The 72,089-nt window shown below is 45.3% G+C and overlaps 2 protein-coding genes across 3 annotated transcripts; one reads left to right on the forward strand and one right to left on the reverse strand.

Annotated features, from left to right (window-relative positions):
• Positions 1-12,154: 12,154 nt before the first annotated feature.
• TWNK (twinkle mtDNA helicase) lies at positions 12,155-37,249 on the reverse strand. Of its 2 annotated transcripts, none has more exons than XM_063961908.1 (5): positions 37,143-37,249; positions 24,595-24,835; positions 17,321-17,428; positions 15,492-15,633; positions 12,155-15,371 (listed from the first exon to the last, which is right to left on the reverse strand). In XM_063961908.1, the coding sequence occupies exons 2-5, from the start codon at positions 24,777-24,779 to the stop codon at positions 15,129-15,131; spliced, it is 678 nt and encodes a 225-aa protein (XP_063817978.1). In that variant the 5' UTR covers positions 24,780-24,835; positions 37,143-37,249; the 3' UTR covers positions 12,155-15,128. The 2 variants fall into 2 exon arrangements, with proteins under 2 accessions (XP_063817978.1, XP_063817977.1); XM_063961907.1 differs by lacking the exon at positions 37,143-37,249 and adding an exon at positions 35,651-37,123.
• A 23-nt stretch (positions 37,250-37,272) lies between these two features.
• Positions 37,273-56,595, forward strand: MRPL43 (mitochondrial ribosomal protein L43). Its single transcript, XM_063961910.1, has 3 exons — positions 37,273-37,494; positions 40,562-40,668; positions 56,076-56,595. The coding sequence occupies exons 1-3, from the start codon at positions 37,364-37,366 to the stop codon at positions 56,306-56,308; spliced, it is 471 nt and encodes a 156-aa protein (XP_063817980.1). The 5' UTR covers positions 37,273-37,363; the 3' UTR covers positions 56,309-56,595.
• Positions 56,596-72,089: the final 15,494 nt, after the last annotated feature.

Raw genomic sequence — 72,089 nt, forward strand, 5'->3', positions numbered from 1 at the left:
GGTGAGAACTCTGAAGCCACCACAAGACTGAAATACTGGCTTTTGTTGACTGGATTATCCTCCGGTGCATGTGTAGGTGCGATCCGGACCACTTGTCCAGTAGGTCCCATTGGAACACCCTGGCGTGGAATCGGACAAATTGTAGAGCCTCGTAGGCCGCTACCATCTTCCCCAGCAGGCGGATGCACTGATGAATCGATACGCGTGCTGGATTTTAAACTTGTTTGACCATCCTCTGGATCTCCAGAGCCTTTTCCACATGTAGGAATACTTTCTGTGCTTCCGTGTCCAATATCATTCCCAGAAATGATAACCTCATTGTGGGTTCCAATTGTGATTTTGGAAGGTTTATGATCCAACCGTGCTGTTGAAGCACTGTCAGGGAAAGTGCAATGTTCTGCACTAGTTTCTCCCTGGATCTCGCTTTTATGAGATCATCGTCCAAGTATGGGATGACTTTGACTCCTTTCTTGAGAAGAAGAACCATCTTCTCCACCATCACCTTGGTGAATATTCTCGGAGCCGTGGAGAGCCCGAAAGGCAATGTTTGGAACTGGTAGTGGCAGTCCTGCACCGCAAACCTCAGGTATGCCTGAAGCGGCGGGTAGATGGGAACATGTAAATAAGCATCTTTGATGTCCATCGATACCAGAAATTCCTTTTCCTCCAAGCTGGAGATCACCGCTCTCAGGGATACCATCTTGAATTTGAACCTTTTCAAATAAAGGTTCAGAGGCTTTAGGTTTAAAATTGATCTGACCAAGCCATCCGGTTTCGGCACTACAAACAGGCTTGAATAAAACCCTTTTTCCTGTTGTGACACAGGAACTAAGGAAATTACATGGTCTTGACATAATTTCTGTATTGCGTTCAGCACTTTTGCTCTGTCCTGAACAGAAGTTGGTAAGGCTGATTTGAAAAATCGGCATGGGGGAAGGTCCTGAAATTCCAATTTGTACCCTTGGGATACTATCTGCAATACCCAAGGATCCAGATCTGAGTGAACCGAGAGCTGGCTGAAAGACAGTAGACGTGCCCCCACCCGATCGTACTCCCGCAGGGGAGCCCCAGCGTCATGCTGAGGTTTTAGCAGAAGTAGCTATTGACTTCTGCTCCTGCGAGCCTGATGGTGTTGTAGATTTTTTACCTCTTCCTCGCCCTCTTCCTGCGAAGAAGGGGATACTCTTTGCCTTTTTGGACTTGTTGGGCCGAAAGGATTGCATCGTATGAGAATGAAATCCTTTCCTAGGTGGAACAGCTGCGGAAGGCAGAAATGCTGACTTGCCTGATGTAGTTGTTGAAATCATGGCATCCAGCTTGTCTCCAAAGAGGGCTTCTCCATTGTAAGGAAACGCCTCAATGTTCTTTTTTGATTCCGCATCAGCATTCCATTGGCAGATCCACAGTGCCCTGCGGGCTGAAATCGCCATAGTGGAGGATCTTGAACTTAGCAACCCTTCATAGCTTCAACTAAGTAACCAGCAGCATCTTTGATATGGCCGAGAGTTAGGACTATTTCATCCCTGTCAACTGTGTCTATGTTAATGAGCAAGTTGTCAGAGCATTTTTCCACAGCGTTACCCACCCACGCACAAGCAGTAGTGGGCCTGAGCACCGTTCCGTTAGCCGTATATATGGATTTCAGGGTTGTTTCTACTTTACGGTCAGCTAGATCTTTTACAGAGGCTGAACCAGGGGTAGGCAAAACTATTTTCTTAGACAGCCGAGAAACTGAGGTGTCTATCATTGGGTGAGTCTCCCATTTGTGCCTGTCTTCCTCAGGGAAAGGGTACGCTACACGTATCCTTCTGGGAAGGGTACATTTCTTTGCCCAGGAATCTTCAAAGAACGCATTCAAATCCTTTGAAGGATGAAAAGTCACAACCTGCTTTTTATTTAATTTAAAATAATCCTTTTCCTCAGGGACCAGTGTTGTTTCAGGAAACTCCAACACTTCCTTTATAGCAACTATCATACATTGTATGCTTTTGGCTAATTTGGGGTCTACCCCTCTCAAATCCCCAGTGTCGACGTCAGAGTCGGAATCTGTGTGTGTCCCCTTGCATTATCTGGGCCAGAGACCTTTTCTGGGAACTGGATGGGTCCCGAGTGGATAATATGGAGGGGTCAGTAAACAGTGCATCCTCCACAGACTGCCTCCAATATTTAGTCTGTTGTTCAGACTCAGAGAATTTCTTTGCAAGCATTGACATATTCTTTTGCAACATTCTCACCCACTCCGGCTCCTTCTGAGAGGGAATGGCCACCATATTACCCTCTTGTGTATCTAAAATGGGTTCTTCCTGGGAAGAACCCTCCCAAATGTCTGACATGTTACACACACACACACACACACACACACACACACACACACACACACACACACACACGTCTATATTTGGGGACAGACCCACACTAAAGTCGGTCAGAGAGACACAGAGGGATCTGCCAGTCCACGCACTGCGCCTTATTGTGAATTGTGGAAATATTACCCACTTACAGCGCATATACCAATAATAGGCCCACAGACCTAATTATAATGAACACTCTCTGCCCCTTCTATAACACCCTGTACTTGTATCAGCGTTGTCATGAGGAGAAACAGCGTTCAGGAGCTTCACACTGGAGTTTCTGCAGGAGAAAATGGCGCCCAGTGAGTGTTCTGGCAAGTCTGAGGAGAAGCCCCGCCCTTCAGCCTCAGCAATGTAATATTTATACTGGCTGGGGATGGCACATCAGCGGCTGTACATGTATGTACTCTTTTTGCCAGTGAGAGTAAGGTTTTAAAACATGCCCTTAGAGCGCACCCCCCCCCCCTTCCTCCGCACTCTTGTGCTGAGAGACATGGCGCGCAGCGTCCCGCCGCTGTGCGTGTACCTGTATGCCACCAACGATTACCGGAGGATCCTGACGCTGTGCGTGTACCTGTATGCCACCAACGATTACCGGAGGATTCCCTCTCTGCAGGACTCCTGTAATATACTCACCAGCTTTCTGACGTCTGGCTCTGTTAGGGGGTGACGGCAGTGCTGTGGGAGTGAACGCTGGCCAGGCTTGGGCTGTGTTCAGTACCCTTCAGGAGCTAATGGTGTCCTGTCAGCTGAAGCAGAACCCTTAACTAAATGAGAAGTTGGTTCCTACTCCCCCCCCCCCCCCCTCCTCAGTCCCACGAAGCAGGGAAGCTGTTGCCAGCAGCTTCCCTGTAAAATAAAAAACCTAAGAAAGTCATGATACTAAAATGGACCCCAGCATCCTCTAGGACAGCGGTGGCCAACCTGTGGCTCTTGAGCCGCATGTGGCTCTCTTTATTCAAATGTGGCTCCCAACACTCTAAATCATGTGACTACAACGGATACAGAAACCGCTGCACTCAAGCCAGACACGCAGCAGCACTACAGGGACTGAAAACTGAAGGAGTCGGATACTAGAGGTGAGACACCCACAAGCAAACAGAGGACACATTAGGGACTACTGCTATGGCATGAGTTGATGGGGGGGCTGTAGTGATACATTAGGGTGTGCTAGAGTGACACATGGCAGAGCTGGCTGGAGAGACAAAGGAGGGTCCTGGCAGGAGTGACGTGGGAGGGTGCTGGAAGTAGTGATACATGGAAGAGCTGGCTGGAGTGACAGGAGGGTGGTAGCAGTAGTGACACATGGAAGAGCTGGCTGGAGTGACAGGAGGGTGGTAACTGGAGTGACACATGGGGGAGCTGGCTGGAGTGACACATGGGGGAGCTGAAATTTATTATGTGAATCTGGCTTTTTCAGTTATTTTATGTGAAAGTGGCTTTTTTAATGGATCTGGCTTAAAATTTTTTATTTTATGTTGTTCTGGCTTTTTCAATGTATTTTATACCAGGGGTGTGGTCTAGCAGGCACAAGGCCACATTCCATTTTTTGCATGTGCGCCATCGGCTCGATGTCGGCTCTTTGACGTACATAACAAGGTTTTTTGGGTCTTTGTCACTGACTGGTTGGCCACCCCTGCTCTAGAACGTAAGAGAAAAAAGCTACAGTTATATATTACAAGCTGTAGTGTATGCATTGGTAAATAACTACACGGAACTATAAGATTCTAACATATACTGATAACGGGACGTAGTCAGGATCCCAAAGGTCACAATGCTGACGGATGCCCAAGGTGAGTTAGGGTTAGGCTGCGGGAAGGGTGGGTTAGGTTAAAATGTCACCAAGATCCATCAGCATTCTGAAAATTGGGATTCCACAGTCGGGATCCCATATCTAACCCCTGATAACATATGTAATATAAAATGCACACAGCATGAGGCGTGGCCACGGCGGCAAGAGACTAGGCAGCAGGATCGAGGAGTTCCCTGGATATTAATCCTGACAATATCCTGGGGCTCTTATTGAGGCTTCCCCTCGGCTCCTCTCCCGGCATCGCTGGAGGACCCTTGTGAGAGCTCCCGGCTCGCGCCAGCAGCCGCCCGAATCTCGGGTCTAGGCCGCCAGCAAGTCCCCGGACTCAATTTCCGGAGCTCCACCGGGCCCGCACCCGCGGCGATAACGGCTTCCGCGGCATCTGAGGTGAGCGGCACCCCACTCCTGCACCCCCAGGGTACCATACTGGCCCAATCCATCTCCCCTGGTGCCAGATATTGAGAGGGCTGGATAAAGGAAGGGAGAGTGTGTGTGCTGGGCGGCCATCTTGGCTGCAGTTTCGAGTGTCCCTCCTCACTGCATGGAGCTGTGTGTGTGAAGATCATATTGGGCTGGATGATTTGAGCTGGTTCCCGCTGGCCTGCTTTCTGCTTCTGGACTATCCTACACTATATATATATATATATATATATATATATACCACTGGATCCCACTGGTCCCCCCATCCCCCTTCTGTATTATTGCTGGATGTCCTGGACCCTGGTGTGCTGCTGATATTACATTCACCATCCACTGCTGTATTCCCTGACACTGAATATTAGGACTTTGAGCACTGCTGGGCCTTGATATGATGGTGAGGTGCGGCCAGAGCGCGGCCGCGGCTAAATTGGAAAGGTTTGCTCGACAGCCTGCTACCCAGCCGACGCAGTCATCTCCTAAGCCCTCCCCTTCTACCAGAATGGATCCCCCGGCCGGGGCCGACTCAGGAGCGAACGTACAGCCATCTGCTCCTTCCATTCAACAGGTCCTGGAGGCCATAGCGGCCAGCGAACAATGCCTGTCGGACAAAATGGAGAAGGTGCAGTGCGATTTATCATTGCTGTGCCAGGACGTCCAGCGGGTCCGGGAGAGGGTGGGCGAAACTGAGACGCGGGTCTCTAATCTGGAGGACCTCAGCGGCCCACTGCAGCGTTCTGTGTCTGCAGTGACACAACAAGTCTCGACTCTGCAAACCAAACTCCTGGATATAGAGCGCCGACTTCGCAGAAATAATGTGAGGTTCGTGGGCCTACCTGAAAAGGAGGAGGGGGCACATCCCGAAGATTTCCTAGAGTCCTGACTGAAAGAAGCATATGGCGATGAATCCTTTACTTCCCAGTTTGCAGTGGAGCGGGCTCACCGAGTACCTTTCCGGCCCTTGCCCCCAGGCGCCCCTCCACGAACATTTATTGCAAAATTCTTGCACTATAAAGACCGGGACTCTGTCTTGCGCCTGGGGCGCACGAAGGGCCCCCTGCTTCGGAACGGAGTCCGGGTGTCTGCATTTCCGGACTTTGCAGCGGACGTTCAAAAAGACCGGGCCCAGTTTCTTCCCATTAAGCGACGTCTTCGTGACCTGAATCTCCCCTACTCGATGCTGTTCCCCTCCAGGTTGCGTGTGGTGGCGGATGGGGAAACCAAGTTCTTCAGTTCTCTGAGGTAGGCGGCTGCCTGGTTGGACAGATATGCTCCAGGTGTCCGCCAACTGGCTCCAGAATGACAGCAGGACTTCCTCCTACATGGGCCTACAATCTGCAAGTATAAGTCCGGGGAGCTTCCTCTTGTTTAGTGGTTCTGGACTTTTCTGAGAAGAGTTATATACGTATAAGGGTTCTGTGTTGGGGTTGTTATGGATCTGTACGCCTAGATTAGCGTTGCCGTAGGCTTTCGGATCTCCAGGGGTAGAGTTCAGTTAGGGATATGTGTATGCCACAGTTCGGGAAGGTATACGGGGTGGGGGGTGGTTGTGGGGTTGCTGTAGGTTTCTCAGCAGTTTTTTTGTTCCTTTTTTTAGTTTTTTGGTTTTTATATAATTGTTTTTCAGACAGTGAGGTGATGCTGTGCTATTTCATGGGGTTTGGCTTGGGAACCGGGGCCTGCGGACGATCTGGATATGAGGGTGGAGCACCGTACGGGAGGGTAGATGCCCGGATAGCATTGATGATGGTACTTCCTCTTAGCCTTCTGGTATCTGGGAGTGATAGGTCCCAGTTGGTACATTGGCCGACATGTCTCCCTTAAAAATCTTGGCGTGGAATGTCCGGGGCATTAATAACAAAATAAAGCGTTCCCTAGTATTTAAAATGATTAAGAAATATGGCTCGGACATTATTTGCCTGAGCGAAACTCGTTTAGAGGGTAATAGACTGTTGTCGCTCCGCAGGCCCTGGGTGGGCTGGGCGTATCATTCCTCGCACTCCTCCCGAGGGGTGTCGGTCATGATAAAGAGGACTGTACAGTTTGAACTGATCACGGTAAATACAGATCCGTATGGTAGATACGTGTTTCTAGAATGTAAATTGTATTCTCGTAATTTTTTCCTATTGTCTGTATATGTCCCTCCCCCATTCTCATATGATGTCCTGCAGAAGGCCGCCTCATTTATCGCTTCTTCCCCTCACACTCCTGTCATCTGTCTGGGGGACTTCAACAATGTGTTGGATGTCTCTCTGGACAGATGGAGGACACCTCGGGATTCAGGGGCGGGGGGCGACCTGAATTCATCCAAATCTAAGTTTGCGGATTTTCTAGATAGTATGCAGTGGGTGGATGCTTGGAGGACTCGGTATCCTACGCTTCGGCAATACTCCTGCTTCTCCAGTACGCACGGCTCCTTCTCTAGAATCGACCTGGCCCTGGTCTCACCTAGCTCTTACCTAGTATAAAAGATGTCCACTACGTGTCTGATCACTCGCCCCTGATGCTGTCTCTGGATGGGGAGTGCCAAAGGGGACAGTCTTATTGGAGGTTGCATCCGTCTTGGTTGACCCAGCTGGGCGACTGCCCGGATTTAGCGCCCATGTGGGAGGGTTTTTTTGCGGATAATGTGGGCACGGCCCCGGTAGTTTGGGATACATTTAAAGCTTATTTACGTGGTATATTGATTGGCAAAATTGCTGCCTGCAAAGTGGCATGTAGGGCGACGGAGAGACAGCTTGAGTCTGAATGCAGGGATCTGGAGACCCGCTATCTGACCGAGGGGACCTCTGCACTGAAGGCTCGCTGGCTGCTGGCTCAGGAGGCCTGGCTGGATCACCTTTCGGACAAAAATGCACGCTCCCTCTTGTTTAGGGCTACTAATATATATATGCAGGCGGACAGACCAGGTAGTTTACTGGCCCATTTGGTGCATTATGACCGACCTGGGACTACGATAGCGCAGATGTCTGGCCCGGACGGTTCCACGGTAGATAACACCCCTGACATTGCACAGATGTTCCTCTTATACTTTAGGGAGGTTTATGATACTCGGCTGACATGCTCCATGGAGGACTTAGACCTGTACCTGACGAAAATTCCCCTTTCTAAACTTTCCCCCGAGGCTAGGGACGCTTTGGATGCACCTTTGACTCTGGAGGAGGTGACGGCGGCGGTGGAGATGTCTCCCAGTGGCAAGTCCCCGGGTAGTGACGGTATCCCCACGGAGCTGTATAAACAGTACATACAATTCTTTGGCCCTAAGTTGCATGAAATGTATACTGATATATTTACCACTAATCACCTTCCTCCCACAATGTCAGAGGCCGTCATTATAGTGCTCCCAAAACCCGGAAATGACCCCAAACTTTTGGAGTCCTACAGGCCGATTTCTCTCATCCCTACCGATGCCAAGATCCTGGCAAAAATTCTGGCGCTCCAGCTCAACTAAGTGATTGAATCTATAATATATCCGGATCAATCCGGCTTCATGCCCGGGAAATCCACGTCCATTAATTTGCGCAGGCTGTACACTATTTTGCAGGCCCCTCATGACTTCCCCTCAGACGCGGTTGTGGTTTCATTGGATGCGGCTAAGGCATTCGACAGCGTCGAGTGGCCTTACCTGTGGGGAGTCATGAGAAGCATGGGCTTTGGCCCTAATTTCATACAATGGATCAAATTGCTATATCAAAATCCACGTGCCAGGGTCTTGGTCAACGGCTACATTTCCTCCTCCTTTCCTCTGACACGGGGCACCAGACAGGGATGCCCCCTTTCTCCTGCCTTGTTTGCCATAGCCATCGAACCCCTGGCTTGCTTGGTTAGGTTGCATCCGGACATTGGGGGAGTTGATACGGGTTCATGCACTGACAAAATAGCCCTTTATGCGGATGACTTGTTGTTATTCCTCCATGATTACGTGGTGGATATGCCTACTGTGTTGCAGGTCATAGAGACATTTGGTGGTTTTTCTGGTCTCCGCATAAACTGGTCCAAATCATTTATAATGCCCATTATGGGCTCTCCCCCCCAGGTCCCGAGGCTCTCTCTGCCGCTATGCTGGACAGGCCAGTTTAAGTACCTTGGGATCCAAGTTACTAATGACCCCTCGGACTTTATACCCTTGAATCTTGACCCGCTTGTACAGCTGATTGTACGCAAGTCGAGAGCTTGGCGTAAACTCCCGCTGACAATGACGGGTAGGGTTAGCCTCATTAAAATGGTAGTGTTGCCCAAACTATTGTACGTTCTCTTGCAATCCCCTGTGTACATCTTTCCAGCCTTCTTTAGGAAATGAAATAGTATCATAGTGTCCCTGATCTGGGCCAATAAAATGCCTAGAATAAAATTAACTACCCTTACCAGACAAAAAGCTGATGGAGGCTTGGCCTTGCCTCACTTCCAACTGTATTACTACGCGGCTCAGTTGTCCCATATCGGTATTTGGCTCAGGGGAGGAGACGAGGCTGGCTTATACTGGGCGGTCCTTAGGTGTTACTACCCGGATCTCTCTCCGGCGCAGGTCCTGGTGGGGTGGGAGTCCTTCTAGATTCTCGCCTCCTATTGTCTTTCAGGCCATGAAGATCTGGCTAGCTTTGAAGAGTCTGCTCGGGTATGATGGTGTGGACCCAGATACTCCCCTTTGGCACTCCGCGTCGCGCCATGAATTGGGGTCTCTGGAGGGTGGGGAGGTGGGGGCTCAGTATTCGATAACTTCAATGTCCCAGCTGTATAGTGATGGTTCATTTAAATAGTTCAGCAATTAAAGGAGTTTGGACTCCCGAACTCTTACTTTTACAGCTCCGGCACGCCTTGCAAGCGCAGTTTGGAGACTCTCTCCCAGCGCTCCTCCCCTTCCCCATAAAAACCTTTCTACATTCACTGGGTCGAGTTAAGGTGACCTCCTTCACCTTCTCGTACCTTCTTAAAACAATTCACGCAGACCCGCTCTCGAGCGCTGGGACTGTGACCCATAGCTGTGGAAGATTGGGAGGTTGCGCTGGGTAACTCTAGCCAGGTCACCAAATCATTACGGTTCCAACAGATACAACTCTTTATTTTGCACAGATCATATATGACGCCAAGTAGACTGGCCAGATTTGGGGTCAGTAGTGTTGATGTTTGTCCCAAGTGTGGGGCTGCTGGAGGAACTTTCTGGCACCTTGCATGGGAATGTCCGTCACTACAGGCGTTCTGGGCTGGGGTCGGGTCGATTCTGGAACACACGGGGATATCGAGAGGTTTGCGGAGATTTTGTATTTTGGGGGTAGGTGGTCCAGACTCTGGGTCTCGGTGGGAGGGCATGTATGCCCGTAGTATGTGCGCCCTTGCTAAGGTGTGTATTGCGCGGGCATGGATGCTCCGCATTCTCCCACGATATCTGCATATAAAGTTTTGGTGAATGATACTCTATTGAAAGAACGTTATGTATATATGAAAAATAATGCACTCACCAAATACGAGAAAATATGGTCTCCTTGGATCAATTCAGCATACTCATCCCTTGCCCTTCGGATTTAGGGGGTACTGACCGTAACTGCGACGCGTTCTCTGGGCCCAGAGGAGCCGAGCCGGTCCTCTCTCTCTCCTTTACTTTATGTTATTTATTTTGCTATTGTATCTCACCTCACACACTCGGGTAGTTATAGGTTTGTGTTTGTTTTTTGGGGGTTTTGTTTTGGGTTAAGGGGTTGTGGGCTATAATTGGCCTGCTAGTTGGGGTAGTTACAATAATGGTTCAGGGAGAAAATTTAAAATGTTAAGTATGTGGATCATGATTTGTATACAGACTTCGGTAAATATGTATTCTGTGAGGGAACAATGCAAAGTATATTGTATAATGTCAACTATGTTTCCCTGCATACACTGAAATGTCTGTACCATTAATTACTTTGTTGAATAAAAACACTCTATTCAAAAAAAAATGCACACAGCATGCATGTCTCACTGTATCAGCATTTTTATAGTAAAGGGAAAACATTATTTCAGAGCCAGAGCACTGGCCAGGGAATCCGTACTGTTAGGACTTCACACAGAATGTAAAGCTATATGTAATTAAATCTATGTACTCCTGGATTGTGGGATTTATATACAGGTATTAAAAATCAGAACAACTCTGTTTAATCCCCATGGCTTGTGTCTGAAATAAATCAGTTTAAGCTTATGGACAAACTTCATACAGAGAATCTACAGAAAGATTAAATTTACAATGTTACGTTTTTCATTTGTGTTGCCACCTATTCTACAATACCAGCTTAAAGAAAGACTTTTGGCTTCATGTGATTTGTCTCTGACACTATTTGGACTCCAGACTGCTACAAAGAAGCCCATCACCAAATCATAACCCAGCACAGAGCAGGTACCAAGGATCTCACACAGATGTGTGCCGAAAGGATTAGAAGTTTGGGAGGTATATCCTTATTAATGTGAACAAACGCTGTGTAGCATTGCAAGGGGGGAATTCAATTGCCGGTGGATGTCTCCGCCTGGCAAAATAGCGCTGCAACAACCACCACACTTTTACGGCAACGCAAAACTGCTCGAAGCCCCGTAGGATTATGTTCTGTGCGAATTTGGGCAGGCAGTAAGGGGTGCAAGGTGCAGTGCCGTTGTAAACACCACAGCAACTTAAACCCTTCACCCGCTATTGAATTCCCCTCCTAAAGGTGGTTTCAGGAGAGGAGAAACAAGTCAGTCCAGCAAGTCAGACGTGCTGGTTACCCAAAACATGTGGCCTCTCCGGTGCATGTTTATCCCATTTCCCAAACTTGAAAACACAGGAGACATGTTTAATCTTGCTGCCCACATCACAGGGTCTAAATTTCTGCAAGTCCTTAGATAGCACCTGGTTTGAACAAAAACAGAAATAACTTGTTTTTGTTTCAGAATATTGCCCATAGTGGTCTTAGTTGCTGTCCATCAAGTATTATATAGAAAGCTTTTTTGATTGTGGCATGTCAGCCTCCATAATTAAGGAGGATGCATTTTGATTTTAACTGCACTTTGCTGTTATGAGAAGCATGGCGTCTGCTTAGGACTTGCAGGAATTGAGGACCCATGACTGGGACTGCAGGATTAAATATTTAAGTATGAATGAATACTTTAATTTTGCTATATATATATATATATATATATATATATATATATATATATGTATATATATATATATATATACACACACACACAGATTTCCAATTATAAGGAAAAGCTCTGACAACAACTGTTTCGTATCCATATAATGCCCCCTACACATGCGGATACGGCCGACGTGCGACCCAAAGGCGGGGGGAGGGTCAGTCACCCGGCTCCATAGCAGTGCATGCTAATATGGACAATCTCGTCCATATTGGCCTGCATGAATAAGCGTCTGGGCACCAACGATGAACGAGCGCGCATCATTCATGGTTGGTGCCTATACACTAAACGATATGAATGAGTTCTTGTTCATTAATGAACGAGAACATTCATATCGTTTAGTAAAATCTATTAGTGTGTAGGGCCCTTATGGCATTTATATTGGCATGCAACTGGAACTAAATATAATACATTGAGACGGGCATGAAAATTCCACTTTGTTTTAAAACCATTTTATTTCAAAATATTTAAAATGCTGTAATAACAACAAAATTGCTGTACAAAAAGTTGTGTGGTGAAGGCAGATCTATTTATATTTAGGACAAAGGAACCTAGAAACCTGGAAAATGTAGAAATGGCCAAACGCAGCCAGTCAGTTATTTGCTTCACTTATATCAAGTGTTTGTTAGCAGAATATCTCTCACAAGATGTGGGAATACATTTACTAAGCAGCCCTTTTAAAACACTTTCATCAGTTTTGTCCACTGCATTTAAAATAATATAAAATACAAAACACACCTGTGTCTTACATTTAACATAATTGCCCCATTAAGTACACCAGTCAAAACTGAAGACTCACTGGCTTTGAAAACTCTCTCTTAGTAAATTTACCCCTTAGTGTAGAATAGTATGCAAAGACAGGACATCCAGCAAACAGTGTAGATGATGGACAGTAACACCTACATTTCTAAGTAATTCCACTCACCTGCAGTAGGTGGTGATGGGTTTATACACCAGCACATCAGCCAGAAATACCTCCCGGCGTTACTTACTTTGGCTAGATGCTAGATTCCAGAAGGTTTCCAAAATATAAAAGATTATGCTGCAAGTGGCAGTGTATGGATAAAGTTTGGTTTGTTTCTAAAATTAGATATAAGACAACTGAATGAATTGCGAGTCTCACCAGAATGGGCCTATGTTGATAAATAAAATACCCCACCTTTTTAAAGTGCCCACTCATGTTGTGATATAAGGTAACATGCTGCAGTGAGTAAAATGCAATGGACTATTAGCTACATGGGCCTGTGGGAGTTATTCAGCTTAGCAAACCAAAAAAGCACAGTAATGGACAAAAACATGTTGCACTGCAGGTAGGGCAGATGTAACATGTGCAGAGAGAGATAGATTTGGGTGGGTTATATTGTTTCTGGGCAGGGTATATGCTGGCTTCTTTATTTTTACACTGCAATTTAGATTTCGGTTTGAACACAGCCCACCCAAATCTAACTCTCTCTGCACATATTGCATCTGCCCCACCTGCAGCGTAACATGGTGTTTCCCATTTTCTTGCGTTTTTGGTTTGCTAACAAACCTGAATAAGGCCCTGTGTGTGTGGTTATCTCCTGATCAACCTAGCCAGCTGCAATCGGTCAATCAGGAGTGTCCCTAGTTTGGTCAGGGAACTACATGATCTGCAAATTAGGCAGAATACATGGGGCTAGATTAGAGGAATGTTTAGTTAAAATGTGCTACCAGTGCGGCGTTCTAAATGGAACACAAGCTTGAACATTCCGTTTGAAAAACCTCATGCCTAACATTTCACTACAAAAAAGAACACATTTGAAGGGCACACTAACCTTCCTTCTGCATCATAAAATAGCTCCCCTGTTATTCTCCTATCATCACTTTACTTCATGTTGCTTTGAAAACCTTGCTCAATAACTGGACTGTAATGAAGACCCCCTACATAGAATGCGCAAAAGTACACTTTACCCCCCTCCCTCTTATCAGAGCCTTTACAAGTGTATCAAACTAAAGCAGAGGTGGGCAACCTGTGGCACAGCTGGAGTGCCACAGGTTGCCTAGCCCTGTTCTAAAGAGAGTGGACAAGTAGAGAAGTTGCCCATAGCAACTAATCAGCTTCAGCCTATAATTTTATAGAATGTTCTTGATAAGTGCTAGCTAGAAGCTGGTTCGTTTCTCTGGGCAACTGCTCCACTCTATAGAAGGTTTGATACATTTTCTCCGGGTGTAGTATGGTATGCCGGCGGCCGGGCTCCCGGCGACCAGTATACCGGCGCCGGGAGCCCGACCGCCGACAGACGCTATTGTATTCTCCCTCCAGGGTGGTCGTGGACCCCCACGAGGGAGAATATATGTCGGTATGCTGGGTGTCGGGATTCCGGCGCCGGGATCCTGACATTCGGCATACTGAAGACCACCCATTTTCTCCAAGGAGCCAGAAATACAGGTAGCAGTGAACTTAAAACAGTGATCTAGCCAATGTTTGTGCATACTTATTTGGAAATGTGACTTGCTATTAAGGGGGGAATTCAACTAGCTGTGGTAATTTACAGTGTGCCAATTGACCTCCAGACCTCTATTCAATTAGCCCTGAAGCGCGGCCCCCGCCAGCACTTACTGAGGATGTTTTTCGGAACCTCATCAGGCTCCAGAAGAAAAAAAAATTCCGATTGCAAATATACATAGAATCCATGAGAAGTTCATAGACCTAAGTGTTTTTGGCCAAAAATAGATTTTTTTCGGGTACAAAAAATTTTGAATAGCCCAGAAAAAAAAAGTGCGCACAAAAAAATTCAAATTAGCCCAGAAATCTTTTTTTTCGTGCCCAAAAAACTGGATTTTTACGAACCCGAAAAAATATTGAATTCCCCACTTTTGTATACTAAAAAAGAGTAAATAGAATACAACATCATACAAAGTTCTACTACTGCAAAAAAAACCAAAAAAAACAAAAAAAAAAACCTTATATCAAGTGCTTTCCAGGTTATGGTCTTGTATGAAATGTTTTCATATGGTACAGAGCACTGGCTGGTATTCTACAAAAGCACAAAAACCTTTAAAATGTTACCAGACAATTAAACCAAATCCAGTCAAAACTGTTTTAGAATTTGTTGAAATGTCAGAAATGTTGCCGTAACCATTTCCCAGCAAGCACTGGACCTTCCTAAACACCATGTAAAAAAGGAAAGCTGTAAAACGCGTGCTCTTCTAAGGCACAAATGAGCGAATGTTAACTCAGATGTGACAAGTCCTCTAACGCCTGAGATAACTTCACAGTCACCAATATTAGGCAGTATGTGAGAACATACACAGTCAAGTACAACAGGTCAGCTGTCTGAACCATTTTGAGAGAAGCATTTACTGTTTCTCATGTGTGAAGATGTAGTCAAATCAAGTGCATATAGAACATATAAAATTAGCAGCTAAACAAATATTATTTCTCAGTTTTATTTTTTTGAAGGGGTCTCCTCTGGCGACTCATTCTCTTTGCTAACTTTCTTCAGTTTAACCTTTGGAGGAGCTTTGATCTTGGAAGATGAGAAAGTCAGAGTAGACTTGTTGAATTCCAGGCCGAAAACCCCCACGTCTCCATCAAATCTGTTCTTCGACACCTGAAGATGTCTCTTGCCTGGCCCGCTGGACAGCTTCCGGTCTTGCAATATGAGGACATTATCAGCCTCTTGGCTGGCCTGGGGTCACGTTTAATTTAAAAAAAAGAAAAGAAAAAGAAATGTCTTGAAATGTTGAGACCATCAGAAAAAGTACACTAGCACATATATGATAATATTTATTTTATGCCATCAACCTACTTTTGCAGAGCCAAAAATAGAGGAGGTCTGCAGTTCCTTGTCATCGTCTTCTTTCCGTGGGTGAATAACCAGAGTCACATGACAGCTGCTTTCTGTGGCAAATTTCCTGAAAGCCCCGACTATATAGTCCTGCACTGCAAATCTGGGAGCAATACGATAAAGTCATTTGGAGTTTGGTATTAAGAAGGCATTCTTACACTCCCTCCCTGCTGAACACATTCATACACTGACACACGTGCACATCACTTGTACAAACAAAAGACAGCGATTATGAAAAACAGGTCTAGATGTGCAGCTATGTACAACTACATTAGCACATGGGTCCTTTATAGATGGCAGGGCAGGCAGGGTAACACCACGGACATTTTGTTTTGAAAAAATAAATTTTGCAATGGAATCCGATTACAGTTGTTTTCAGGTGGGAAGAATATTTTCCATTTAAAAAGATCTTCTTTTGAAGTCTTCATCCATTACATCTAGTCCACATACAGATGTTTCCTCATGCACATTGGTGGGTATACAATTAGCCGCGGTTAATTACCGTGGCTAATTGTCTCGCCAGGGGCTATTCATTAGCCCTGATAAGCTTATGTGAGCCGCGGCTTATCTGGGATTTTGTTTCACCTGCCTCAGGCAGGCAAATCCAAATCCCCGGAAACCGGGTGAAAACAGAGTTGTTTCTGACGAACACACACAGGTTACACTAAACCTTTGTGTTTTTGGGCGACCGTGCATTTTTTTTTTTTTTTTTTACAGTTGACCAAAATTGGATAGACTGCATAAAAAATAGGGGTGAAACATCTGATAAAATTGTGAAAAAATATGCCCGATGTATCTTCACCTGTAATTGGATACCCCACTAGCTTCAATGAAGCACAAGTAAGCCACGCTGAGTGACGTTGCGTCTTTTCGCTCGAATGTGCACTGTAATCGCAATGTGATGCGACAAAACCGCCTCACGAGACTCCACAGATTAATTGTATATCTGTGTGTGACTGAGTCTGTATATGAGGCACAACAGAACTTTCTGTGAATAAAAGCTGCAGCCGCTGCATCATATCGCTTCATATACCGAGGGCGGAATGTAATGCCATTCGAGTTGGCCAGAGGTGCGGGTTACCGGCCGAACGCTGATGTTTTTTTAAAGCAGCAATCATTTACAAGGCAGTATTTTGCCTTGTAAGTGATTGCACCTTTAAAAAAAAAGTCAGAGATCGGGCAGCATCCCGTACCTCCAGCGATCCTCGACACCATTACATACCTCCTAGAGAGTCAGTCTCACAGAACTATAAAGGCGTTGCATATCGAATGAATCAGTGAAGTCTTGTGGCACATCCCAGCGAAAGAGACGCTCGCTGCAAGCAGTGTTGTACAGGACCTGGTGTGCCGGAAGGGGTGTTTGGTGCGACTGCATCAATTGTGTATAAAGACACATCTGTACTTGAAAATGAAAGTTTAGAGGAAGATCTTCTACTAAATTTGTACTCAATAATTGTAAATATAGATAACACAAACGTTACATTTGTTTTTCTGATTAAAGTCACTGAAAAGTATAAGCAACATATTCATAGTCCAGGTTAGTATTAATGCATGTGGATTTTGCTTACCACAATGAAGCTTCCTTTGTGTACACGACTGTCATTTTTAATGTTAAATATGGGGAAAGAGAAAAATGATAGTGCCAATCTGTAAACACTGCATACCAGACATGTACGTGACACCGCTCAGGCCGGGTGCAATGTATATTTTCATGCGCTTGGCATACACAGTAACAAAACAAAAACAAGGTATACTGTACAGAACAACATGACAAGTAACATAGGTCTTACTTATCTGAAAGCAAATGTTCCTGGCCCATCATAAACTGTAGATTATCAATTATGACATGGTTAATGTCATACATGTACACTGCGTGCTGCATGGTGTCCAACACAGACCTGTGGGGAAGGGGGGGAGAGACGGGAAGACAAACTCAAGCAGTGAATAAACACAACATTAATTATACACAGGAATCCAGATGCAGCTAGGTTAATTGAGCCAGATCTGTGCGATGTTACATAATGTTTCTGAGAAGTGTACTAGAACGTACACAGAGGGGAATTTGTCATAAACAACTAACATTAGCCATGGCACAGAGGCAGATGTGTCCAGGCTATCACAGTGATGCATTATCGGAGGTGGCGAAATGTTATAGTATAATGTTACATTATATAGAAGTTGCTTGTGCATCCGATTACATTAGTTTGCATCTAAGACGCATTTGCACTGAAAAACGCACACAAAAAAACAGGAATTTGGTACTTACCGATAATTCCCTTTCTCCGAGGCCATGGGGGACACTGCAGTCTTCTTACGATGGGGAAATAGGTGGTGACAGATAGGAGCCGGCGCTTTAAATTTTTTTGCTATGACAGGCTCCTCCCCCTCCATTTCCCCACCAGACACCAGTCTTAGAAAGGTGCCCGAGAGGAGTCGGAGACCAGGCAATCTCCTGAGAGGAAGGAAGCAGGAGAAGACAGAACAGGATCAGAAACCCGTCTTGCTGATGCCAAGGCTAGTAACAAAACAGTCTTCCACGTGCGTAAACGGAGCTCCATAGATTCCAACGGCTCGAATACCTCCGCAGGACCCCCTGTAGAAAAGTCTGAACTAGAAAAGTCTGAACAACTTCTGGGATAAGAGCCAACCGGCGATGGAAAAAAACAGACAAGGCTGAAATATGGACCGTAAGTGAGCCCAGACGAAGTCCTGCTGACAGACCTGCTTGGAGGAAGCGTAAAAGACGGGACAAGCACCAGGAGACATAGGACTTCCAGATGCGATGGTAATGTGCAGAAGTCACCGGTTTCCGGGCTCAGAGCATAGCGTGGATGACCACACGCGGGATGCCCAGTCTCCTTAAAAGCGTGGTCTCAATAGCCACGCCGTTAAACAAAGCTGTCCTAAGTTTTGGAAGACGAATGGTCCTTGCTGGAGAAGATCTTCCCGAAGCGGGAGTCGCCATGGTTCATCCGCCAGAAGCATTCGCAGATCTGCGTATCATGCTTTGTGAGGCCAGTCTGGAGCAATGAAAATCACAGAGACGTCCTCTCTTGATGCGTTTAAGGACCCTTGGCAGAAGTGGCAGAGGTGGAAATAGATACACCTTCCGGAAATCCCAGGGATCAACAGCGCGTCCACCACTGTCGCCTCCGGATCTCTTGACCTGGAGCAATATGTCGGAAGTATCTTGTTGAGCCTCGACGCCATTATGTTGATCTCGGGCAGGCCCCACTTCTGTGTGAGCTGGTGGAAAACAGACGGGTGTAGCGCCCACTCCCCCGGATGGAGGCCTTGACGACTGAGGAAATCTGCTCCCCAGTTGTCGACGCTGGGGATGAAGACCGCCGATAGTCCTATCGCATATTTCTCCGCCCAAAGCAAAATGTGACGGACCTCGCGCATGACATTTCGGCTTCTTGTTCCTCCTTGCCAATTTATGTATGCCACAGCCGTGGCGATGTCCGATTGAATGCGGATTGCCCGCCCTCGGAGAAGGAAATCCGCTTGTCGTAAGGTATTCGCAAACCGCTCGAAGTTCCAGGACATTGATTGAGAGCTGCGCCTACCGGCGTGTCCATCGCCCTTGAAACTGCTGGTTCAGTACTACTGCCCCCCAGCCTCTGAGACTGGCATTCTTTGTCAGCAGCGTCCAGTCCATAATCCCAAATTGATGGCCCTGCTGCAGATGGCTCAACTGTAGCCACCATAGGAGAGAAAATCTTGTCTCGGCCGACAGGCGTACCAGTCGATGCATGTGTAGGCGAGAGCCTGTCCACTGGAACAGGTCCAACTGGAACTTTCTGGCGTGGAACCGGAAAAAAGGTAGGGCCTCGAAAGAGGCCACCATTATCCCCAGGAAGCGGATACACAGGTGAACTGACACCTTGCGAGGGCTGAGTACCTGTGTTACCAGTGGTTGAATGGATTGTATCTTGTCCTGAGGTAGATACACCTTCTGTCGAGTAGTGTCCAGGATCAGGCCCAGGAACAAGAGGCGTTGTGACGGTACCAATTGTGACTTCTTGAAGTTTATAATCCATCCGTGATGCAGTAAAAAAATCATAGGCCTGATAAACATTGCGGAGAAACTGCTCCTGAGTAGGCGCTTTTAGGAGGAGGTCGTCCAAGTAGGGGATGACCGTAATTCCCTGCACCCGAAGTTCTCCTACCATGACCGCCATGATCTTGGTGAAGACTCTGGGTGCAGTAGATAGGCCGAATGGAAGGGCCCTGAATTGGTATTGGTCTTCCCCCACTGTGAACCGCAGAGAAGATCCCACCTGTTGCCTGCAAAATCCATTTGTCAAGTTCGGGTCCGAAGAGTATGTCTCCCGAGAACGGTAAGGACTTTTTGGACTCCGCATCTGCGTGCCATGATCGAAGCTAAAGGGCTGTTACACACTACCCGATTTACACCGGATGGCAAAAAGCCGGACAAACTTCGTTCGGCTTTTTGCCATCCGGCAGGGTCTTTCACACACAACAGCTTTGAGCCGTGTGTAATGCTCTGCGCATGCGCAGCAGCAGCGGTGGCGGCAGCTATAAAAACCGTTGTGTGTGAAAGCTCCCCTTCATACACACGGTTCTCTGCCTACAAAGACGGCATGGCCCCGGCCCGGCAGCCGGACCTTCCAGTGGATATTTCCCGGCCCGGCAGCCGGACCTTCCAGTGGATATTTCCGGCTGCAACCCGGCAGCTGTGCCGGGGCCGTGCCGTGTGAAAGGACACATTGTTCTGAATGCGTCTCAGCAGCACGGCCGCGTCAAAAAGCCGTCCGGGATTTTTCCGGGCAGCGGGAGCCAGCGCGTGTGTAATAGCCCAAAGGGTACAGCGCGCAGCCACAGCCGATGCAGAAATTCTCGAACCGAGTAGTCCCATGTCTCTGAAGGCCTCACCCAAGTAAACCGCCGATTCTCTAATATGTTCGGCGAGTGTTCTAAGTTCCGAACGAGGATGGTTGTCTTTCAAACACTGACCAAGTTCTGCAGCCCAGCTTTCTATGGCTATGTTGACCCATGATCCTACCAGGGCTGGATGAAGAATAACTCTCGCCATAATATAAATGGACTTCAAGGTAGTCTCCAAGCTACGGTCAGGCGCCTCCTTTAAGGATGTAGCACCTGGGACGGTCGTCTTCTTTGACAGACGTGAACCGAAGCGTCGACAGAGGGTGGATTTTCCCATTTGGCCCTGGACTCTTCCGGGAAAGGATATAAAACTTTAAGGCGTCTGGAAATCTGAAATTTCCTATCAGGTGTCTTCCAGGCTGCTGCCAGAGGCTGCTCCAGTTCCTGGTCCACTGGAAAGGAAACAGAGTTTTTAGGAGATTTACCAAACAATGATGTAGTCATAGGTAACTCCGGATCTTTAATATCCAAGGTCTGTCTGACCACCCTTATGAGGGCGTCGACTCCTTGTGAGTCCTCGTCAGGAGATTCCTCCGGTGGTGGATCGGTATCAGATCTGTAGTAGATTCTCTTTACACTGTCTGCAGGCAAAAAGTTTCTGAGAGCCCTTAGAAACTGCTTTGGTTGCCATATTTACACCAAACACACACATTCACACACAGAGTATCCGGGGGTAGGGGGGATAGAGGGGGATGAGCACTGTGAACTAGACCCCAAATTGCCTAAATAACCCTCCCTTAGTAAACAGCCCCCTCTTTCCCTGTAAAGAAAGACTCACTGTCGTTTAGTGCAGCAGTGCTAATGAGGAGGGGGCGCTGGTGGTCACTTGTCACAGCGTGGACGCTGCGCAATGGAGCTTGATCCACAGCCTTCGGAGAAGATGGCATCTGTAGTGAAAGAACTCCAGAGTTCGTGTGTGTGTGTGTGTGTGTGTGTGTGTGTGTGTGTGTGTGTGTAGCTCCGCCCCCTTCTGGTCCCACCGAGCGGTCCGCAGCAGGCTGTTTGAAATGTGTTTACCTGAGTGCAGCTGTGGATCCCTTCCCACCAGCCGCGCTAAGCTGACAGGCACTGCTGCTGTGGGCAGAAGCCCTTCTCCTACCATTCCTCCTCCGGAAGCGGCGGCGCGGCCATGGATCCGTAACGCTAGCAGCAAGCAGCTGCGGCGGGTCCCTGCAGCAGAGTCCTGCTGGCCGGAGACTTGGGGTGCGCTGCATGCAGAGCCAAGTCTCCTCCCAGAGTCTGCAGGCAGACAGCTGTCTGGTTCAAAGAAAAAAAAATAAAAGTCCCTTAAGAGAGACTAAGCCCAGGGTGCCGACTCCCACGGGCACATTCTAATACTGGTGTCTGGAGGGTGGAAATGGAGGGGGAGGAGCCTGTCAAAGCAAAAAAATTAAAGCGCCGGCTCCTATCTGTCACCACCTATTTCCCCATTTTAAGAAGACTACAGTGTCCCCTATGGGCTGCAGGAGAAAGACATTTGGCAATACAGAGCCCTGCTACAGCATGGCACGACTTCAAGGCCTGGTTAGCGTGACTGCAGCAAGGATGTAAGAGGACACATCAACACATCTAAGTTCAAAGCTGCTCAATCTACATTGATGTGACACTAAAAATTTTGATTAGAGGAAGGGGAAGTCAGGTGTCCCTACAATAAAATAAAAACACCCACAGACTTTCATATAATTAAAAAACAGATTACACATGGCCAGTATTAGAGGACGCCCTAAGCCTGCGTGTGCACATAATAGGACACCCTAAGCCTGCGTGTGCACATAAGAGGACACCCTAAGCCTGCGTGTGTGTATATCTTTGCAGTGGCAATGGATCGGATATCGAAATGATGGAAATTCTATTAATTAGTTTGCAGTAGGGAAAATAGGTGTCATTTTATTAGTTGGAGATGCAATTAATCAGCAATGAGGTGAATATATTCTATATAGCTTGGCTGGGGGAAGGATGTAGGATACCTAAGGCTGGGATGGAGACACAATGTGCCATGCTTGATGGCTTTGTGGATCCCGTAAACCTGACCTAATACTTTAATAAAGTGAATCACAGGAAACAAGTGTCAGCAAGTCACCAGTTCACCCGGTTCTGCTATTGAGACATTAACACTGCAGTGTGCTACAGCTAATATACAATGTACTATAAGGCAGCCTCACCAATTGGAATACCAGAAAATCTATATAAAAACATTAATGTAATGTAAAGTGCTTCATATTAAACAGGGGATTTATGACTTGTAAAGCAGAGCTCATAATGATGTACATTTATTGTGAGCCCTGTACATCTTTTATATTTGTGTACCTGTAAATCCCTACAAAGGGACATGACACACATTGTTCCTCTCACCAAATAGGAATGTATGGGGCATGATACTACACAGCTGAGGCTATACACATTAATATCTGCAAGCAAAAACAATTCGGGATGTGGAATTGGATTCTGCATCTAAAGAGTACATATGCATGTAGTGGAAACATTCATTAATGTGGAACTATTGTGCATTAATGTATACTACTAGCTGCATATTATGAAGCTGAGGAACATACTCAACACAACTGTATGTATGAATGAAATGTAAGCTGTCCACCGTTTTGCCATATTCGATTGGAAGAGCTTCTCGAATGGGCCCTACACACCCAGCCGACCCGGCGGTGGGGGGTGTGACGCGGGGAGTAACGTTTCTTCACTCCCTCAGTCACCCGGCTCCATAGTAGTGCATGCTAATAATGGACGAGATTATCCATATTGGCCTGCATGCATAAGAGACCAGACGCCAACGATGCCCGAGCGTGGGGACGCGCATTGTTCATCGTTGGTGCCTACACAATGACCAATATGAACGAGTTCTCGTTCATTAATGAACGAGAACGTTCATATCGTTCCGTTAGATCTTTAAGTGTGTAGGGCCTATAACTGAGCAGGCAGAGTGTGAGTGACAAATGTGTAGTCAGTGTGGATCATCTGATCGACCTGGAAAAGGTCTACCGTGTCTAGGTGAAAAAGTCAAAGGTTGACACAGGAGAAGTCGACATGAGTTTTTTGGTGCCATTTTCGCCATCACAGCACAGGGAACCCCAATTAATGCAGTGCGTTCACTCGCCGTGCTTCGGGAAGGTTACCAATCGTAGTTCAATGCATGTCAACCATTAGTGGTCGACCTAACATCCAGATTCCCGTGCAGTCTAGCTCTGCAGAAATACACTGTAGTTTGGTTTTTATGTTTAAGGATACAATCCCCCAAAAATGGGCAAATGTCCTCGGCTGTTTGTACTGGAGATTCAATATTTTTTGTTGCTCACATTAACAGAGCTGCGTTACAGCTTAAGAATAATATTTTATTGTACTGTATATTGCTTTTATACTTCAGATATGTACAATTACATGGCTTATCAGGGATTTTTTTTACATGCCAGGCGAAACTAAATCCCCTAAAGCAGCCATGTTTTCGCGAGAAAATGTAGCCTTTTCCTGGCGATCCTAATTGGATAGCCTGTAAAAATAGGTGGAAAAAAAAAATAAAAAAAATCGGGAAAACTGGTCTGATGGGAGGGGGCATAGAGGGGAGGAGCCAGTACACACCCTCTGTTTGAAAATTTAAAGTGCACTGGCTCCAGGACCCACATCTATAGAACACCATCCCAGTCTCCCTTATGGATGTAGGAGAAATCAGGAAAAAAAATTTTGCTCCCAATGTTTTACCGCAGGTAACTGGATACCCCACTAGAGTCATAAATAAACGGTAATCATCTACTTTACTCAACACCATCAATCCCACAGGAGGTCTGCTCTTCTGCATGCTTGTCTGTTAGCCAGCCCAACAGCACCTTGGCACCTGGCAAAACCACAGCGAGGAGGACGGCAGCCTCTGCACTCCTCTGTACCGATTCTCAAGGCAAGGCAGTGCTGACTGACGGACAATTATGAAGAACAGGAGAGGGAACCATATTTGTGGATACAATAAATATCTCAACGCCGTGTTGTTGGAATAAACACGAGCCTTTTGGGAAGGTGACAAAGCTCTGTGTGTAAGCGAAGCATTCACCCAAAGAGAAGCATAATGTGGCAAAGCTGGTATAGATGTGTTTATAATCTTGCCCCAAGAGCAGCTATCCACACTTAGACAAATGACATAGCTCTGGCGTCTTACTTGATATTTTGCTGTCCATGGAAGGTCATAAAATAAAGAGGCAGCTCTTCAAACTTATCTGCCCACTCATCGTACTTGTCCAGCTGCTCCTCCAAGCGCTGCAGGGAGAATTGGGTCAGCATAACCTTTGCCAAGCGTACGTTGTTCAGTTCAAAACTCCCCCACATGGTGTTGGTCCCTTGCATGCACAAGTCTAGAGCATATTCACTGATGAAGGTGGTTTTCCCACTACCAGTTGGGCCTGGAAAAAAAGCAAAACAGTGATCCCACACAGGTACAGAAGTAAGTTTAGATGCATCACTGCAAAAATGTACATCTATGCACTGCCACCTAGTGGCAAAACATTGCTGTGTCCCTATCACCACTATGGGATAGCTGAATAGGGTTAGCTTCCTCAGATCTTATCTAGTTACAAAATAAAAAGCAGCAAATGCGTATGATAGATTTGTTATAAGATTATTATTTAATGCAGAGAAATTTGCTAACATTCTAGAGTCTACTGTAAAATAATACACTATAGAGGTCACACTGGTTTACTGAGCACTGTATAACAGTCTTTAGTGCAGTGATTCCCAACCACGGTCCTCAAGGCACACTAACAGTCCTGGTTTTAGTGATATCCAGGCTTGAACACAGGTGACTTAATTAGTACCTCAGTTATTTTGATTTAACCATCTGTGCTGAAGCCTGGATATCACTAAAACCTGCACTGTTGGTGTGCCTTGAGGACCGCGGGTGGGAATGCCTGCTGTAGTGTAAAGCCTTTGGCTTTACATGATCATAAAATGCCTTTGAGTAATTTCAAATACTCATACAATACACCATTTAAAGGTGGTGCGGAATACCATATATTATCCTATATTCACACGTCCCAGTTTTTCTTATAATTAAATTTCCACTCCAGACAAACACACACACCAGAGTTAATTGACTTACTACTCAGTCTTTGGACCCTATCAGGAAATCATAGCATCTGGAGGTAAACCACTCAACATAGGGAGAACAAACATATTTAATTGGGTACAGACCTTGCGCACAATTCTGAATTACCATGGGTATCCGCGCTCCCAATACCTGTGTTATTAAATTAAAAATAGTACTCGCAAATATTTTTGCAGCCAAAATCTCACAGGAGTGGAAATGTATTTTTAAACAGCCTGCAGCTCATCCGCAGCCTGCCGATGGTGATGAAAGAGTCCTGGCTGCAGCTCTGACACTGCACAAACGCCTCGCGCAGGCAGACTCCGGCTGCGCCTCGCACTTACCAAAGTCCTGGAAGAAGGCTTCAGCATGTAAGGGCTGTGGAGGAGGACGACAGCACTGCAGAAGGTAACTAATTGAGGACTAGGCTAATTGCAAATTTGCAATTACTTAATTATTCATTAGGGTGTGTTAGGGGTTCAGAAGCAAGTACCAACAACTTTTCCTAAAGAAAAAAATTATTTTAGGAAAAACTGGACTTCCTCTACAGGTCCATTGTACGCCCCTAAAAATCAAAAGAACTCAACCACTTGAATACCAAAAATCTCACTTTTATTGGTAAATCTGCACCTAATTGGATATGCCCCACAAACTCCATGCACACAGCCCCCTGGGAGAAAATAAAACCGAAGATATACAGGACTGAGGTAGCAAATGCTAACCACTGTTCCCCTGGGCTGCCCCCCATACATACTTATTACAGCATTTGATAAACCTTGTGAGAGAAAAAGAAATGGCCACACTAAACCTGTGAACACCATTTCAAATCAAGGAAAAGAGGAATGTCAGAACGTTCGGTAACCTTGCATAGGTTCACAGAGTGCTCACAGTAATATGACCACGGTGATTTCCCCGAATCACTGTTTTATTAGTCAGGTGTCCATAATTAGGAACAATCAAGCCTCTACATTTGAATGAAGTATAATCATTGCTATTCTATAAACAAACACTAAAGCTGCAAATAAGTAAAATGACATTGCAGCTAAGCTCCATAACACATTAATGTACTAATCATCAGCACTTGCAGATGCTTATGTGATTTCTGTACGACTAATGGTTGTTGGGAGTACGCACCTATAATTCAGGCCTCATTAAAATATTTAAAAAAACACAGAATGCCTTATAGGCCCTACACACTGGCCGATATTCCTCAAAGTTATGTACGATCTAGTTCATTAATGAACGAGATAACGTCCATATCTTTGATATCTCGTTCATCGCTGGTGCCCCGTCAGCTGTGCATGCTGGACGATCTCGTCCATACTTGCCTGCACTGCTATGGAGCCGGGGGGGGGGGGGTGTCAGTGAAGAAACTTCACTCCCCCTGTCACTGTTCCCCCGCCGCCGCCCCGCCGCCGGGTTGCCCGTTGGCCGTATCCGCCGTCTGGCAGCTCGGCGCGGATCTTTATATGTGTAGAGTGGTAATATTTCCAAAAAGCAGAAAACTCCCTCTGTCTATACTCTCTACAGGGCTCACATGAGCAGTTTTTATCCTGCTCTTTTATACACAATATCACAGGGGGTAGTCCCGCCCTGTTGTCTTTTTTAACCAATCTTGCAATCTCACAAAATATTAATACTTATTAAATGTCAAATGGAGTTAAACAACTCGATAAAACATTTTCCTTCTTCCCTTTAATATGTTATTTTATTTATTATTTTATTAACAGTTTCTTATATAGCGCTGCAAATTCTGTTGTGCTTTGCAAATGGACACAATTAGAAGACAAAACTGGGTAAAAACAAACAAACAGTCATAGAGGTAGGAGGGCCCTGCTCGCAAGCTTACACTCTATAGATAAATAGGCATTGATACACAAGGAGAGGTGCTATCTATTGCATAGTTGTCCACCAGATTGTAAAAGTTCTTGGTGGGCTGTATAATATGGTCACACAGCAATGATGAACCAGGGTCGGGAGGAAGGGAGAGTAAATGAGAAGACATGTGAGGATATGTGTGGACTATGCAGAGTGGATGCAATTTGATAGGAAAGTTTATGAAAGTCATGTGGGCGGTACTGGAATTTGATACTCTTGCCTGAATAGGTGAGTTTTCAGGGAATGCTTGAAGGTTTGGAGACTAGAGGAGAGTCTTAATGTATGTGGTAGGGCATTCCACATAGTGGGTGCAGCCCGAAGAAAGTCCTGTAATCGTGCATGGGAACAAGTAATGAGTGTGAATGAGAGATGTAGATCTTGTGAAGAGCGAAGGGGACGGGTTGGGAGATATCTTGAGATAAGCAAAGAGATGTATGTTGGTGTACTATGGTTAATAGCCTTGGGTGTAAGTAACAGTATTTTATATTGAATACGGTAGAATACAGGTAGCCAATGGAGGGACTGACATAGTGGGTCTGTAGACGATGAACGTCCAGTGAGGAATATTAGCCTCGCAACTACATTCAGACTGGATTGTAATGGTGAGAGCCTCTTCTTAGTAAATGGCCCCATACACTACTGCGACATGTCCGTCTGACATGTCGCAGGCAATCACACGGCAGCCTCAAGGGCGGCAGGATCGCCAAAGATACATCGTATGCTGTCCTTTTGCATACGATATATCTTGGGCGATCCCAGCCATGCCTGCGGGTTCCGACATATCACGAGTGCAGCACGTTCAATCTGGAGGATCCGATGCTTACGGGAACGCGCATCAGATCGGATCAGAAACACCTCCAAAATGCCAGATTTCACCCGATATATCGGGTCGAATGCCCAGAATCGGATGAATTCGGGCATTATCGTTCTAGTGTATGGGGCTCTTGACCAGTAAGACTATTGCAATAATCAATGCGGGAGATAATGAGAGCATGGATTAGAGAGTTTTAGCAGTGTCTTGTGTAAGATATGATCTATTTTGGATAGGTTTCTTAGATGCATGTAGCATGATTTTGAGACAGATTGAATGTGGGGAGCAAAGGACAGTTCTGAGTCAAGTATGACACCTAGGCAGTGAGCTTGTGGGGTAGGGTTGATTGTAGAGTTCTCAACAGTGATAGAGATATCAGGTTGGTAACTGCAATTGGCCGGTGGAAATATAAATAACTCTGTTTTAGAAATATTAAGTTTGAGGTGGCGAGATGACATCCAAGATGAAACAGCAGAAAGGCATTCAGTGACACGGCCCAACACAGATAGACAAATCAGAGGAGGATAGGTAGATTTGAGTATCATCTTCGTACAGATTATACTGAAATCCAAAAGAGCCGATTAGTTTCCCAAGAGATGAGGTATAGATTGAGAAAAGCAGAGTACATAAGACTGAGCCCTGCGGTACTCCAACTGAAAGAGGTAGCAAAGAGGAGGTGGATTCAGAGAAACGGACACTGAAAAAGTGATTAGATAGGTAGGATAGGAACCAAGAGATGGCCGTGTCCTGAAGACCTAGGGATTGCAGTGTTTGTATGAGAAGAGAGTGGTCAACAGTGTTAAAAGAAGCAGACATATCTAAAAGAATAAGTAGTGAGTAATGGCCTTTAGAATTTGCAGTGACCAGATCATTCACTACTTTAGTCAGTGCTGTCTCTGTGGAGTGTAGGGAGCGAAAGCCTGATTGATGTGGGTCCAATATAGTGTATGAGTTAAGAAAGTGTGTGAGGCAAGTTTCTCAAGTAGCTTGGAGAGACATGGGAGCCGAGAGATGGGACGGTAGTTTGAGAGAGTGTTATGGCGCCCATACATTTGTGAGATATTAGGTACTATCCTTCGATTTCGACCGCATCTGTGAGATAAATCGAAGGATTGTATGCACATTTTAGGTACCTTGCAATGCGATGCGCGGGCACACCGGTCGACTCTCGCGTCTCAAGATAGTATGTGCTGCACTTAATATTTATCGAATCGCGGTGCCATGGCAAGCTGTTTTTTATCACTTTCGATTTATCACACTGCGATGTGCGATCTGTGAACACAGGAGCAGACTTCCTGGCCACTCCACTTCCCCCCACTGCGCACATGACTGGAGAGGAGGCTGCAAGCACGCTGCTGAGCTCCCAAACACCAGACAAGGTAGACAGGCTACACCACTGGCCACCAATGATTATTATGCTTTTTTACCACCACTGCCCACCATTTATGCTGCTGCACCCATAATTATACTGGCCCACTGCCCAAAATGCTGCACCACTGCAAGCCCCAGGCCACCCCCTAAACGCCATTATACTGCGCCACTGGCCACCAACGACTATTATGCTTTTTTACCACCACTGCCCACCATTATGCTGCTGCACTCATAATTATACTGGCCCACTGCCCAAAATGCTGCACCACTGCAAGCCCCAGGCTGCGCCCTAAATGCCATTATACTGCACCACTGGCCACCAATGACTATTATGCTTTTTTACCACCACTGCCCACCATTATGCTGCTGCACTCATAATTATACTGGCCCACTGCCCAAAATGCTGCACCACTGCAAGCCCCAAGCCGCGTCCTAAACGCCATTATACTGCGCCACTGCAAGCCACAGCCCACTGTTATGCTGCTGCACCCTGCACACCAATGTATTCTCAGAACATATTTCAGATAACTCACACCAGTAACTAGAAAACAAACTTTATTTAACCAGAATAATGGAACTTTTTTCATTTTCCTTTTTTTTTTGCATTCTGCAGATGTCCTATGAGAGCCGCGAGTTTCTTTCAGGCTTTATCAGCCTGTACCGTGAGGAGGAGTGTCTGTGGCTGACGTCCTCACCGGACTACAGCAACAAGCAGAAGAGGGAGGCTGCTTATACCTGCATGGTGGAGTACTCCAAGCCCACCTTCTCTGCTGCCTCGGTGGCCTGGGTCCGGAAGAAAATTGCCAATCTACGGAGAGTCTTTGTCAAAGAGAACCACAAGGTTGAGGAGTCCAAGAGGTCAGGGGCTGGTGCAGACAAGGTGTATGTGCGCAGCTGTGGTACTACAAAGAACTACCCTCCTTGGACTCTGCCATCACCACTAGGGACTCCTTAGCTGACCTTTTCTCCAGGAGGAAGTGAAGTCTGGACGTAGAGCAGGCCGAAGGGGTAAGTTGTTTTTAAATTGTTAATAACCCAATATATTCCTCCTGCCATGCCACAGCTCCTTCCCCATTAAAGAAGGCATTATATTTTTCCCGGACCTCTTTTGCCCTTGCAGTGCCGCGTAAACTTACTGCAGGTGGTCCCACAGAGGAAAATCGTCACTGTCACCACTGGCTGGTTGGGGTGTTCTGGTCCTGCTGGGAGCAAAGGCATTTGCCATCGAGGCCTTGCTTCGAAGCATATTGTGTAATATACAGCATGCTGTTACTACACAGTCAATTTTGTCCTGCCTCATGTTGATAGGTTTGTGGAAGATCCTGAACCGGTTGCTGAGAATGCCAAATGCATTCTCAACAACCTGACGGGCCCTAGAAAGGCGGTAGTTAAAAATGCGCCTATCGTGGTTCAGGACTCTTTGCGGGTAGGGCTTCATTATGTGTTCGTGCAGTGCAAAGGCCTCATCTGCCACGAACACAAATCCCAGGCCATTCTTTGTTTGCTTCACAGGCGGCAGATGAATGGAGTTGGTGAAAGGATCGACCATCTGAGCAACGACCATTTTTCCCAACATCCAGGAAAATAAATTCATAGTTTGCATTGACGACCGCCATGAGAACAATGCTAAAGAAGCCTTTATAATTGAAGTAGTCCGACCCGCTGTTGGTGGGTTTGGTGATGCGAACATGTTTCCAGTCTATCGCACCACTACAGTTTGGGAAATTCCACTGCCTGTCAAAGTCCTCTGCAATAGCTTGCCATTCTTCCATGCTTGTAGGGAACTGTAAAAAAATAAATAAAAAATAAATGTCTGAATATTCACTAAATATGTTTTTTGTTACCCTACAGACACAAGACCTACAGACACCTGAAGAAGACCTCAGCCGTACCCCTGCCCTTAATAACACCTCACCAGAGGAACCAAACTCTCCACAGCGACAGGGTGCCAGGAGGAAGCCCCGGAAAACCAAATTTGTTGAAGACCCGCTACTACTGGAGGCCCGTTCACAGCTACTCCGGAAACCGGATGAATTTGATGACGTTACGTCATATGTGAGCAAAACCATGCGTAAGGTTTCCGCGCAGCAGCAAGTACAGTGCCAGCGCCTAGTGTCACAGGTTTTGTACCAAACACTCTCAGGACAATTGACACCAAAGTGGAACGTTCATGGGCCAGAACCTCAAGCACCTGCTCCTCATCTCCCATTGACCTTAAGTTCACCAAGTATCCTTCCTCCAGTACCCATCCTTCTACGCATCACAGCTACCATTACGGTTATCCACAACCGCAGACCCCATCCAACTACCCTTCCTCCACTTTCCATCCTACTCAAACCCCTCCTTATCAAACCAGCCACCCTTCCCGTTATCGTCAACTCCCACCCTCATCCACCCACCCTTCCCTCACTATCCAATCTCCTCCTCAAACCAGCTACCCTTCCCAAGCCAGCCACACATCTACCATCCCCTCCGTAATTTTGACCTCCTTGATGTCACAGGGGGGACAAGGGAGACAAGTCTCTTTCAAATGTAGGGTGATTCTCATTTACTGCTGCCCTTGTTATACATACCAACAGATGTGGTGCATTCTGATACTATGGTGAGTGTCAACGCTTTCAGGCGGACAATGCACACATGCTGCTAGGGACAGGCTGATGGTACCGGGGACCCATCTTCCTGCCCCTAGCTGCATGTGTTCATTGCGCCCCTTGCTGCGGTGCCACTCAATGGCGTAGTATCAAAATGGACCACATTTGTCACTATATATAGCTTTTTTTTTTTAATTGCATAAATGTAATAATGCAGATGTGCTGTATTATGAATATGTATACTGTTTGCTAAAGTTTAGCCATGTTGGCCACATTTTTTATAAAATGATGTCTTGAAATAAAAAGCACATTTTTTCTACCAAAATCAGTTTGCAAAATAAAACATTTGTTACACGACAAGCAATGTGTGGTGTCATTTTCTTACCTTGCAATACTTGTACTGAAGCATTTTGATAATAGCCTTGCAGATTTCAGGTATGATGTGTCCCAAAGCCTGCGCAGAGATATGGGTCCCAAACTTCAGCTCCTCAAACGACTGTCCAATAGCAAGGAACCCCTGCGGTAGCCACGAGCCTCTCCTCAGCAGGGATAGGAACCCGTCACTGGGTATCCCACTTCTGCATGAGGGGGGGTCACCAGACGCAGCAACTCCTGGAAGGTGTCGTCATTCATGTGCAGGAAGTTGCGGTAGTCATCCGGGTTGTTGTCCCTGATCTCATCCAGGAGGGGCATGTAGGAGCGAGTAGGCCGCTTATGCAGCCACTCCTTGGTCCAGCAAGATCTCTCTCTCCACCTTTGCTGGGCCCTCTCCCTGTCTCCCCTCACCTTCGCACAGAGTAGCACATGAGAGCCTGATAACGAGCAGAATCCATCTACACACACACACACACACACACACACACACACACACACACACACACACACACACAGCAGTATAGAAATAGAAACACTTTGTAATGCATGCAGAACAAAGCAGTGCACGGTAGCTAGCAATGTGAAACGAGCAGCAGGTATAAACCAAACTTCTCTAGTCACAGAGCAAACAGAAGTGCACAGAGTTAAAATGGCTGCTTGTTTATATATCTCCCAGATAGGCCAGCCCTCTATTTACATTTTTAGAAATCTTGCAGATCTGGTGTGCTTTGGGCAGCATGTGATGTGCTCAAATCGATAATCCGATACCACCCGATTTCTGGTTTTAAGTGGCATGTGAGAAATCGCAGGATTGTATGCGCATCGAATGCACAAAAAATGCCCTTTCGATGTGATTTATCTCAAGGTGAGCTTTAAGGGAAATCGGTCCAGATATCGCGTTGAATTCAATTGCACAAGTGTATGGGCACCATTAGGGTCAGAATTTAGTTTTTTTTCAGAATGGGAGTAATCACTGCATGCTTGAACATTGAAGGAAAGATACCAGGAGAGAGAGAGAGAGAGAGATCACAGATGTTAGTTTAAGGTTGGGATGAGCACAGGAGACAGAGCTTTACTTATTTGTGAGGGTATAGGATGAAGAGGAGAGGTAGTAGAGTAGCAGGATGAGGAGAGTGTTGATACTGTAATCCAAACCAGTTTGCTTTTCCAAGCCCAATCTGGTTCTGCATTAGCATATACTGTCTCCGAGAATGTAAATGTAACTTGATTTTCATTTGCATTCATAGAAAGATCCACAACCAGAAAATTCTGAAAATCAACTCTCTCTTCTCCTGTTTGTCTCTGAGACACAAAAATACTCATGTGACTGCATCTCAAAGAAATTGCTTGTCCAGAGACCCCCATACAGGGTGCCAGAGTCATTAACATATCAATTCCTATGTGAGAATGTCCCAAGGACAATTTATGCCCAAATGTCAATGCATTTTAAAACCAAATAATGTATACATTCCTTATAAGTGCTTCACCCATACATTTTAAATGTGCAATTCTATAACCATGCATAGAGCACTAAATATGAACCTATACATTTATGGTATATGGTACATAGCGAACATGCTACAACTTGATCATGCAGGATGGGCCACAGGGTGGTATAGGACAGAGTACGGTAATCTCTATGCAATGGCTTTTCAGACAGCATTAAAGATTTGAAGGCTGTGCAAGTCTGATTAGTAGGAAATAGCATAAGTGGGTAGCGGCACTGGAGAAGCCATGTAGGTAGGTCAGTAACAGAGATGAGGTAAGGCACAGCAGCAGGTCAAAGGTAAATCAAAAGAGAAAAAGAGTATTTTGATAAGAGATTTGGCATCTATGAATAATGGACCCTACACACTGGCCGACATCAGTGCACGATATGAACGAGATAACGTTCATATCGTGCAGTGTGGAGGCACCAGCGATGAACGATGCACGGCCCCGCGCTCGTTCATCGCTGGTGTCCCGTCGGCTGTGCATGCAGGCCAATATGGACGAGATCGTCCATATTTGCCTGCACGTCTACGGAGCCGGGTGGAGTGAAGAAACTTCACTCCCCCCATCACTGCCCCCCCTCTGCCGGGTCGCCCGTCTGCCGTATTGGCGGCCGGGCAGCTCGGCGGCACATCGCCGAGTCTGTAGGGCCCATTAGAATGATGTTGAGAACTTTGTAGGTAAGGGCGAGTCATTTTAGATGATCAGAGATTGGTTAAGAACCTGCTGAAAATGGCTTATCATGTATATTCCCCACTGATGACCTACATACATCTGCTACTTCAAAATTACTATTCTTAAACTCAATGGGCTCGATTCAATTTAAGGAGACGTTCACAGCGCAGGAAAGGAACGTCCCGGAGTTATTCAATTGGCTATGCTATTAAGCCCGAACAGAGGATTTCTGCTCTCACCCCTCTTGAAGTGCGAGCAAATACTCAACTAAACTTGTGTCACAATGCTTTTCTGCCATTAGAGTGTGCAAACAGCATAGCTGCAGGCACTAAAGTTGGGGAATGCTGTGTCTCGCGACTAAACACCCTGTTTAAGGCGCAATAATTGACTTCTCCTAACTAGCAATGTGTACAATTGGATAGCTACAAGACCTCGTTCCCGGCACTATTCACATCACTTTGAATTGAATCGACCCCATTTATACTTGCTTGCAAGTGCATGGCCTTGTATGCACATATGGCTGAAACACCTTGCTGCAGCTTTGGACAAATAAACACTAGTTAACCTAACTAGAAGCTTTTAATTATCCATAGAAGGGGGGGGGGGGGGGGGGGGATCCAAGGGGGTCCAGAGCGAGTCTCGACAATTTTTCCAAAAAATAAATATTTTTCTAAAAAAGTCAGACTTGTTCGGGTTACAAAAAAAAAAAAAAAAAAAAATGGCTCCAGAAACAGCATCACGTCCAGCACTGAAGTTGGAAGATGCTGGTTCTCACAATGAAACACCCTGTTTAGTCTGCGGGAACCAGCCTTCTCCGACATAACAGTGCGCCGAATTGAATAGCCCCGGGAGCTAATTCCCAGCGCAATCAATCCATGCTGAATTCACACCTATGTTTGTGCTGCGGAATAAACAAAACTTAAATAATAAATGACATTATTACCTGTAAATATGGTCAGTTCTCCTTTCCTGTGTCCTTTAAGTAGCTTATTTAATTCAGGGAATCTGGCCCATTTCACTCCTGCCACTTGCTCTAGATTTTCCAGCTGGCCAAACACTTCGTCCCTCAGCTGACGAAAAGAAATTATAGATTTGTGGCCAGCTGGGAGCGAAGCCTTGAGAATCTTATTTAAGTTAAGCCCCAGATCTAAAGCCTGCAATGGGTTTGGTTGCTTATCCCCTGGGCGCAAAAGTGAACATCTCTTAACGTTCAGTTTTCGAGAGAACAATTTGGAGGCTTCCCAGGCACGTAGGTCATCACCAAGCCACAGGGTGATGCGTTTAAACTGCTCAAGATATGGCAAAAGAGCAGGGGGCAGACAACTGATTCCACGTGGCAAAGCCATAGTCGTTATACCCGTCGCTTGGTGCACAGCCAAACTGTCAACTTCCCTACTGGTGATTACCACTTCTGTATCCTTCTTGCCCAGTACAGTAAGCCCAAATAGATTTTGGTAATGACAAGGCTTAGGGTACACGGTCTCCACATAGTTGACAGTGTCCTCTTGGCACTCGGCAGACAATAACTTCAGACCTTTCATGGAAGAATCCCGGGGGCTGTACCATGGGAAAACTAAGCTCTTGGTCGGCTGGAAACACTTCACCCCGAACTTCTTCAGGGTACTGTTGTTGATTTTGGAGATGCTGAACATTGTTTTGATGAGCCGGGCGTCCTCCTCCTCCAAGTCATGGAACCAGGTGGCCCTGTTCCAGATTCGGGTGACCTCCAGGTCACTCAGGGGGCTTTTCCCATCCTCAGGGTCCTCGTCGCTCAGGAAACTGGCCATGTTGTCCGGATTTAGGAATTCGCACCCCTCCTTCTGCAGAAGCTCCATGCAGTCCTGGAATTCCTCCCAGGTGCCCTCCAGCAGGGTGTCCTTGCACAGGAAGCGCCCGGTGGTCTTGTCAATGAAGAGCCTGTTGTCCTTGTTGGAGGTAAAGGGGCTGGGGATGTGGAGACAGCTGTAGCCGTCATGGAAGGAGATGTTGTGGGCCCGCAGGTACTGGCGGATCTCGGTCACGGTCACCGCGGGGGTGGAGCCGTCCACGGAGGAGAGAAGGTCCTTCTTGAAGTGCCTGCGGGAGATCCCTGCCAGGGCCAGGTCCCCCTTACAGGCGGCGCCATATCCCAGCCGAGGCTGGCTCCAGGCACACGGGAAGAGCCGGTGGCCCCTGGGCGGGAACGGGCCCCTGGGGACCATCCTATAGAATAACCGGATCATCCTGTACGGAGACATTGTCACCGGCTCCGCGCTAGACACCGCGCCACAGCCAGCTCTCTCATTCCGCGGGGAGCGGGGTCACCACAGACATGTGTGCGCTGGACGCCGCCATGACACCTGGTGCCATAACCTGACCTCCGCTTACACCGGAAGCTATAGTGACGGTGCCTGTGCGCGCTCTCAGTAATGATTACTACGGAGATTCTCAGTTACCTCTGTGTCAGTATGAGTCCGGTGTGGAGGGGATGGGGACAGGGCGGGCTGCAATGGTCTCTCCTTATTGCTGCTGTGTAGGGTAATCTGTCTGTTGCCCACAATAAACATGGCCGCCGCATGCAGCCTCTGCGGGCAGGAAGGTTATCCGGGTTACTGGGCGGTGCTCCGGTGACTGGGTCACCCCTGGCATAGGCTGGAGAAGGTGCATTGTGTCGGTGATGACGTCCCGGGGCTCTCCGAGCCGCTTTCTGCAGAGTGTGCTGCAGAATGGGGTGGGGAGGTACGTGTGCCAGCTGAAGAGGCTCAGCCTGATCTTCAGCAAGGATGCCCAGCCCTCCCGGGGAGCAAGGTACGCAGCACTGCCATCTATACCCTCCTGCCAGGCGCACCATCCATACCTAGGCTTACCATACTAACCCTTTCTGATGTAAACACGAGGGGGGATTCTGATTAACCGGAAACCCCCCTCCTTACACAGTGGCTCAAATTTTGACCACAATAGCATGTAAAATGATTACTCGAACTGCTGCAACATGCAGTTTAAGGGAAAGAGTGGAACTGCTGCACATACCCAGTATAGCAACTTCTTCTACACAGTTTTCTGTATGTGTGGATCTGGGCCCTCAATCAGTGCACTGGACCAGAGAGTAGCTACCAAGAAGAGGAGACAGGCACCTTACCATGTGGTGGGAGAATGTGTGCTTAGAAAGTTGCAGTCCTTCTCCTGGTTCTATTATATTTATGTAATTTATTTATTTATTATGAGATGTTTAATCTTTTCCTGACCACTTATGTAATTTATATTAGTTAAATGTTTGATACAGCCTATGCTATATTCCGTCTATAGTGTTACAATAATTATTACTAATATCAGTATATAAAAAGCACAATACTCCTCCAGACTCCCGCACTTGCTCCAATATTCCGCAGATTGTGGTAAACCCCCCCCCCCCCTTCCTCTCTAGAAATCCTGCATTTGTCCCCTAGCTTTATACTGGGACACTAATGAATTACACAGGTCCATGTGTCCCACTCTAGGCTACATCCAGAGCTGAGAGGGAGTTGGGTATGTTTATTAGTTACACGGTGGCCATTTCTGTGTGAACCTGATGTACAATTGGCGGCCCCTAAAGCTGTGTTATCAACTATAATAGTCTTTTAATACAGGGAGATGCAGTCAGGGGAGGCAGTGCCTCCCCTGTCATTTGTGGTTGAAATAATACAAAGAAGTTACTTATGACACAGATTCTGTGTCATAAGAATCTGCTTTGTATTATAACAACCAATTCTCCATTAAAAATAGGTTTGAGAGGCACCGATAGTGGTGCCTCCCGTTCACTGCACATGAAAGCACGCCCCTGTCAATCACCCAGATGTGATTGGACAGCGGATCTGTCACTGGATACAGTTGTCCAGTGATGGATCCGCTGTCATCACTTGTTGGGCAGCGGGATGTGTGGCGTTAGCGGCGGCGGGGTAACCCGGTTGGCAAGATGGCAGGCCTGAATCCAAGAGGATCCAATCCCTTCCCTTTCATTTTTGCGGAGTTTGGCAGTGGAGCTGAGCGATTCCAATTTAAAAAATGGCGCCGCTAGCGTAATTTTTTTAATCTAAGATGGCCGCCGCGAGCCAATTACGGCTCGCCGCATCATCGCTCCGCCCCTCGGGGCTGGCTTATAAAAGCAAGCGCGAGGCAGCGGCAGTCAGTCCCCCGGCGGAGAGCTCCCGAAGACCGAAGACGCCTGGAAGTCCTGGGAGGCGGCGGCCATGCAAAAGAGCTGCCCAAAGGCCGCCGCCCCCCAGGTGAAGACAGAAAACGCCGGGAAGGCCCGGGAGGTGGCGGCCATGCAACAGAGCTGCCCAAAGGCTGCTGCCCCCCAGATGAAGACAGAAGATGCCGGGAAGTCCTGGGAGGCGACGGCCATGCAAAAGAGCTGTCCAAAGGCCGCCGCCCCCCAGGTGAAGACAGAAGACGCCGGGAAGGCCTGGGAGGCGGTGGCCATGCAAAAGAGCTGCCCAAAAGCTGCTGCCCCCCAGGTGAAGACAGAAGATGCCGGGAAGGCATGGGAGGCGGCGGCCATGCAAAAGAACTGCCTAAAGGCCGCTGCCCCCAGCTGAAGATGCTGCACAATAAACTTTTTTAAATAAATTGTGTCTTGTATTTATTTAAATATTTTCTTTACAGGCGGACTACAGGTGCCAGCAGGCCGTTAATGTCCGGGCATGCTAGCACTTGTGGTTCTCCACGTGCCGGCATGCTTGGCCAGGTTTGCTGGGACCTGTAGGCCGCCTGTAAAGAACAATATTACTATGTCATGAACCCCGTACCCACCGCCACCAGGGGTGGGGGGCATAGCACTGGGGCTTTCAGCCCAGTGCTGGTTGTTGCTCGGGAAGAGGGACCCCATTTTTTTTTTTCTGGGGTCCCCGCTTTCCGAGGAATTCCAGCCCTGGGCTGACTGGTTTGGGGAAGTTTAATGAGATGGCAGATGGGGACCCTACACCGAGTGTCCCCCCTGCTATGGCATTACTCCCCCTGGCTGGTTCAGCGTGGTGCTGGTTTTGTTTAGATATGGGGAACCCCAGTTGTTGTTTTTTTGGGGGGGAGGTTCATCCAGTGCCTCCCCAGGCACTGACCCCACTACACCTCACTGTTTAATATACCCAGAGCTAGTGCTGGGTCCTCTGGTGCCCCCTCTGTGTGAATTGGCTCGTGTTTCATGGTTTGGTGGGATGACCTGATCGCATGGCACCATCCTGCTGCGATTGTGTCCCTGCCCTGGGCCTGTTCACTGCTGGCATTTTTCCTCAAGGATCGCCTTTCCTCTGTATGCTAGCCCTCCTGCTCACACACACCCTGTAAAGTTTAATTAGCACAATTGATATGTTTCTGTATAATAGGCCCAGTAGAGCTACGGGAAAAATGCTGCATACGGTATGCATTTATGTTCTAAAGGATAATGCCATACAAGTGTGAAAATACAGATGGGGGGGGGGGGGGGGGGGAATATCACAAGGCATACTAGGTTCTGGTAAACACTAATGGTACAGGGGCAACAACGTCACAACCTGTCAGTCCTGCTTCCTATCTGCTAGTAGCCCTCATGTAGTACTGGGACAGGGCCTGCTACATTCACATTGACCGCTCTGATTGGCTGAAGCGCATCCTGCGGAGCTCTGTCTTCTTTCATGACTGAATTGCCTTCCTCCATTCCGGAGTAAAAGATGCGATATAATGCTTAAGTACAAATATTGATGTGTGATCCTTAAACATAGATGCTGGAGTAATGGCAGTCAATGGAGCGGGTATGTAATTTATAGAAAAAACAAAACATTTTTGCAAATGCTGCTGGAGGTGGTGAATACAGTCTTTAAACAATAACTTGAACGTTTGCAATTTTTTCTTCTAATTTCAGAGAATTTATTGAAGAGAAAGTAGTAGACTTTGCCAAGCAGAATCCTAGCATTGTTGTGTATGTCAGCCCCAAGCAATGCAGAGTGGCCAAGGTGGTGGGGGAATATTGTAAGTACTGGAACATTGTACCCTGTGCCGTATTGTATATCTGACATACCCTAACACTTTTCTGTTTAGTAAGATCCTCATTCAGCCCTGAGCTGGGTATATGCTCTACTCTGAAATCAGGGCCGTATTGAAGAGTGTGCAACTGGTGCCGTCACTCAGTGTTGTAGGGGTGGTGTGGTCACTGTCCTGAGGACACCCTTTTCCAGTATCCTAAGGACCTGAGCAGGTATCTTCCTGCTCCTGCAGCTTATGTGATGTCTCATGCAATGGGACCGGGGTGTGCTGGCCTAGGGTGGCCCTGCTACGACACTGTCTGGAAGAGCCACAGAAGATCCAGTCGGAAAAGTTTGGGAGTCTTCATTACTTGATTAATTAGATTCTTTTGTAAAACACTTACGCCCGTTACTGTGAATTCTAGCTGTCCTCTGTATTTGGCTTCATGCACCATGCACTATTCATTCTGATGAGGTGTGATGGTTGTGGCTTGGCTTTGTCCGTGTACGCTCTCAGGACCTGTTCTGCACACGCGCATAATGAATCCTGCGCATGACCCCATCCCCCCCCGCCATCTGACTTGTACAGGTCTGAGTCAGACCCATGGTCTAGAGCACAGGTTCTCAAACTCTGTCCTCAGGACCCCACATGGTTCATGTTTTCCAGGTCTCCTGTAGATTTTTAAAATGTGACAGTTGGAGATGTACAGTGCAGCTGCTGGGTGACATGGAAAACGTGAACCGTATGGGGTCCTGAGGACCGAGTTTGAGAACCACTGGTCTAGAGCATCCCATTAATTTGTAACTGATGCCCATGACCCTTATCTGATAGATATTTTTGTTCACAGTTTTTAATTCTTCACACCATTATAGCAGTATTAGGATCCTGTTCTCATGAATTGAGAAAAGTGATAAATCTGTAATCTGATTTTTGTGAGCAATAAACCCCAAACTGTTTAATTTAGTTTTCCAGTGGTAACCAAAGAAATAAGAGGCGGAGCTAATAAAAATTCACCCCAGCCTTCATCACTTTTGTCAGTGTGGTTGTAATTATGTCACATTCCACCAGGTGGCACTGTACCCACATTTCAAGTCTATGTTTGAAGACGACCTGTTATAATGTATTTCTATCTAGCGGTGATATTTTAATCAACCTATATAATTTATTATTTGAACCTGCATGCCTTTAAAGGTAAAGTCCAGTTTTAACAAAATGTAAATAATAATCCTATTAAATAAGTATGCACTGAGGGGTATATTTACTAATTGTAAATATGGTAATTGTTTGAAACACATCCGTGCAGAGCAATATGACCACAAAGTAATCCAACCACCATGACATGACATGTGAGCGGAGAGCTAGGATGATGTACGTAAATGTAGAGGGATTGGTTATTGCTATATAAGTCTACAGTACCTGTTCTAATATGATTCAATTCATCAATAATCTTCAGTGGAAAAGTTTCAAACTGAAAGTTTATTGTGATTGTGCAATTAAAGCCCAACAAATCATTATTATTTCTCTTGCGTCCTAGAGGATACTGGGGTTCCATTTAGTACCATGGGGGGTATAGACAGGTCCACTAGGAGCCAGGGGCACTTTAAAAATTTGATAGTGTGGGCTGGCACCTCCCTCTATGCCCCTCCTACCAAACTCGGTTTAGAAAATGTGCCCGGAGGAGTCGTTCACGCTTATGGACGCTCCTGAAGAGTTTTTTGCATTTATTTTATGTTTGTTATTTTCAGGCAGGGTTGGATGGCATCAGCCTGCCTGCTTCTAGGACTTAGGGGGGGGACGGCCCAACCTCTTGAAGGGTTAATGGTCCCGTTCCCCGCTGACAGGGCACTGAGCTCCAGAGGGAACTATTTGCAAGCCCCACCACGGCGAGCGAACATTCCCGCAGACCGCCACCACCCCTAATAGAGCCAGAAGAATGAAGAGTGGTGAGTACAAAGCTGGCGTCCTGGTTAGCGGGGCGCCGGCCATTATGGTGGCATGAGGGTACTGGAGACGCACGGCTTCTAACCGGGGCGGAATGTGTCTCCAGGCACAGTATGCAGCTGCGTCTCAGTACACTGTACACAGTACCCACACAGGCAAAAACAGCCTTAAAACGGTTTTCTCTCCATTTTAAGCACCAGATTACCTCATCCAGTATAAAAAAGCGGGAAGACTGCGCGCCATTGCAGGGGCGGTGCCTTCACTATGAGCGGATCCTGCAGCTCACCAGCACCATTTTCCCTCTGCAGTGGACACAGACGCTGACTGACAGGGACGCGCAGCTCCTCCAGAGAGACTCCAGATTACCTCAGCGGTATCAGGGGGTCATAGCAGGGGGGGAGACGATTATTAGTGTACTAAATCCTCTATCAGAGTACTTAGTCTGCGACCTGGCTAAGCTTGGCATTAGCGATAAGGGCGCGGTGGAGGCTGGCTCCAAATAACTCTGTGTCTCCCTGAAGGGCTCTTTCTGGGTTAATTGTGCTTAACCTTTTCCTGTGTGTGTGTGTGTGTGTGTGCTGTCACATTTACATTATGTCAGGCAAAGAGTGTGTTTCTTGTACAGCGGAGTGTTCCTCTTCACCAGGGGGCTCACTACTGGGTACTCAGGGCAGTGCACCTTCCCAGAATATTGGGGCTGAACCAGAGTGGGTCAATTCCATTAAAGGAATGATCTCCAATATTTCTACGAAATTATCCCACAATGAGAATGACACAATACTTAGTCAGTCACATCTGGTCAAGTTCGTGCCAAGATCCCTGGGTCATAGCTCTTATTTCCCAGGGCTACAGACTGGAGTTCCAAGAGCTCCCACCTCACAGATTCTTCAAATCAGGCTTACCAGTTTCACAAGAGGCAAGTATAACTTTACAGCAGGCAATACAAAAACTGGTACAGATTCAAGTCATTGTTCCAGTTCCACCTCATCTGCACAACAAGGGGTACTATTCCAACTTGTTTGTAGTACCGAAACCGGACGATTCGGTACGGATGATTCTGAACCTCAAGTCCTTGAACCCGTTCTTAAGAGTGTTCAAGTTCAAGATGGGGTCTCTGAGAGCGGTGATCTCAGGTGTGGAGGAAGGGGAATTCCTAGTGTCTCTGGATATCAAGGATGCGTACCTTCACATTCCGATCCGGCCGCCTCATCAGGCTTATCTACGGTTTGCACTGCCTGCCATTGGTCTCTCCATGGCACCGAGGGTATTCACCAAAGTGATGGCAGAGATGATGTTTATACTCCCCAAAGGGATCGGTATGAAATGCCTCCAATCAAAATCCCGACGTTTAAAATCCCGACACCAATTGACCGATGGTCAAAATCCCGACATGGACAAAATACCGACAAGGTCAAAATACCGACATGTAAAATGCCGACAGGTCAAAATACCGACACACGTTTTCTTGTTGTTTTTGTGTGTATGTCGACATAAGTCAACATGGATACCATATAAAGTGTACCGCGTCCCCTCGCATGGCTCGCTGTGTTTGCCATGCTTCGGGCACGGTGCCTCGCTATGCTCGGCACACTATTATATTCCCCCTCCAGGTCCACTGGGATGGTAAAGTATGAACAAGTCGGTTTCAATGAAAAAAATCATGAAAAACTCATGTCGGTATTTTGACCTGTCGGCATTTTACCTGTCGGTATTTTGACCTTGTCGGTATTTTAAATGTCAGTATTTTGTCCATGTCGGGATTTTTACCTTGTCGGTATTTTGACCATCAGTCAATTGGTGTCGGGATTTTGAACGTCAGGATTTTGATTGGAGGTAAACTGACTGCATCCCCTCCCCAAACAGGGAGTGAATATAATTCCGTACCTGGACAATCTTCTGATAAAGGCGCCGTCCAGGGAGAGGTTGCTGGACAGCATTGGCCTCTCAACCACACTTCTCCAGGATCACGGGTGGATTCTGAACCTTCCGAAATCTCACCTGGAGCCAACACGGAAGCTTCCATTCCTGGGAATGATACTGGACACGGAGTCGCAGAAAGTGTTCCTTCCGTTGGAAAGGGCATTGGTAATCCCGTTGATGGTTCGGGATGTCCTGAAGCCAACCCGGATATCAGTGCATCTATGCATTCGTCTTCTGGGGAAAATGGTGGCCTCTTACGAGGCGCTTCAATACGGAAGGTTTCACGCAAGACCCTTCCAGCTCGATCTGTTGGACAAATGGTCCGGATCACATCTTCACGTGCACCAGAGGATCCGTCTGTCGCCAAAAGCCAGAATCTCCCTTCTGTGGTGGCAACAGACTTCTCACTTCGTCGAGGGTCGGAGGTTTGGAATTCAAAACTGGATCCTGTTAACCACGGACGCTAGCCTCAGAGGTTGGGGAACAGTCACCCAGGGGGGTCAGTTTTAAGGAAGATGGTCAAGTCAGGAAGTCATCCTTCCGATCAACATTCTGAAACTCAGGGCCATATACAACGCCCTTCTGCAGGCCTCATCTCTTCTTTAAGAGTGGGCCATTCAGGTCCAGTCGGACAATGTGACGGCAGTGACGTACATAAACCGACAGGGCGGAACGAAAAGCATAGCAGCAATGTCAGAGGTGTCAAGAATTCTCCTCTGGGCAGAAAAAAATGCTGTGGCGTTGTCTGCGGTCTTCATTCCGGGAGTAGACAACTGGGAAGCATACTTCCTCAGCAGACACTACCTGTACCCGGGGGAGTGCGGCCTTCACTCGGAAGTGTTCGGGTGCTTAACATGTCGATGGGGATATCCACAAATTGACATGATGGCCTCTCGTCTCAACAAGAAGCTCAAGCGGTATTGGTCCAGGTCGAGAGACCCACAGGCAGCGGCGGTAGACGCTCTGATGACTCCATGGGTCTATCAGATGGTGTACGTGTTTCCTCCACTTCCTCTGATCCCAAGAATTCTAAAGCAAATAAAAAGGGAAAAGGTTCAAGCAATACTCATTGCTCCGGACTGGCCAAGAAGGGCCTGGTACGCGAACTTTCTGTAGATGCTCCTCGAAGATCCATGGCCTATACCGCTTCGCGAGGATCTTCTGCACCAGGGCCCGTTCGTCTATCAGGACTTACCGCGGCTACGTTTGACGGCATGGAAGTTGAACAGCTGATTCTAGCCAGAAGTGGGATCCCTAACAAAGTTATCCCGACTATGATCCAAGCCAGGAAGGGGGTAACGTCTAAACATTACCACCATATTTGGAAGAAATACGTCTCTTGGTGTGAGAGCAGAAATTATTCTGTGGTGGAATTTCATCTGGGACGTTTCCTGCTTTTTTTGCAGGCAGTTGTGGATGTGGGCCTACCTCTGGGCTCCATAAAAGTCCTGATTTCGGCCTTGTCCATTTTCTTTCAAAAACAATTGGCTTCTCTCCTTGAGGTCCAGACGTTCTTGAAAGGTGTTCTGCACATCCAACCTTCCGTTGTGCCTCCCACGGCACCTTGGGATCTCAATTTGGTGCTGCAGTTCCTCCAATCGGACTGGTTTGAACTGTTACAGGAGGTGGACATAAAATATCTTATGTGGAAGACCGTCACACTGTTGGCCTTGGCTCCAGCAAGACGTGGGTTGGAGCTGGGGGCTTTGTCTCACAAAGCCCCTATTTAATTTTCCATGAGGACAGAGTTGAACTCTGAACTAGTCAGCAATATCTTCCTAAAGTGGTGTCTGCGTTTCACATCAACCAACCTATTGTGGTTCCGGTTGTTACAGACACCTCTGCTACTTCAAAGTCTTTGGATGTTGTGAGGGCTTTGAAGGTATACGTAAAGAGGACAGCTCGTCACAGGAAATCCAACTCGCTGTTTGTTCTCTATGATCCCAATAAAATTGGGTGTCCTGCTTCAAAGCAGACAATTGCACGCTGGATCAGGCTCACTATCCAGCATGCTTATTCCACGGCAGGTTTGCCGGTTCCAAAGTCTGTACAGACCCACTATACTAGGTTGGTGGACTCTTCCTGGGCGGTTGCCCGGGGTGTCTCGGCTTTACAGCTCTGCCGAGTGGCTACTTGGTCTGGTTCGAACACGTTTGCTAAGTTTTACAAGTTCGATACTTTGGCCTCTGAGGACCTTCAGTTTGGTCAGTCAGTTCTGCAGGAACCTCAGCACTTTCCCACCTAGTTTGAGAGCTTTGGTACATCCCCATGGAACTAAATGGAACTCCAGTATCCTCTAGGACGTAAGAGAAAATAGGATTTTAATTACCTACCAGTAAATAATTTTCTCGTAGTCTGTAGAGGTTACTGGGCGCCTGCCCAGTGCTTTGTTCTTCCTGCAATGTTACTTGGTTAAGTATTGGTGGTTCAGCTGTTGCTGTTCCTATTTAAAGTTGGGTTAGCATATCTTTCCTCTGGTTTGTGTCCCTCTGGTTTGTGTGTGCTGGTTCGGAATCTCACCACTATCCTTTATATCCTTCTCTCAAAGTATGTCCATCTCCTCGGGCACAGTTTCCTAGACTGAGTCTGGTAGGAGGGGCATAGAGGGAGGAGCCAGCCCACACTATCAAATTCTTAAAGTGCCCATGGCTCCTAGTGGATCCATCTATACCCCCCATGGTACTAAATGGAACCCCAGTATCTTCTATGGACTACGAGAAAAGGATTTACCGGTAGGTAATTAAAATCCTGTTTTCCAGTTATTTATATAGCGCACACATATTCCGCAGCGCTTTATAGAGACTATTTGCCCACTCCACATCAGTCCCTGCCCCAGTGGAGCTTACAATCTATATTCCCTGCCACATGTACACGCACATACATTCATGCTAGGGTTCATTTTGTTGGGAGCCAGTTAACCTACCAGTATATTTTTGGATTGTGAGAGGAAACTGGAACACCCAGGGGAAACCCACGCAAGCACAGGGAGAATATGAAATCTCCACAATCAAACCCATAACCTCAGTGCTGTGAGGACGCAATGCTAACAGTTACACCACCTGTGCTACCCAAAATCTACATTGTGAGTGTGTTGAGGATGTCACTCTGTCCCATCAGATGAATCTTGTAACATGTGCAAAGCATGTTTATATTTTTGGTAATATATCAGTAAAATGATGGAACTTGGGACTATCCCAACTTATGTGTCTCCATTGGGGGAATTGTACAGAACTGCAATGCATTGTAGATACATGGTCCTGATGTGAGTGGGAAGTTAGAGGTTATACTTAATTTGTGAAAAAGCGTTTTTGGGGCTGATTGGGGGTTGGGAGACAAGACGAAAAGGAATAACTTTGGTAAAACCGTGTAGCACTGCAGGTGGGAGAGGTTTAAAATGCACAGAGATCTGAGAGGTCGTGTCCTATGTCAAAGTTAAATTGCAGTTTAAAAATAAAGCTGTCCAGCTTTTGTGAGCTACATGCAAAAGCAGCCAGTATTTACCCTGCATGCAGTATATAATACCCCTTTTCCACTATCTAAAAAAAACCAGGTTTTTGCACGGGCGTGCGCATCGATTCGGGTTTTTGGTAGTGGAAACTGCTCCCTCTGAAAAAACCTGGGTCAAGTAACTTGGGAATCCTCTTCGGGTAGCTACCTGGTTGGTCCCAGGTAAGGGTGTAGTGTAAACGGGTTACCTGGGTCATCCCACCCGGGACCCGTTTACAACATGCCTAGAGCCCATACCTCCCTGACCGCAGTGTCCCGCAGACGTCGGGAGATTGGGGGGAACAGCGCTGCTGTCTGTCCTGCTATGTAGACAGCAGCGCTGGCCGGGAAAGTGTGTGCCGGAGGCTGGGGGCAGCCCAGCAGCTTCCAGAGTGCTGGGCTTGCCCCCAGTGTGACTGTGTTGGGGGTGTAGCCTAAAGGGGCCGAGGCCCATGCCCTGAGGGTCCCTATCTGCCGGTTTTCCTGGCTCTTGGAGATGGCGTCCTCTCCAAGCGCCAGCCACAGGGCTGTAAACTGTTGTGGAAAAGGGTTCCGTCTCGGGTCTGACCTGGCTTGGAACCGTGTTCCAAATCCCGGGTCAGACCTGAGAATTCTAGTGGAAAAGGGGTATAATACATATATGTGTATCCCTGACATGACAACATGGTATGTCCCAATGTAGAGCTATTCCTTTTTTTTTTTTTTCTTGCCTCGCTCTGAATTGGCCCCCATATACAGCAGTGCTCAACAGTACTGTATATAAACTAACTGCTGCTCCTGTCTATCTCCTGTGTCTGTCTGCATCTGATGTGGATACTCTGCGTTTAGTGCCAAGCATTAGTAGAAAGTATAGTGAAGGGGATTAGTTGCTATTTCTAAAAGTTAAAACAAAACAATTGTCCTATAGCAACAGAACAGTAGCAACAAGACAAAGTATCAGGCTGACCTGCTGGAGCGCCTCTGGCTATGTCTAGCGTCGTCAACCATGTTCTCCATTAGACTTCATTGTAGCATTAATGGAATGGTTGGTTGTTCGCTAGTATGTGTAAAATGAATAAATAATTATATATATATATATATATATATATATATACTGTAGACTCCCCGGTACATGGGACAAATGGTCTTGCAGTATCTCACACATTCTTTTGTCCTGGATTTCATTTGCCACCTTTTTATCTATGTGTATTTGTGTATATACATGGTTAATCCTTTGTGCATTCAGTATTGCATCTTTTTCTTTTGTGTGGTATGCGGTTTTTTTTTTTTTGTATACTTTTTATATTGTCCTTACATGGTTTAATAAATCATATATATGGAATACATACAATGTACCGGTAGGATGCCTGCTGTGAAGATCCCAACAGCGGCATCCCGTCTGGCAGAATGCCCTTGCAGGGTTGGTGGCGCGGTGTTCGCAACAGATTCTATTCTCACTCTATGGGTGTCGTGGACACCCACAAGTGGGAATAGTCCCTGTGCACCAGGATTCCGGATGTCTGCATTGTCAGCATTCTATATAATTTAAAAAAAATATTTCAGCATACTTGCAGGTATGTTTGTTTTTTCACAATTTTTGTTCTTCATTGCACAGTTTATTGATATTCATTATAGGTAAGTATCTATTTCTATGCACTAATAAGAAACACAAAAAGAGCTATGTCACTAAATGGCAAATACTAGGTGCTGGCTGTTTTACTCGGTATAATACAGTCTTTCAAATGTGTGCGTGTGTGTGTGTGTGTGTGTGTGTGTGTGTGTATATATATATATATATATATATATATATATATATATATAATCACACACACACACACACACTTTGGAACAGCTGCGGCCCCACCAGGAGACCACCTAATCCCTTATCATAGATCAAATAAAAAACACACACAAATAATTGAAGTGCTGCTGTCCCTAAGTGAGAAACAACTTATTATTACTTTGTTGCAAGAAACGAAAAAAGAACAAGGATTTCATGAGTTGTTTTATGCATCCATCTAATGTGATTATTAATATGTAACACCGGCCGAGTGTATTATTTGTATAATAAATATTTTTAATGGAAATTGTTTAAAATCCATGCCTGTATTCAGATAAAACTTAGCCACCTCTCTGGCCAAATTAGTTATAAATGTCAAGGAGCAATGTTCAGAAAATCCAATCCAAAGGACATAGATTCCTTTACTACTGATAATTGGCTCCCAGGTGTAGTAGTTAGTCAGACTCTCAAACATAGACTCTGTCCATTCAGACAGGATACATACAGCCAATGTTTCAAAGCATTCAAATGGTAAGATGTTTCATTCCATCAGAATCAACTGCTGGTAATTTATTCTGAGTAAGCGCTCCACATAGATACGCTATCTCTCACCCACTTTCTGTAAGGTAGCTTGGTGATGGGTCTAATTTCCCAGTAGGTCGCGACTTTCCTCAGAGGTCTTTGCCCACGAACAACACCAGACCACAAGTAGCCTTAACGCGTTTCTCCGCTTCCAATTTCATCAGCGGCTTCATCAGAAGGATACCACTCCCCAGTCATATCGGGGTTTAAATAGACTGGAAATCTCCGCTTTCTCCCGCCGTCCATCTTGCATTCCAACTGCGTGTCATTCAGTATTGCGCATGCGCACTATCGTGGGTTCAAACTACGTGTCATTCAACGGATGACTCTCCATATACTGTTTATAACGCAGAACAGAGTCTCTGTACTTCAGCTTCACAGTTACAATTCATTAATACATTAAAAACATACAATCTGTTTCACGGTACAGTTCTGTGCAAAATCAAAAATAAAGCAGCTTGTCATACTGACTCCCTATAGGGTATCACATAAAGTGCATAAATATACGTAATGTATAGAATAGTATATATACCAAAGATAATATAAAGACAAAAATACACATTTATATATAGATCTAGAAGGAGGGAAATGGTGTAATCGTTTATGATCATTAAGCTCTAAGCATTATTCAGCTCGACTGTGTCATTTAACCCTTGTGGGTTTAATGTTCGTAAATAGAAAATCCAGTATGCTTCCCTCTTAAGGGGGGTACACACTGAGAGATCCGTGCTAAATTTCGAAGCAATCTGACTAGATTGCTTAGAAATTAAGCACAGATCTCTGTGTGTATGCCCCATAGCGATAGCAATGCGCGTCGCTATCGCCGCTACTATATTTGCCTGTTAATCGCTCATTTCATTTCTGGGTAAAATGAGCGTTTCCCTTCCTCGCTCAGCACGCATCGCGCTGTATATGTGCTGAGCGGTCTGTGCTAGATCTCAGCAAACATCTCTGGGAGAAATCTCCCTGTGTGTACTGCCCATTACATAACAGATTAAAGCGATCACTGCCCCTGTTGGTGGTCCTTATCTGTCCAATCGCCTTCATCCTCATATCCTCAAATATTACCTTTTTGCTACAATTGGTAACATGCAAAGACAAACAGTGTGACTTTATTAAAAATGTTCCTTTTAATGTTCCGTGAACCTAGTATGAACTTTTGTTGTGGTGCGTCCTACATATTGCATACCGCATCCACACTCCAACAAATAAACTACAAAACTGGAACTGCAATTTATAAAATCTTTAATGATAAACCTTTCCTTTGTTACAAAAGAGACAAAGGGGGTAATTCAGAGTTGATCGCAGCAGCAAATTTGTTAGCAAAACCATGTGCAGTGCAGGGGTGGGGGGGGACAGATATAACGTGTAGAGAGAGTTAGATTTGGGTGAGTTCAAGCTGAAATCTAAATTGCAGTGTAAAAATAAAGCAGCCAGTATTTACCCTGCACAGTAACAAAATAACCCACCCAAATCTAACTCTCTCTGCAAATGTTATATCTGCCTCCCCTGCAGTGCACATGGTTTTGCCCAACTGCTAACAAATTTGTTGCTGCGATCAACTCTGAATTACCCCCACAGTCAGTATTCTTTCTATCACTACGTTCACATGTCCCACACCTGTCTTTACCACATCTATGAAATCCCAATGGTTTCTGAGGTAACCATGATATTCTATCATTTAATCTGCACTTGTTTATTTTTAAAGTGATTTGGTGCTAGTCTACATTTAAGGTTATCTGATTTCCGAAATACAACCCTATCCTAAACTTCAGAGCCTTCTAATAACTCATCCATTCCTAGTAATACACTATTTTTTCTAATGATCCTTTGGATATCCTTCACATGGGAATTATATTTAGTGACAAAGCTAACAGGTCTATCTCTCCCCTGATGTCCTAATCTCTGATCCCTATATCTCAATAATTCTAACCTATCCATATCCTTGACTTCCTCATAGGCCTTCTTTATAACTTCCACCAGGTAACCCTGTTCAAGAAATGAATCCCACAATCTCCCTGCATGTGACTCATATTTTTGATCATTCTAACAATTTCTTTTCATCCGAATAAATTGTGCCTTTGGGATATTGTTTCTCCATTTCTGGAGATGACTGCTCCCATAATTCAAAAATGTATTTTGATCCTCTTCCTTAACATAGTTTTGTGTGGTTAAGACATTATTTTCCACCTCAAGTGCAATTTCCAAATACGAAATCCTCTCTCTGTGATACACACAAGTGAAATTTACACCAAAATGGTTATTGTTTAACCCTGTCAAAAATATATTTTAAAGCATTCTCACTGCATCCCCATATCAAAAATAAATAGTCGATAAAACGACAATATAGGACCTGATCCCCCCCCCAACACACACATTCTGTTCCTCGAACAGCCCCATGTAGAGGTTTGCGAAACTGGGGGCTAATCTACTCCCCATCGCTGTCCCCTGCAGCTGTAGAAAATATTGCCGATCAAAAACAAAATAATTATGATGCAATATGAACTTAATAGCATCTATAATAAATTCCCGCAATTTCTACAGTATAGAGTCATCCGTTCTTAGATAGTGACCTACCGCTTCTACCCCTAAATCCTGTGGAATGCTTGAATACAGTGATTCAAAATCACATGTGACCAAAAATAATTCTCCCTCCATTGTATGTCTTTAAGTAAATTTAAAAAATGTGTTGTACCTTTTAACGTGCTTCTGCAAAAAAGAGTCCACATAATGTGAAAGATTGTTTAAAGATCCCACACCCGAAATTGGCCTACCCGGGGGCGAAATGAGTGTGTTGTGAATATTTGGAAGAAAATAAAATGTGAGCACCACAGAGTGAGTTGTGAAAAGAAAATTAAAAGTGTTGTTGGATATTGCTCCCGTAACATTGGCTTTGAGAAGTAATGATTTTAGCTTTGTCTGAAAGATGGTAGTAGGGTTACTATCCAGCTTCCTATAAAGTGCTAGGCCACCCAATTGTCTCCGGGCTACCTTAAGGTAGTTCTCTTTATCTAAGACAACAACCCCCCCATCCGCCCTTGTCTGCTGATATAATTGCTAAATCATGATTGGCACTGAGACTTTTTAGGGCCATCCTTTCACCCTGGGTGAGATTATCCCTAAAGGAATGATTATCTGTTTTAAGGCACATCTGTCTAAAATCCTCCAAAGTAGTCTTATAGAAACTCTCTACATATGGGCTTCTATATTGAAGAGGGTAAAAAATCATCTGATTTTCTCCTGAATTTGGTTCTAGGATTGACATCCTAAATAAATTCCTCATTATTCCCTATTAGATCCAAGTCTTCTTCAGTATAAAGGGATTCTAAAATAGACAAAGCTACACTATCATTGTCATCTAAGATAATTGGGAAATCAGTGGACCCCTTTCTCTTTAGGGCAAAAAAAACGCTTTCTACTTAGGGGTATATTCAATTAGAGTCGGATCCATTCCGACGTGCACTTGTCGGAATGGATCCGAAAACCCCTATTCAATCCCATGTCAATTCGACTTTAAAAAAAGTCAAATTGAGTTGAGACCTGTGAGCAGAGGAGAGGGGGGAGACCAGCGGGGACAGCCGCAGGCAGACGGAGGAGAGCAGTGCTACAGCAGCGCTGCAGAAGGATGTCTCACAGCAGCCAGACCTCACGGCAGTGTCCATCCGGCTCCAGCAAGCTTGCCCTCACTTGCTGGAGCCGGGTGGACGCGGCCGTGAGCGGCGCGGCTGTGACACATCCTCCTGCAGCGCTGTACTGTAGTGTTGCTTTCCCCTGTCTCCCCGCGGCTCTACCCCCTCTCTTCCTCTAAGGTCCCTCATCTCAGTCCGACATTTTTTTATGTCGGACTGAGATGGTCAGAAACGGGGCAAAGTCCTGTCGAATTTGGCCCAGTTTCCCTCAAAAGTACGTGAATCGGCAGCTATACCGCCGATTCACGTACTATTCGACAAGTCGAATTCCCCGACTTGTCGAATAAAAATAGCGGGAACTGAATAAGTCGAATCACGATTCGACCTTAAAAAGTCAAAAACTTTTCGACAGACGGCAGCTTTCGACCTTAATTGAATATACCCCTTGGTGTCCTTATATTTATTTAAGTCCACAAACAGATTAAACATACTTGGTTTAGAGACAGGTGCAAAATGTAATCTTTTTGACAAAAGTTTCATTTCCTCTTCATTTAAATCCTTTGAGGGAGGAAGTTTTTTTTTTTTTTATAATTTATGTTTTTCATTATATATTTTTACTGTGACTGAAATCGGGTTAATTTTAGCACCTTAGGTTGGTTTTCATTGTTGTGATCTCAGAAGAGGATTTGGATTAAGCGAGTTCCGCCATTTGAGTTCTCCTAAACATTATTGAATAGTTCTTATCTAAGAAAAAGATGCTTTGCTTCCAGGTTATTATGTCCCTTCACACAAAGATAATCGGACCCACACATTGGGAGTTGTAGCTTCTCCGTAGCATGACTGCGTACAGTCTAGCGTAATGTTTGCACTAGGGCAGGCATTCCCAACCGCGGTCCTCAAGGCACACCAACAGTGCAGGTTTTAGTGATATCCAGGCTTCAGCACAGATGGTTAAATGAAAATAACTGAGCTACTAATTAAGTCACCTGTGTTCAAGCCTGGATATCACTAAAACCAGGACTGTTAGTGTGCCTTGAGGACCGTGGTTGGGAAACACTGCACTAGGGAGATGTATATGTAGAGTTCATGAACGTTGTGTAATGATGAGATTACTCTGAAAGCGAGATGGTTCCGTGAAAGGTCATGTGAGTTTTATGTGGCAAACAAAGGTATTTGTGCTACCCACATAATCTTGTTTTGAAGTTGTAATTTGATATTTCAGCTATTCTACAAAACCCCACATTATCGGCATGTCTGAGACATGACACCAGCTGTACCTGATCCAATCTTTTGTATACTGTAAACAGTAAAGGGTTTTGTTTGTCTTTTAGAAGTATTTCATAGAAGAAAAGCTTAAAGAAGGTTTACCAGCAAAGCTGCAGTCCCACATAAACATATTATTTTATTTATGTTTAAACACCAAGTTTTGTATCTGTTTAACAAGGAAGTTAGCAGCCGTAGTTTTAGCATGTTCTCCTTTAACTCAGTCTCCCCTTTGTAAAATCCCTCTGTAGTGGAGGCTGATAAGAGGAAGTCTCTCATCTATAATGCATTTCAGCACGCAAGCTTGTTATTGCGGCGAGTGCCACCTGATTAGTCACGGCTCTCCCTCCATGTAGATGATGGCGGCGGCAGGGTGTGATCAGGGGTTGTGCTATGAACAAGCATGCTGGGAAAAGGGGCTTTCCATAGCCGTTCTACTCATTTCATTTTATGTCATGTGACTGTGGTTGCTATGATAGCAACATGATTTAACAAACTGTAAAAGTTATAATAGCAGCTTAAAGAAAAAAAATGTAGTAAAATAAATAAAAAACAATAGCTAGAAAACATCTTTTTTCTTGGGATTGCTTATTTGGACTGCTGCATTTATACTGTAACAAGCCTAAAGAACAAAATGTAGTCGAATAAGTAAAAACAATAGCTAGAAAACACCTTATTTCTTCTTCTTGGGATTGCTTATTTGGACTGCTCTGCATTTATATTGTAACAATGACTTTATTTTTGTTGTCCGTTATATTTTGATTACATAGAAGTGAGAGAAATAAAGGATATTGCTATGTGAATACTTTGATATCTATGTGTTCTGTCTCCAGTGAACGGTACAATTAGAGAAGAAGACATCAACAGCAAAACTGCAGTGCAAATAGCTGAGCTGGTGCAGAAAATGGCCAACCAGTCTGGGCTGGATATCATCCGCATACGCAAACCTTACCACACAGACAACCCCAGCATCCAGGGACAGTGGCACCCCTTTACCAACAAGCCGTCCTCCATTAATGTCCGGTCATTTGACACTTTCAGCCAACAGAAGGACTCCTCACAGTGAAAACCTGATTTGTAGAACATAATCCTTCTAGTTCACTGCGCAATTAGCATTATTGGATAGTCGCTGATTCAGTGCTGGGAAGACCCGACCAGCAGGGGTGACGCATTTCACTTCAGAAGATCAGACCAGCAGAGGCGACGCATTGCACTTCAAATTTTCAATACTTTACAATGCACATAGTTTGGATTGTGAATTCAAAGATAAGGATTCATTTACTTAAGTCAGAATATACCCCATGGACAGTATTGTGCTGTGGGCATCAGAATAATAAAGATGTTTGATAAACATTTAAGCGTTTGTCTTTTTAAAATATGAATCTGTTTAATTTGAATGCATGAAATCTAGAGAGAGATCAAGCCTTAAGGCCCGTACACACTGGTCGATATATCGGCCGTTCTCTTGAACGGCCGATATATCGCGGGACCGTCGGCCAGTGTGTACGGCCGATACGTCTGTGAACTCCGTCGTTCACAGACGTATCGCGTCGGCCGCGCAGCACAGCCGACGGCCAATATATCTATCGATATATTGGCGCGTCGCTGTGTGTGTACAGGGCGGTCGTCCGACCGCCCGTACACATGCTGCGGCGGCTGGTGGTGATTGACAGCTGAACTGGGCGGGCGTGTGTACACGCCCTCCCAGTTAATGACGTCAGTCCCCGACGGATCGAGCAGTGTGTATGCTGAACACACTGCTCGATCCGTCCATAGATATATCTGCAGATCAATTGATCTGCAGATATATCTATTAGTGTGTACCCACCTTTAGAGAGAGAGTACCAACCAATCAGCTCCTAACTGCCATTGATACAGGCTGTGTTTGAAAAATAACTGTCGCAGGTTGGTTGTTAGTTTATCTCCGTCCACTCTATCTTCCTCCAAGGCTTAGTACATAGACCATTGTGACTGTGGAAAGCTTTTATGTATTCAGTTGCTGCCACATGATTGGATGATCAGATATTTGTATTAAAGAGCATCGTGTACAGATGTTCCTAATTACTGAGTCTGTATGACAATTCATTATAAGTAGTTCTTTTCGGGTGTAGTATGGTATGCCGGCGGCCAGCATACCGGTGCCGGAATCCCGACCGTCGGCATACCGACAGCTGGGCGAGCGCAAATGAGCTTCCAGGGGGGTAATGGACCCCCAAGTGGGAGAAAAGGTGTTTGGTATGCTGGGTGTCTGGATTCCGGCGCCGGTATACTGTGCACCGGGTTCCCAATAGCCGGCAAAACTGAAGACCACCTGTTCTTTTCTATAAGGCAAACTGCATTTTTGACTTGGTGGTGCTTAAAGTTTGAAGAGGAGGGCCTAGAAATGAAACCTTATTCTTGCACATGGTGAAACCATTCCTCTCCTGAGCATGGTTGAACAGTTATTAGCGCAATTAGAGTTATGTTGAGCATAACAAGAACTAAAAGCGAACTCATACACGTCCCGACTTACAATATTATTATCAAAGGACAGCTTCACAAAGCAGCTCTTCCTGCTGCGGATAAAATGTACAGCCTGGAGATTATTAAACAACTGTTAAATAAACTACATCCGTTGCAGATGCTACAGTTGAATGCATGTCACCCCTTGCAAATACTGTGTTTCTTTTTTATTTCTAACCTTGTACTTATTAAAATGGCTTGTTCACTTAACCAACACATGGCTTTGATCATTGCTCTCATTTAGTCAGAGATGCCCTGTTTTCACAGAAGGGCAATTTAATTCTGTTCTGTTGCCCAGTTAGGATTTTCAGTAATCCTAAAAGATTGTCTAAAATCCCTTTTTGGCCTGAAATGACCATATTTATTTCAATCAAAGTTCAATATATATTCCTTATAGGAAACAATTGATCAAAGCTTTGATATAATACATGTTTGTGAATAAATAGGTAACTTGTGAAAGCGGCAAAACAGTGTAATGACATATAGGCCCAATGAGGAACCTATAGAGATTATACACCTACCCAAGGAGTCACTATAAATTAGGCATGTTTCATATGTATATATGCAGAGTTATACTATCATACCTATACTCCCAGAGCGTCTGAGAGACTCCCGATTCTCAGGTGTCTCTCCTGGACACCTGGAAAAGTAGACAACTCTGCAGTCCCCTTGTCACCCTCTGCTGCCACTTCCCTAGTGATGTCTGCAACGTGAGTGGCTTGGTGACACGATTCAAGTTTACTGTGGACCCTCCCTCCACTTTACAATGCCGAGAATTGACGCTTTATATGGGGGAGAGAGGCATGATGACGCTATCATGACACCACGCCCTCTGCGTCACCTTTCTGGCTGCACCACTTCCCCATGCCTCCCACCTGGCTGCTCCCTTTTTGAGGGGACAGAAAGGATGTCAGCAAGTATGTATACAATATTTGGGGGAACTGAGGCCGTATTTCTTATAAAATATTCAGAAAACAGTTGTGATGTATTTGGAAACCCATGAAAAGAACTGTTGGCAAGAAGACAATATAGTTATTGTAAATATGAACAGGCACAACAGCATACCTCTTTGGGCAAGAGATAAAAAGGTTGAAATAATCAGTGAGGGGGATTACGGATCAGTCCGTTACCATGAAGTTCAAGCCTTTCCCCAGCTGGCAGGTAACATAAGAGTACGTGAGTGTGGTCCTTCTGTTTCTGTATTTTATTTTAAGAAGCTGTTTTGCATTTTTATCTATGCCATTTAATCATATTTGTATTCAATAAGCATAGTGGCTTTTCATCATATTAAATGCTGTTTAATATTGTTCTGCCTTTGTGCTGTTAAATTATTCACGTAAGTATGTATTAAGAGAGACTTGTTTTTTTAATGCTATTGCAGGGAGCTGTTTGTTTTACAATTGCTCTGATAAAATTTGTTTGCTCGCATCTTGGGATAAGTCAGGCAGTAACTAAAGTTTTCTTAAACGTATCCGCTGCTGAACTAAATCTAAGTGGCAGTAGGTTATTGGGTCTAATGCAGAATTGTCAAAATGGGCATAAATTACTTCTACCACAAAGTAAACTCAAAAAAAAAAAAAATGTATTTCCACATGAGCCACACCTACCATGAGACAAGTCCGTATTAATTGCACATGCTCCTGATTTAAAAATAGTCATGATGTTTTTGCACCTGCCCTTTAGCAGTGCAAGAGGTATGCCTCCTAGCAGGTGAATATGCATGTTTCGGCAAATTTGCATGAGTCCTATTTGCATAAACTCTCCTTTATAGTTCTTGGCCTATGGAAGACCACCCCTTCCCTGTTCGCAGGTGTAAGTGGCTGAATCACGCAAGGCTGCATAGGTGGATATGACCACATTCTGGCCATTCGTGGAGCGAATTCAGTCAACATACTCAATGGGCAGTATTCAATTGATCCGACCAGTCTGAAAAACAGCAGTTTCCGACTTTTATAGGTCGAATCTGGATTCGACCTATTCAAGTCCAGTGCCGTTTTTCAGACTTGTCGGCAAACACGTGGATCGGCGGATTAGCCGCCGATCCACATATTTTGTCAAACTTACGGGCGTTCTCGACAATGCCGATTCGACTTAAAAAAAAATGTTGGATCGGCATTGTCGAAAACGGGCAAAACCTGTCTGAAATGACCAAAAATTGAATACTGAAGTGTCGGATCTTCATCAGAGAGGATCTGACACTAATTGAATACTGTGGGGAAATGGTTCTAAATTGCACACCCTCCAGTAATGAAACGTGCTATGCTGCTGAGAATAATGTAGTACACACAGACAAAACGGGGTGCAGATGCACTAAGCGATCATTATAGTATAATATAGTAAATCATAAGAGGTTGTTAGTATATCGTTGGCCAAGGTTATTGGCCTACCCACCAATCGTCCAGGTCACCTCTTGTCGGGCAGGTTCCTAACACTATGGGGCCAACATCCGGAACGCAGGAAACCCCCAAGCATGATCCAGCAAAGGACCCCCCCAGGGCATCACACTAAAAAATAGTGATAGTAAAGGGATATAAAGTGTGAGTATATGGAGGTCTCTACTATGAGTTTAAAGGTAGAGAGTATGTGAAAAAAAATGTGCATACATAAATAATAGACAAAACAGGATATGGGGGTTTCCTGCGTTCCGGATGTTGGCCCCATAGTGTTAGGAACCTGCCAACGATATATCCTTGGCCAACGATATACTAACAACCTCTTATGATTTACTATATTATACTGTAATGATCGCTTAGTGCATCTGCACCCCGTTTTGTCTGTGTGTACTACATTATTCTCAGCAGCATAGCACCTTTCATTACTGGAGGGTGTGCAATTTAGAACCATTTCCCTACTATGTATATGTGTAGAAATACACACCTGAGGTTTGAGAATGCCTCAAATCTAGATTGGCACCCCTCCCCCACCACCCTCTATGTTTTTAAGCAGGGAAACCAACAAGGACTGCACAGTGCACAGGCATAATTTTAAGTAAGTCCTATTTATTTATACATAGTGTCAGTCAACTTGGGGTCGGCGTTTGGACGTAGGGTCCCCCGTGCCTGTTCTGGCTGGACTGTCTCAGGGCATCACCATTTAAATACACAGTCACTTTTTATATCCTGTTTTGTCTATTATTTATGTATGCACATTTTTTTTCACATACTCTCTACCTTTAAACTCATAGTAGAGACCTCCATATACTCACACTTTATATCCCTTTACTATCACTATTTTTTAGTGTGATGCCCTGGGGGGGTCCTTTGCTGGATCATGCTTGGGGGTTTCCTGCGTTCCGGATGTTGGCCCCATAGTGTTAGGAACCTGCCCGACAAGAGGTGACCTGGACGATTGGTGGGTAGGCCAATATCCTTGGCCAACGATATACTAACAACCTCTTATGATTTACTATATTATACTGTAATGATCGCTTAGTGCATCTGCACCCCGTTTTGTCTGTGTGTACTACATTATTCTCAGCAGCATAGCACCTTTCATTACTGGAGGGTGTGCAATTTAGAACCATTTCCCTACTATGTATATGTGTAGAAATACACACCTGAGGTTTGAGAATGCCTCAAATCTAGATTGGCACCCCTCCCCCACCACCCTCTATGTTTTTAAGCAGGGAAACCAACAAGGAGTGCACAGGCATAATTTTAAGTAAGTCCTATTTATTTATACATAGTGTCAGTCAACTTGGGGTCGGCGTTTGGACGTAGGGTCCCCCGTGCCTGTTCTGGCTGGACTGTCTCAGGGCATCACCATTTAAATACACAGTCACTTTTTATATCCTGTTTTGTCTATTATTTATGTATGCACATTTTTTTTCACATACTCTCTACCTTTAAACTCATAGTAGAGACCTCCATATACTCACACTTTATATCCCTTTACTATCACTATTTTTTAGTGTGATGCCCTGGGGGGGTCCTTTGCTGGATCATGCTTGGGGGTTTCCTGCGTTCCGGATGTTGGCCCCATAGTGTTAGGAACCTGCCCGACAAGAGGTGACCTGGACGATTGGTGGGTAGGCCAATATCCTTGGCCAACGATATACTAACAACCTCTTATGATTTACTATATTATACTGTAATGATCGCTTAGTGCATCTGCACCCCGTTTTGTCTGTGTGTACTACATTATTCTCAGCAGCATAGCACCTTTCATTACTGGAGGGTGTGCAATTTAGAACCATTTCCCTACTATGTATATGTGTAGAAATACACACCTGAGGTTTGAGAATGCCTCAAATCTAGATTGGCACCCCTCCCCCACCACCCTCTATGTTTTTAAGCAGGGAAACCAACAAGGACTGCACAGTGCACAGGCATAATTTTAAGTAAGTCCTATTTATTTATACATAGTGTCAGTCAACTTGGGGTCGGCGTTTGGACGTAGGGTCCCCCGTGCCTGTTCTGGCTGGACTGTCTCAGGGCATCACCATTTAAATACACAGTCACTTTTTATATCCTGTTTTGTCTATTATTTATGTATGCACATTTTTTTTCACATACTCTCTACCTTTAAACTCATAGTAGAGACCTCCATATACTCACACTTTATATCCCTTTACTATCACTATTTTTTAGTGTGATGCCCTGGGGGGGTCCTTTGCTGGATCATGCTTGGGGGTTTCCTGCGTTCCGGATGTTGGCCCCATAGTGTTAGGAACCTGCCCGACAAGAGGTGACCTGGACGATTGGTGGGTAGGCCAATATCCTTGGCCAACGATATACTAACAACCTCTTATGATTTACTATATTATACTGTAATGATCGCTTAGTGCATCTGCACCCCGTTTTGTCTGTGTGTACTACATTATTCTCAGCAGCATAGCACCTTTCATTACTGGAGGGTGTGCAATTTAGAACCATTTCCCTACTATGTATATGTGTAGAAATACACACCTGAGGTTTGAGAATGCCTCAAATCTAGATTGGCACCCCTCCCCCACCACCCTCTATGTTTTTAAGCAGGGAAACCAACAAGGACTGCACAGTGCACAGGCATAATTTTAAGTAAGTCCTATTTATTTATACATAGTGTCAGTCAACTTGGGGTCGGCGTTTGGACGTAGGGTCCCCCGTGCCTGTTCTGGCTGGACTGTCTCAGGGCATCACCATTTAAATACACAGTCACTTTTTATATCCTGTTTTGTCTATTATTTATGTATGCACATTTTTTTTCACATACTCTCTACCTTTAAACTCATAGTAGAGACCTCCATATACTCACACTTTATATCCCTTTACTATCACTATTTTTTAGTGTGATGCCCTGGGGGGGTCCTTTGCTGGATCATGCTTGGGGGTTTCCTGCGTTCCGGATGTTGGCCCCATAGTGTTAGGAACCTGCCCGACAAGAGGTGACCAGGCTGATTGGTGGGTAGGCCAATATCCTTGGCCAACGATATACTAACAACCTCTTATGATTTACTATATTATACTGTAATGATCGCTTAGTGCATCTGCACCCCGTTTTGTCTGTGTGTACTACATTATTCTCAGCAGCATAGCACCTTTCATTACTGGAGGGTGTGCAATTTAGAACCATTTCCCTACTATGTATATGTGTAGAAATACACACCTGAGGTTTGAGAATGCCTCAAATCTAGATTGGCACCCCTCCCCCACCACCCTCTATGTTTTTAAGCAGGGAAACCAACAAGGACTGCACAGTGCACAGGCATAATTTTAAGTAAGTCCTATTTATTTATACATAGTGTCAGTCAACTTGGGGTCGGCGTTTGGACGTAGGGTCCCCCGTGCCTGTTCTGGCTGGACTGTCTCAGGGCATCACCATTTAAATACACAGTCACTTTTTATATCCTGTTTTGTCTATTATTTATGTATGCACATTTTTTTTCACATACTCTCTACCTTTAAACTCATAGTAGAGACCTCCATATACTCACACTTTATATCCCTTTACTATCACTATTTTTTAGTGTGATGCCCTGGGGGGGTCCTTTGCTGGATCATGCTTGGGGGTTTCCTGCGTTCCGGATGTTGGCCCCATAGTGTTAGGAACCTGCCCGACAAGAGGTGACCAGGACGATTGGTGGGTAGGCCAATATCCTTGGCCAACGATATACTAACAACCTCTTATGATTTACTATATTATACTGTAATGATCGCTTAGTGCATCTGCACCCCGTTTTGTCTGTGTGTACTACATTATTCTCAGCAGCATAGCACCTTTCATTACTGGAGGGTGTGCAATTTAGAACCATTTCCCTACTATGTATATGTGTAGAAATACACACCTGAGGTTTGAGAATGCCTCAAATCTAGATTGGCACCCCTCCCCCACCACCCTCTATGTTTTTAAGCAGGGAAACCAACAAGGACTGCACAGTGCACAGGCATAATTTTAAGTAAGTCCTATTTATTTATACATAGTGTCAGTCAACTTGGGGTCGGCGTTTGGACGTAGGGTCCCCCGTGCCTGTTCTGGCTGGACTGTCTCAGGGCATCACCATTTAAATACACAGTCACTTTTTATATCCTGTTTTGTCTATTATTTATGTATGCACAATTTTTTTTCACATACTCTCTACCTTTAAACTCATAGTAGAGACCTCCATATACTCACACTTTATATCCCTTTACTATCACTATTTTTTAGTGTGATGCCCTGGGGGGGTCCTTTGCTGGATCATGCTTGGGGGTTTCCTGCGTTCCGGATGTTGGCCCCATAGTGTTAGGAACCTGCCCGACAAGAGGTGACCTGGACGATTGGTGGGTAGGCCAATATCCTTGGCCAACGATATACTAACAACCTCTTATGATTTACTATATTATACTGTAATGATCGCTTAGTGCATCTGCACCCCGTTTTGTCTGTGTGTACTACATTATTCTCAGCAGCATAGCACCTTTCATTACTGGAGGGTGTGCAATTTAGAACCATTTCCCTACTATGTATATGTGTAGAAATACACACCTGAGGTTTGAGAATGCCTCAAATCTAGATTGGCACCCCTCCCCCACAACCCTCTATGTTTTTAAGCAGGGAAACCAACAAGGACTGCACAGTGCACAGGCATAATTTTAAGTAAGTCCTATTTATTTATACATAGTGTCAGTCAACTTGGGGTCGGCGTTTGGACGTAGGGTCCCCCGTGCCTGTTCTGGCTGGACTGTCTCAGGGCATCACCATTTAAATACACAGTCACTTTTTATATCCTGTTTTGTCTATTATTTATGTATGCACATTTTTTTTCACATACTCTCTACCTTTAAACTCATAGTAGAGACCTCCATATACTCACACTTTATATCCCTTTACTATCACTATTTTTTAGTGTGATGCCCTGGGGGGGTCCTTTGCTGGATCATGCTTGGGGGTTTCCTGCGTTCCGGATGTTGGCCCCATAGTGTTAGGAACCTGCCCGACAAGAGGTGACCTGGACGATTGGTGGGTAGGCCAATATCCTTGGCCAACGATATACTAACAACCTCTTATGATTTACTATATTATACTGTAATGATCGCTTAGTGCATCTGCACCCCGTTTTGTCTGTGTGTACTACATTATTCTCAGCAGCATAGCACCTTTCATTACTGGAGGGTGTGCAATTTAGAACCATTTCCCTACTATGTATATGTGTAGAAATACACACCTGAGGTTTGAGAATGCCTCAAATCTAGATTGGCACCCCTCCCCCACCACCCTCTATGTTTTTAAGCAGGGAAACCAACAAGGACTGCACAGTGCACAGGCATAATTTTAAGTAAGTCCTATTTATTTATACATAGTGTCAGTCAACTTGGGGTCGGCGTTTGGACGTAGGGTCCCCCGTGCCTGTTCTGGCTGGACTGTCTCAGGGCATCACCATTTAAATACACAGTCACTTTTTATATCCTGTTTTGTCTATTATTTATGTATGCACATTTTTTTTCACATACTCTCTACCTTTAAACTCATAGTAGAGACCTCCATATACTCACACTTTATATCCCTTTACTATCACTATTTTTTAGTGTGATGCCCTGGGGGGGTCCTTTGCTGGATCATGCTTGGGGGTTTCCTGCGTTCCGGATGTTGGCCCCATAGTGTTAGGAACCTGCCCGACAAGAGGTGACCTGGACGATTGGTGGGTAGGCCAATATCCTTGGCCAACGATATACTAACAACCTCTTATGATTTACTATATTATACTGTAATGATCGCTTAGTGCATCTGCACCCCGTTTTGTCTGTGTGTACTACATTATTCTCAGCAGCATAGCACCTTTCATTACTGGAGGGTGTGCAATTTAGAACCATTTCCCTACTATGTATATGTGTAGAAATACACACCTGAGGTTTGAGAATGCCTCAAATCTAGATTGGCACCCCTCCCCCACCACCCTCTATGTTTTTAAGCAGGGAAACCAACAAGGACTGCACAGTGCACAGGCATAATTTTAAGTAAGTCCTATTTATTTATACATAGTGTCAGTCAACTTGGGGTCGGCGTTTGGACGTAGGGTCCCCCGTGCCTGTTCTGGCTGGACTGTCTCAGGGCATCACCATTTAAATACACAGTCACTTTTTATATCCTGTTTTGTCTATTATTTATGTATGCACATTTTTTTTCACATACTCTCTACCTTTAAACTCATAGTAGAGACCTCCATATACTCACACTTTATATCCCTTTACTATCACTATTTTTTAGTGTGATGCCCTGGGGGGGTCCTTTGCTGGATCATGCTTGGGGGTTTCCTGCGTTCCGGATGTTGGCCCCATAGTGTTAGGAACCTGCCCGACAAGAGGTGACCTGGACGATTGGTGGGTAGGCCAATATCCTTGGCCAACGATATACTAACAACCTCTTATGATTTACTATATTATACTGTAATGATCGCTTAGTGCATCTGCACCCCGTTTTGTCTGTGTGTACTACATTATTCTCAGCAGCATAGCACCTTTCATTACTGGAGGGTGTGCAATTTAGAACCATTTCCCTACTATGTATATGTGTAGAAATACACACCTGAGGTTTGAGAATGCCTCAAATCTAGATTGGCACCCCTCCCCCACCACCCTCTATGTTTTTAAGCAGGGAAACCAACAAGGACTGCACAGTGCACAGGCATAATTTTAAGTAAGTCCTATTTATTTATACATAGTGTCAGTCAACTTGGGGTCGGCGTTTGGACGTAGGGTCCCCCGTGCCTGTTCTGGCTGGACTGTCTCAGGGCATCACCATTTAAATACACAGTCACTTTTTATATCCTGTTTTGTCTATTATTTATGTATGCACATTTTTTTTCACATACTCTCTACCTTTAAACTCATAGTAGAGACCTCCATATACTCACACTTTATATCCCTTTACTATCACTATTTTTTAGTGTGATGCCCTGGGGGGGTCCTTTGCTGGATCATGCTTGGGGGTTTCCTGCGTTCCGGATGTTGGCCCCATAGTGTTAGGAACCTGCCCGACAAGAGGTGACCAGGACGATTGGTGGGTAGGCCAATATCCTTGGCCAACGATATACTAACAACCTCTTATGATTTACTATATTATACTGTAATGATCGCTTAGTGCATCTGCACCCCGTTTTGTCTGTGTGTACTACATTATTCTCAGCAGCATAGCACCTTTCATTACTGGAGGGTGTGCAATTTAGAACCATTTCCCTACTATGTATATGTGTAGAAATACACACCTGAGGTTTGAGAATGCCTCAAATCTAGATTGGCACCCCTCCCCCACCACCCTCTATGTTTTTAAGCAGGGAAACCAACAAGGACTGCACAGTGCACAGGCATAATTTTAAGTAAGTCCTATTTATTTATACATAGTGTCAGTCAACTTGGGGTCGGCGTTTGGACGTAGGGTCCCCCGTGCCTGTTCTGGCTGGACTGTCTCAGGGCATCACCATTTAAATACACAGTCACTTTTTATATCCTGTTTTGTCTATTATTTATGTATGCACAATTTTTTTTCACATACTCTCTACCTTTAAACTCATAGTAGAGACCTCCATATACTCACACTTTATATCCCTTTACTATCACTATTTTTTAGTGTGATGCCCTGGGGGGGTCCTTTGCTGGATCATGCTTGGGGGTTTCCTGCGTTCCGGATGTTGGCCCCATAGTGTTAGGAACCTGCCCGACAAGAGGTGACCTGGACGATTGGTGGGTAGGCCAATATCCTTGGCCAACGATATACTAACAACCTCTTATGATTTACTATATTATACTGTAATGATCGCTTAGTGCATCTGCACCCCGTTTTGTCTGTGTGTACTACATTATTCTCAGCAGCATAGCACCTTTCATTACTGGAGGGTGTGCAATTTAGAACCATTTCCCTACTATGTATATGTGTAGAAATACACACCTGAGGTTTGAGAATGCCTCAAATCTAGATTGGCACCCCTCCCCCACCACCCTCTATGTTTTTAAGCAGGGAAACCAACAAGGACTGCACAGTGCACAGGCATAATTTTAAGTAAGTCCTATTTATTTATACATAGTGTCAGTCAACTTGGGGTCGGCGTTTGGACGTAGGGTCCCCCGTGCCTGTTCTGGCTGGACTGTCTCAGGGCATCACCATTTAAATACACAGTCACTTTTTATATCCTGTTTTGTCTATTATTTATGTATGCACATTTTTTTTCACATACTCTCTACCTTTAAACTCATAGTAGAGACCTCCATATACTCACACTTTATATCCCTTTACTATCACTATTTTTTAGTGTGATGCCCTGGGGGGGTCCTTTGCTGGATCATGCTTGGGGGTTTCCTGCGTTCCGGATGTTGGCCCCATAGTGTTAGGAACCTGCCCGACAAGAGGTGACCTGGACGATTGGTGGGTAGGCCAATATCCTTGGCCAACGATATACTAACAACCTCTTATGATTTACTATATTATACTGTAATGATCGCTTAGTGCATCTGCACCCCGTTTTGTCTGTGTGTACTACATTATTCTCAGCAGCATAGCACCTTTCATTACTGGAGGGTGTGCAATTTAGAACCATTTCCCTACTATGTATATGTGTAGAAATACACACCTGAGGTTTGAGAATGCCTCAAATCTAGATTGGCACCCCTCCCCCACCACCCTCTATGTTTTTAAGCAGGGAAACCAACAAGGACTGCACAGTGCACAGGCATAATTTTAAGTAAGTCCTATTTATTTATACATAGTGTCAGTCAACTTGAGGTCGGCGTTTGGACGTAGGGTCCCCCGTGCCTGTTCTGGCTGGACTGTCTCAGGGCATCACCATTTAAATACACAGTCACTTTTTATATCCTGTTTTGTCTATTATTTATGTATGCACATTTTTTTTCACATACTCTCTACCTTTAAACTCATAGTAGAGACCTCCATATACTCACACTTTATATCCCTTTACTATCACTATTTTTTAGTGTGATGCCCTGGGGGGGTCCTTTGCTGGATCATGCTTGGGGGTTTCCTGCGTTCCGGATGTTGGCCCCATAGTGTTAGGAACCTGCCCGACAAGAGGTGACCTGGACGATTGGTGGGTAGGCCAATATCCTTGGCCAACGATATACTAACAACCTCTTATGATTTACTATATTATACTGTAATGATCGCTTAGTGCATCTGCACCCCGTTTTGTCTGTGTGTACTACATTATTCTCAGCAGCATAGCACCTTTCATTACTGGAGGGTGTGCAATTTAGAACCATTTCCCTACTATGTATATGTGTAGAAATACACACCTGAGGTTTGAGAATGCCTCAAATCTAGATTGGCACCCCTCCCCCACCACCCTCTATGTTTTTAAGCAGGGAAACCAACAAGGACTGCACAGTGCACAGGCATAATTTTAAGTAAGTCCTATTTATTTATACATAGTGTCAGTCAACTTGGGGTCGGCGTTTGGACGTAGGGTCCCCCGTGCCTGTTCTGGCTGGACTGTCTCAGGGCATCACCATTTAAATACACAGTCACTTTTTATATCCTGTTTTGTCTATTATTTATGTATGCACATTTTTTTTCACATACTCTCTACCTTTAAACTCATAGTAGAGACCTCCATATACTCACACTTTATATCCCTTTACTATCACTATTTTTTAGTGTGATGCCCTGGGGGGGTCCTTTGCTGGATCATGCTTGGGGGTTTCCTGCGTTCCGGATGTTGGCCCCATAGTGTTAGGAACCTGCCCGACAAGAGGTGACCAGGACGATTGGTGGGTAGGCCAATATCCTTGGCCAACGATATACTAACAACCTCTTATGATTTACTATATTATACTGTAATGATCGCTTAGTGCATCTGCACCCCGTTTTGTCTGTGTGTACTACATTATTCTCAGCAGCATAGCACCTTTCATTACTGGAGGGTGTGCAATTTAGAACCATTTCCCTACTATGTATATGTGTAGAAATACACACCTGAGGTTTGAGAATGCCTCAAATCTAGATTGGCACCCCTCCCCCACCACCCTCTATGTTTTTAAGCAGGGAAACCAACAAGGACTGCACAGTGCACAGGCATAATTTTAAGTAAGTCCTATTTATTTATACATAGTGTCAGTCAACTTGGGGTCGGCGTTTGGACGTAGGGTCCCCCGTGCCTGTTCTGGCTGGACTGTCTCAGGGCATCACCATTTAAATACACAGTCACTTTTTATATCCTGTTTTGTCTATTATTTATGTATGCACATTTTTTTTCACATACTCTCTACCTTTAAACTCATAGTAGAGACCTCCATATACTCACACTTTATATCCCTTTACTATCACTATTTTTTAGTGTGATGCCCTGGGGGGGTCCTTTGCTGGATCATGCTTGGGGGTTTCCTGCGTTCCGGATGTTGGCCCCATAGTGTTAGGAACCTGCCCGACAAGAGGTGACCTGGACGATTGGTGGGTAGGCCAATATCCTTGGCCAACGATATACTAACAACCTCTTATGATTTACTATATTATACTGTAATGATCGCTTAGTGCATCTGCACCCCGTTTTGTCTGTGTGTACTACATTATTCTCAGCAGCATAGCACCTTTCATTACTGGAGGGTGTGCAATTTAGAACCATTTCCCTACTATGTATATGTGTAGAAATACACACCTGAGGTTTGAGAATGCCTCAAATCTAGATTGGCACCCCTCCCCCACCACCCTCTATGTTTTTAAGCAGGGAAACCAACAAGGACTGCACAGTGCACAGGCATAATTTTAAGTAAGTCCTATTTATTTATACATAGTGTCAGTCAACTTGGGGTCGGCGTTTGGACGTAGGGTCCCCCGTGCCTGTTCTGGCTGGACTGTCTCAGGGCATCACCATTTAAATACACAGTCACTTTTTATATCCTGTTTTGTCTATTATTTATGTATGCACATTTTTTTTCACATACTCTCTACCTTTAAACTCATAGTAGAGACCTCCATATACTCACACTTTATATCCCTTTACTATCACTATTTTTTAGTGTGATGCCCTGGGGGGGTCCTTTGCTGGATCATGCTTGGGGGTTTCCTGCGTTCCGGATGTTGGCCCCATAGTGTTAGGAACCTGCCCGACAAGAGGTGACCTGGACGATTGGTGGGTAGGCCAATATCCTTGGCCAACGATATACTAACAACCTCTTATGATTTACTATATTATACTGTAATGATCGCTTAGTGCATCTGCACCCCGTTTTGTCTGTGTGTACTACATTATTCTCAGCAGCATAGCACCTTTCATTACTGGAGGGTGTGCAATTTAGAACCATTTCCCTACTATGTATATGTGTAGAAATACACACCTGAGGTTTGAGAATGCCTCAAATCTAGATTGGCACCCCTCCCCCACCACCCTCTATGTTTTTAAGCAGGGAAACCAACAAGGACTGCACAGTGCACAGGCATAATTTTAAGTAAGTCCTATTTATTTATACATAGTGTCAGTCAACTTGGGGTCGGCGTTTGGACGTAGGGTCCCCCGTGCCTGTTCTGGCTGGACTGTCTCAGGGCATCACCATTTAAATACACAGTCACTTTTTATATCCTGTTTTGTCTATTATTTATGTATGCACATTTTTTTTCACATACTCTCTACCTTTAAACTCATAGTAGAGACCTCCATATACTCACACTTTATATCCCTTTACTATCACTATTTTTTAGTGTGATGCCCTGGGGGGGTCCTTTGCTGGATCATGCTTGGGGGTTTCCTGCGTTCCGGATGTTGGCCCCATAGTGTTAGGAACCTGCCCGACAAGAGGTGACCAGGACGATTGGTGGGTAGGCCAATATCCTTGGCCAACGATATACTAACAACCTCTTATGATTTACTATATTATACTGTAATGATCGCTTAGTGCATCTGCACCCCGTTTTGTCTGTGTGTACTACATTATTCTCAGCAGCATAGC

This window comes from Pseudophryne corroboree, chromosome 3, assembly GCF_028390025.1.
Source record: "Pseudophryne corroboree isolate aPseCor3 chromosome 3, aPseCor3.hap2, whole genome shotgun sequence".
Classification (NCBI taxonomy): Eukaryota; Metazoa; Chordata; class Amphibia; order Anura; family Myobatrachidae; genus Pseudophryne; species Pseudophryne corroboree.

What these genes read in the sequence shown, in the direction of transcription:
- TWNK (XM_063961907.1), bottom strand. Translation starts at nt 36,944, where the DNA reads ATGTCTCCGTACAGGATGATCCGGTTATTCTATAGGATGGTCCCCAGG. An exon ending in CATGGACAGCAAAATATCAA is followed by an intron (nt 17,429 to 24,594) that starts GTAAGACGCCAG and finishes CCTTCCCCACAG; the next exon opens with GTCTGTGTTGGACACCATGC. An exon ending in CTATTTTTGGCTCTGCAAAA is followed by an intron (nt 15,372 to 15,491) that starts GTAGGTTGATGG and finishes ACGTGACCCCAG; the next exon opens with GCCAGCCAAGAGGCTGATAA.
- MRPL43 (XM_063961910.1), top strand. Translation starts at nt 37,364, where the DNA reads ATGACGTCCCGGGGCTCTCCGAGCCGCTTTCTGCAGAGTGTGCTGCAG. An exon ending in CAGCCCTCCCGGGGAGCAAG is followed by an intron (nt 37,495 to 40,561) that starts GTACGCAGCACT and finishes TTCTAATTTCAG; the next exon opens with AGAATTTATTGAAGAGAAAG. An exon ending in CAAGGTGGTGGGGGAATATT is followed by an intron (nt 40,669 to 56,075) that starts GTAAGTACTGGA and finishes TTCTGTCTCCAG; the next exon opens with TGAACGGTACAATTAGAGAA.